General features: G+C 44.7%; 1 protein-coding gene across 1 annotated transcript; it reads left to right on the plus strand.

Moving 5' to 3' along the window:
• Nucleotides 1-9,823: 9,823 nt before the first annotated feature.
• LOC124615768 (glycine-rich cell wall structural protein 1.8-like) lies at nt 9,824-25,713 on the plus strand. The gene is made up of 4 exons (XM_047143866.1): nt 9,824-10,050; nt 12,292-12,669; nt 21,501-21,661; nt 23,897-25,713. The coding sequence occupies exons 1-4, from the start codon at nt 9,843-9,845 to the stop codon at nt 24,206-24,208; spliced, it is 1,059 nt and encodes a 352-aa protein (XP_046999822.1). The 5' UTR covers nt 9,824-9,842; the 3' UTR covers nt 24,209-25,713.
• Nucleotides 25,714-72,089: the final 46,376 nt, after the last annotated feature.

The following is a 72,089-nucleotide window of genomic DNA, read 5'->3' on the forward strand; positions in this document are numbered from 1 at the left end:
CGCTCCAACCCCAGTTCTCGATACCAGTAATACCGTACTACTTTTCTGCGAAGTAACAGACATATTTTTGTGACAATATTCACATTTGGTTTTAATAATGTATAGGTACTCCTATGTATCGATATATTACAGTGATATGGTTCTTGTGTGTATTCATTTCTCTGAGACTCTCATAATCTTTGGCTTACTTGTAACCGTTTTGGCACGAATGCTCACAGAGAGCAGGCTTTGTTTCACTTTGTCATTTCGCTTTGTAAAAGAACAGTCAAGTCTTGTGTTTGGTTAAAGTGGAAATTAAATATATGAAGATTGATACAAAACTGTTTTCTTGATTATGTGACAATTAAGAAGAAGTATATATGAATTTACAAGAAGTTTAATAAAAATGTGGATCTTGAACACCAAGTCAAAAATTATTTCTACCATACCATTGTTCTGATCTGAGATTGTTTGATCATTAAGAATTTCCTGCAAAACGCATTTGTTAGGTCTTCAAATATTGCTAAAATTCAAATGTGGACCTTCTAGCAGTCAAAGTGGAATCACCCTAGAATCAACAAGATGAGCCATAACTTCGACGGAATCGACGTGGGAATCCATTCAAGATAAGTGCCAAAATTAATGACTTTGTTACAGTGACTTCATTATTTCTATTCTGACGATACCATCCACAGTCAATAACTTTGTTGTTGCCCGATAAAGCGAACATATGCTGCGTGAGCAATATTATTAATCTGATTTCTAACCTACTTTGCAAGTGATGGTACTGTTAGATAGGGGAGGGCGCAAATATTATAAATAAAAAAACGTGTGTGTACCCCCACATTTACTACTGAATGAGCGAACTCAATTACGCACCTCTTTAAGACAATCTTACAGCATGTATGTAGGAGGAGAACCTTGATGTTTTAATTCATAAATTGTTAATTACACAATTTAACTATCTCTGTGTACACAGCACCACTCCAGTGTATGCTTATGTATAGTTAGTGTAATGCTGTCTTAAATATCGTAAGGTTGTACATGGTCCAGTCATATTAATGTGACCATCTGTCAGAATTCCGGATAACCACATTTTGCAGCGCGGACGTGCAGAAAGAGAGTCAGCAACGTTCTGGAACGTACCGTCATGCATGTGTAGCCATGTAGACTGCAGAACTGTGCCCAGCTGCACTAGGGTTTCTTGGCTGAGGACCCACTACGTGAACAGCCCGATAGATGTGGCCCCACAGTTTCTCGAATCGGTTGAAAACTGGGGAAAAATCCGGAGAGGCTGGCAGCCATGGGAACACGGTAAACTTATCCTGGTGCTCTTCGAACCACGCACGTACGCCATGAGCTGTGTGACACGTTGCGTTGTCCTTCCGGTAGATAGTATCGTGCTGAGGAAAAACAAACTGGGTGTAGGGGTGGACATGGTTCCCACGGATAGATGCATACTTGTGTTGATCCAGTGTGCCTTCCACAATGCTGACCTCACCCACAGAATGCCACGAAAACATTCCCCAGACTATATCGCTCACTTCTCCGTCCCGGGCCCTTCCGAAGATTCTTGCAGAGCCTTACACACAAATGGCCATCTGTCCGGTGGAGCATAAAATACAGGGTGTCCCACTCAAACCTCCCTGATTTGAAGGACCCAGGAGAGAAAAACACCAGTAGAAACGACAAGGAAAAATGGACCACATTGTACAGCACCGCAAAGAATTTATACTCCAGCATCAGAAGTGCCAAGTATCGTCGCCAGAGTGCAGCATGGTCGCATGAAGTGAAAATGGCGACTCCACAGCACCGCGCAAGCAGCAGTGTGGTTTGCAGAAGCAAAATCGCCGATTACTGTGCAAAGAAATTATCGTCGTGTGTATGAATCTGATCCATCTGATGTGAAAACAATTAAGAAATGGTACAGGAAGTTTCGGGCAACAGGAATTGTTCTGAAACATTCTGGCGGTGCACGTTACGGAGTTTTTAGATGAGACAGTAGAGACATCAGACAAACGTTTCTCAGAAGCCCTCGTACGTCAGTTCGTCAAGCATCTCGGCAATTTGATGTACCTCGATCAAGACTGCATCGTATAGTTCACCAGTGTCTTCGTATGTGTGCTTAGAAAGAGCAAATTCTGCAACATCTGACGCCGAACGACAAACCACGCCGACAACACTTTTCTGCTGACACAGGGTTGATAGAGGAAACGGAAGGTCCAAGAAAAACCAGCGCGTTCGTAACAGGTTCACTTGGTAAGCACGAGAGCGTCACGCAGATGCCCAACAAATTCTAGTGGCAGACGTTTCAAGGGACGCGTTACACATTAGGGTATGGTTTACCGTTTAAATTGCGAGAGGGGCATTCCTCAACCAACATATTTCCTCCTACGTACATCTCACGAAATTACCATGAACCTAAAATCGGAGCGATTCGAGCTCACACGATGTCTTACCAATATTTCTTACCGTTAAGCTATAATAGGAAAAATGGGAAGTGACAGCTGACACAGAAAGTACCCTCCACCACACGCAGTAAAGTGTCTTGCGGAGTGTAGATGTAGATGTAGACGTCAGGTAAAGATATTACAGCAATTAAGATATCCTATTCACTTCTTCGGCAACAAACTTCTAAATTGTCAATTTCCAACCGAACGTCGATCATGGAAAGGAACTAAAATTATAACGTGGTTCCTATATGGCCAAAACAGTGATGAAAAATAGTCGAAGAAGACAGGGACGCCCCTGGAAAAGATGAAAGAAGCAATGAGCCGGCCACGGCTACACGCCTGCCCTCAGCCCGGACGCCGACAATGCTGAGCAACACATTCAGGATCGTTAAATGGACTGCAGCTGTGATACTCTAGGGGCACTGCTACGTTCTCGCCAGCATTTGTGTCATAAGTTTGATCTAGATGCAGCAAGAGTGGACCGTAACATGTGTCAAAGTGAAACAAATAGAGGCAGCGGGAGTGAAACTTCCTGCGGTCGTAGTGGGGAATATACTTAATCTGCCGATAACGCTCGTCTTCTTTTTCCCTCCCTTAAATCATTAGATCCATAATAAAAATCATAGTTAGTCTCACGACATTACGTTCGTTGGCTACTCTAACTCAAAGCCGTGTAAACGCTATTCAACCTAACATAGATGTCGGGCTTCGCTAAACGTCAGAATCTCACCAAAGCTAAGATTTCGCATGTACATTGGTTGGTTTTGCCATTGCACGTCCAGATCATCATGTTCAAACCTAAACTTAGACCTCGGAAAAGGAACTGAAATTCTCAATCTTCGTTGATCCATTACGGATCGTGGGACGACTGCTGGCATGAACATCTTGATGCAATAATTTTGCAGCACCCGTATGTATTGTAGAAATTTATTTTATTTTATGAACTTCTATCTGCTACCAGTTTCGGCATTACATCGATGCCATCTTCAGCCTCACTCGTCATACTCGTAAAATCGCTACACACGGAAGGAGCCATATAACTGGATCCGTGAATCAAATCGTCCTGCAACAGCTCTTGGTGGCCAGGCGACACAGACTCTTATATGGCTCCTTCCGTATACAGCGATTTTACGACTATGACGAGTGGGGCCTGAAGATGGCATCAATGTAATGCCGAAACTGGTACCACATAGAAGTTCATAAAATAAAATAAATTTCTACAATACATACGGGTGTTGGAAAATTATTGCATCAAGAAGAAATTCTAAATGTTCTATATTAATGGTTTTACCATATTATTACATGATTTAGCTACCTTGGGTGTGCACAACATTTGTGTTTTATGATGTGTTTATGTGCTACCTCATGTAAGTGCCTCAGTATGCGCCTCACCATCTGAACACTTTTACCCACTGACAAGAAACTACTACAGCCCCCTTCGTAAAGTATATGAAGCCCATTATAGTTCTACACCCTACTGAATAATCTCATGAACATTCATTCAATATGTGTGCCTTGTCTGCTCGTAACTGTTTGCCGTAAGGTTTCTCATTTTAGTGCATAGCTCTTACCTCATGTCATGTTAACGTTTTAACGCTTGGTGGTCACATATTACAACTGAAATTGTGTTAGTTTAGTGGAATTATGGGGATGAACTGAAAAATAATGTCATCGAAGTCTTTGTTCTGTTCTCAGTATCAGTTGCGATATTATACGCATGCATATTATTCAGTAGACTTCCCAGTTTCGCTGACGCAAGTTGCAGCGTTCTGTCGCTGAAGACCTCCAAACTATAGCCGGTAATATAGTGATGTGTAACGCAATAATGTCAGCGCGTGATAAAGAGCATACTGTAACCCAAACTTTACGGGTTCGAGGACCTCATCCACACATGGAGCATCCTCTTCTTCAGCAGACCACACACGAGCACTGCGACATCAATTCGGCGCCTTGGGTTCACTGTCATCAATCATCCTCGATACAGTCCCGACTTGCCCCTATCCGATTTTCATCTGTTTCCAAAACTTGAAAAACACCTCGAAGGACTTGACTCTGATAGTGATGAAGCGGTGCAGGCTGAGGCGTGGTTGTGGATCCGTCAACAAAGTCAGACATTCAAATGTTCGTCTCTAGGGCAACTATGTGGAAAAAAAGGCATGAATAAAGATGTCTTATTAAAATTATTATTTTCAGCAGGCCCTACACTGAGCAGCAAAAACATTACGATCACTGCCCACCACGACGTTGGATGTCGCCTCGTGGTGTTGCGGGCATGTTACGCAGTACGTAATCAGAGAAGACACGGACAGGGATCACCCAAGCAAAGATATGGGCTGTAGATGGGGCAATCCGTTGAGATAAGCGACTTTGACAAAGCGTGGATTATTATTACGCAAAGCCTGTGAACGAGTGTCTCGACAACGGCGAAGTTGGTCGAATGTTGAAGTGCTACTGTCGTGAGCATCTACGGAAAGAGGTAGAAAGGCAGTGAAACTACCACTAGGCGATAAATGTTTGGACGTCCACGAGTCTTCACAGAACGTGGCAAAAATGTTCAAATGTGTGTGAAATCTTATCAGTCCCGAAGCTTACATACTACTTAACCTAAGTTATCCTAAGGAAAAACGCGCACACCCATGCCCGACGGAGGACTCGAACCTCCGCCGGGACCAGCCGCACAGTCCACGACTGCAGCGCCTGAGACCGCTCGGCTAATCCCGCGCGGCTCAGAACGTGGCGTTCGAAGACTTATCTGCTCTGTAAAGTAGGATAGACGGTTATCTGCGGCATCTCTGCCGAAGGAGCACAATGTGGGTGCACGCACAGGTGTTTCGGAGGACACCGTTCATCGTAAATTGTTGAACATGGAGCTCATTAGCAGATCACCCCTTCGTGTTCACATGTTGACTCTATGGCATCATCAAGTAAGATCACAGTGTGCACGAGACCACCGGAATTCGACCGTCGATCAATTGAAACGCATCGGCTCTTTGCGTAAATCGCATTTTCGCTATACTAGGTCGATGGTAGTGGCCACAAACGCTGCGACAGTGATGAAAGGGCTGGCCGGGATGGCCGAGCGGTTCTGGCGCTACAGTCTGGAACCGCGCGACCGCTACGGCGCAGGTTCGATTCCTGCCTCGGGCATGGATGTGTGTGATGTCCTTAGGTTAGTTAGGTTTAAGTAGTTGTAAGTACTAGGGGACTGATAACCTCAGATATTAAGTCCCATAGTGCTCAGAGCCATTTGAACCATTTGAACAGTGATGTACGGTGGCTCTAAACGCGCAATGCGTCGCAGATGTAGGGTGGTGGAAGCTGTACCTTGCATGGGACGTAAAGTAGTAATCGAAGACATGCTGACATCTGCGAATCACTTACGCTTGACGTCTTCTCCGACTGCGACGTCACTTTTCAGCAGTCTAATTGTCCCTTACTCGGAGCCAGAATCGTGCTACAGTTGTTTGAGGAGCGTTGTAGTGAACTTATCTCCGCGACCAAATTTGCCTGACGTAGTGCTATGGAACCCATCTAGGTCACTATCGGGCGGCATCATCGCGTACGCAAATCAGCGGCCCGTAATTTACGCGAATTACATGACCCGAGCGTAGATATCCAAAACCACATACCTCCACAAACCTATGAACAAACTATCGGCTCCCTTATACGCAGAATCAGTGATGTGTTTCATTCCAAAGACGGACAAAGAAGCTATTAAGCGTGTGGTTATAATGTTATAATGTTTTGGCTCCTCCCTGCATGTTTAAAATAGCTATACATAGTACGGCACTAAATTTTAGACAGTTTTCACAAAGATTTGTTTATTGTATTCAGGGGTCAGAAATTGATTGAAAATAAAATACGACGTCGTAAATACAGCTGAACGTACCATTCCACCTGCATAGATATAGTGCGAGTGTGTGTTGTACTGTGGCACACATTTTAGACTTTCGCCTCTAGCCAGCCCAGTAACAGAAGTTACACGTCTTTTGATATTCCATTTTTAAATGATAGCAATCATTTTTATGTGCTGCAATATTTCACCAAAATTATAAAATTTACTCCGTAAAATTAAAATTTTTCCAAACGTCAAAACATTTTGCAAGGTTAGCATGGTCATGTACCTGTGAGAAAATTTTGCACTGAAATTAGAAAGCTTCGCATTGGAGAAATTTTTGTCGGAACTGTGATTGATTAATCGCCTGTCTGTAACGTTATCACCCTACTACACACCAATCATCAGTAAGAGAAATAAAATTAAGGAAAATATTATCATAAACCAGTTACATGTTAAACACGTTCTGAAATATAAGGCGTCGGGAATCAATACATATTGCCTTTTTCGAGATAGTAAAGTTGTTAAGAAATTAAAGTAACTCAGTTCACTTGGAATTAACGCATGGTAAAAGACTATTCTGTTTCAACATACAAGGTGGTTCACGGTCGATGAAATATGACTTAAGCGTCCACATGTTACATCAACAGTTCCGTAAATTATAGCATTTTACTCACCATAAAATTCTGAACCTGAAGAAATAACAAAATATTTCAAATAGCTTTAATGTACTACACAGCACTTAAATTGCTGAACGCGACGTATTTACAACTACTGCACAAAACATAACATCTTGTCTAACAACAACGCAAACTGCAAAAAAAGCGGTAACTGCTTCTGACATTTTCTAGTATACGTTACTTCGTGTGATTCTACACTACTGGCCATTAAAATTGCTACGCCAAGAAGAAATGCAGATGATAAACGGGTATTCATTAGCCAAATGTATTATACTAGAACTGACATGTGATTACATTTTCACGCAATTTGGGTGCATAGATCCTGAGAAATCAGTACCCAGAACAACCACATCGCGCGTGGGCATTGAGTCAAACAGAGCTTGGATAGCGTGTACAGGTACAGCTGCCCATGCAGCATCAACATAATACCACAGTTCATCAAGAGTAATGACTGGCGTATTGTGACGAGCCAGTTGCTCGGCCACCATTGACTAGACGTTTTCAATTCGTGAGAGATCTGGAGAATGTGCTGTGTGCTGGCCAGGGCAGCAGTCGAACATTTTCTGTATCCAGAAAGGCCCGTACAGGATCTGCAACAAGCGGTCGTGCATTATCCTGCTGAAATGTAAGGTTTCGGAGGTATCGAATGAAAGGTAGAGCCATGGGTCGAAACACATCTGAAATGTAACGTCCACTCTTCAAAGTGCCGTCAATGCGAACAAGAGGTGACCGAGACGTGTAACCAATGGCATCCGATACCATCACGCCGGGTGATACGCCAGTATGGCGATGATGAATACACGCTTCCAATGTGCGTTCACCCCGATGTTGCCAAACACGGATGCGACCATCATGATGCTGTAAACAGAAACTGGATTCATCCGAAAAAGCGACGTTTTGCCATTCGTGCACCCAGGTTCGTCGTTGACTACACCATCGCAGCCGCTCCCGTCTGTGATGCAGCCTCAAGGGTAACCGCAGCCATGGTCTCCGAGCTGATAGTCCATGCTGCTGCAAACTTTGTCGAACTGTTCGTGCAGATGGTTGTTGTCTTATAAACGTCCCAATCTGTTGACTCACAGATCGAGACGTGGCTGCACGATCCATTACAGCCATGCGGATAAGATGCCTGTCATCTCGACTGCTAGTGATACGAGGCCGTTGGGATCCAGCACGGCGTTTCGTATTACCGTCGTGAACCCACCGATTCCATATTCTGCTAACAGTCATTGGATCTCGACCAACGCGAGCAGCAATGTCGCGATACGATAAACCGCAATCGCGATAGGCTACGATCCGACCTTTATCAAAGTCGGAAACGTGATGGTACGCATTTTTCCTGCTTACACGAGGCATCACAACAACGTTTCACCAGGCAGCGCCGGTCAACTGCTATTTGTGTACGAGAAATCGTTTGGTAACTTTCCTCATGTCAGCTTGTTGTAGATGTCGCCACCGGCGCCAAACTTGTGTGAAAAGCTAATCATTTGCATATCACAGCATCTTCCTCCTGCCGGTTAAATTTCGCGTCTGTAGCAAGTCATCTTCGTGGTGTAGCAATTTTAATGGCCAGTAGTGTAGAATCAGTCACTGGACTGAAGTATCGAACAAAAAAGCACCTGTTCCTAGTTATGCCAAGCTCTCCTAAAAGCTGTCGTTCCCCGATCTACTGCAAGGCGGATGTTCGCAAGAAATGAAATTATCACGCGGAAGCTAGCTGGCCGTAACGGAAGGGGAAGAAATTTTAGGAAGACTGGGAGGCTCCTCAAAAAGATCGAAGAGCTACTAAGGAACGTTAGAATGGTTCGAATGACTCTGAGCACTGTCACTTAACATCTGAGAACATCAGTCCCCTAGAACTTAGAACTACTTAAACCTAACTAACCTAAGGACATCACAAACATCCATGCCCGGGGCAGGGTTCGAACCTGCCACCGTAGCGGTCGCGCGGTTCCAGTATAAAGCGCCTAGAACCGCTCGGACGCAACGGCCGGCGGAACGTTGGAGCACAATTGTGCTTGGCCTAGTCCCTGATGCTGCTAATGATGAAAATTTGGTTGTGTGACAAAGGGAATGTGGAGGTTCTCCGCAGAATCGACGAAGAAAGAGCTCATGAAAAACACTGAGCCGACCAGGGTGGCCAAGCCGTTCTAGGCGCTACAGTCTGGAACCGCGCGACCACTACGGCCGCAGGTTCGAATCCTGCCTCGTGCATGGATGTGTGTGATGTCCTTAGGTTAGTTATGTTTAAGTAGTTCTAAATTCTAGGGGACTGATGACCTTAGAAGTTAAGTCCCATAGTGCTCAGAGCCACTTGAAAACACTGACAAAAACAAGGGACAGGTTTATGTGACAAGGAACGAATTCCATGGTAGCAGAGGCAACTACAGAGTATTGCTGTGGGGAATGACAGTGGATGAATGATTAATCAATTACGTAGGGTGTAAGTGGGAGGTTCTGTTGAAGAGGGGTAAATCGTACGGATCGTATCGAACCAGTGAGTAAGTTTCATAGAGCCTTAACTGTGGTAAACTAGGAACACCACTTCGAAAGATTCAGCCTTTGTTCTGTAGGTGTGATCTAGATGTAGCAAGTAAGCTGGAGCGTCCTTGAGACGCAACTGTCGCAACGCGAGCACGGCACCGAAACCGAAGGTCGCGCCGCGGGTGTAGGGTCCTGCGGCTGTCGGCTGTCGGCTGGTGGGTGCCACCAGGTGACACGCCGGCGTTTTTGCGGGCCGCTCCCCGCGCAGACATCCGCCGCCTCCAAGGCCGGCCGCGCCGTGCCAGCCGCGCCGGCCTTCCGGCTCACAGCGCGTCGCCTCCGCGCCACTATAAGAGGGCGCGGCGCGCCTCCAGCCGCCAGAGTTCAGCTTCCAGCCAGCAGCCTCCAGACATGCAGCCACTCTCTGCCCTCAGCGCCCTCCTGCTGGCGCTGGTCGCTCCCTCCTGGGCCACCACCAACGGCCGCGGCATCGTCTACGAGATCCACGAGGTGCCCGACAAGGGCGAGGCCATCGCCACCGCACAGAGCTACCCCGTGGGCGTCGGGGTCGGCGTCGGCGGGCTCGGCTTAGGTTACGGGGGAGGACTGGGAGGAGCAGGTGAGTCAGTGTGGGGCCGATGTTCTGGCGCTGCAGGATTACTGACACACTGAACCATCAGGTGCCGTGAAAAGAAATGTTTATTACACCTGCCTGTTTCGGTTGTGCAAATCATCTATATCTACATCCATACTCCGCAAGCCACCGGACGGTGTGTGGCGGAGGGTACCCTGAGGACCTCTATCGGTTCTCTCTCCTATTCCAGTCTCGTATTGTTCGTGGAAAGAAAGATTGTCGGTATGCCTCCGTGTGGGCTCTAATCTCTCTGATTTTATCCTCATGGTCTCTTCGCGAGATGTACGTAGGAGGGAGCAATACACTGCTTGACTCCTCGGTGAAGGTATGTTATCGAAACTTCAACAAAAGCCCGTACCGAGCTACTGAGCGTCTCTCCTGCAGAGTCTTCCACTGGAGTTTATCTATCATCTCCGTAACGCTTTCGCAGTTACTAAATGATCCTGTAACGAAGCGCACTGCTCTCCGTTGGATCTTCTCTATCTCTTCTATCAACCCCATCTGGTACGGATCCCACACTGCTGAGGAGTATTCAAGCAGTGGGCGAACAACCGTACTGTAACCTACTTCCTTTGTTTTCGGATTGCATTTCCTTAGGATTCTTCCAATGAATCTCAGTCTGGCATCTGCTTTACCGACGATTAACTTTATATGATCATTCCATATTAAATCACTCCTAATGCCTACTCCCAGATAATTTATGGAATTAACTGCTTTCCGTTGCTGGCCGGCTGTATTGTAGCTAAGTGATAAAGGATCTTTCTTTCTATTTATTCGCAGCACATTACAATTGTCTACATCAGGCGACTGAAATTTTTCAGTTACAGTATTCGCATGTATGCATGCATGACATTCAACTGTACTGCCTTTTCAATTTTTTTATTTTTAATTCATCAGTCGTCTGACTTGTTTGATGTGGTCCGTACGAACTGCCAACCTCTTCATCTGAATCTACCCTAGCTCCCGTAATTAACAATTCAACCACTTTCCTCTCCACAGCTTTACGTTGTGCAGTTCCCTCTAGTACCACCGAATTCATTCCCTGATGTCCCATAAAACTGTCCGTTGATCTTTTCAGTATTTTCCACGAGCTATTTTTTCGACGATTTTGCGGAGAGCCTCCGCGTTTCTTAATCACGCCACCTAATTTTCAACATCTTTCCATCGTACTATATCTCAAACGCTTGTATTCTCTTCTACTCCCAACACAATATTGCGCTCACAAAATTCATTGTCACAAATTCATTCCTAAATTAAGTCCATATTTGATAATAGTAGACTTCTCTTGAGCAGTAATGTCCTCCTTACCTCTGGTAGTGTTCTTTTTATGACCTACCTCCTGCTGTTACAAGATATTTAGCTTCCACGGTACTGTAATTCCATACATCATCTACTTCGTGGTCCCTGCATATCATGTTAAGCTTATCACTAATCTCATTTCTTGTACTCAGTGGATGTGGATATGGATAAAGCATGTGGTCAGTATACCGCTCTCCCAGCTGTCGTCAGTTTTAGCTACGGGAGGCACTATCTCTCAGTCAAGTAGCTCCTCAACTGGCACCACATCTGTCAACAGCTCTCGGCAGACCTGGACAATCCAACTGCTAGCCAAACCCGACTGCGCATAGCTTTGGTGATCAGAAGCGAACCGGTGTTACCACTGCAGAAATGCTGTTGACATGTTGTCAAAGGATTAGTCTAAATATATATACAGGTTTAGCTTTTTTTAACTTATCTTCTATGATAAGTGGAACCGTCAGCATTGCCACGTGTGTTCCCACCTTTCCCTGTAACTTAAACTGATCTACCTGTCATGCCTCCTCTAGTTTCTCAGTTCATTGATAAGTAATTCGTGTCAGTATTTTCCAACCATGACGTGTTAAGCTGATGGTCCGGTGAAATTCACGCGTATCAGGCTGGGTCTCCCAAACATCTCAATATTTCTGGGGGAATATCGTTGACTTCACGTATCTTCCATGTCATCTTCACGTACTTCTCTATCTACAAAACTGTTCTCAAGTTCGTTTCTTTTACCTTCTGCGTATTTCTAATAGCCTTCTGCATTCTATTCTTTGCTTGCCACCTGCACATCTTGAAATTCATACACTTGCTTCCTTTTTTTTCAGAAGATGTAAAGTGATAGAAAGCTGTGAAGTAATGGAATCACAGACTATTTTGTAGTTAAGTGGCTGGCTGTGGCAAGTTGTCAGAACCGCTCGGTCGCAGGTCTGGGCAGCTACTACCCCGTAGCAGCCTACGGCGTCGGCGGTCTGGGCGGCGTCGGCGTCGGCGGCGTCGGCGGCCTGGGCGGCGTGGGCGGCGGCGGCGGCTTCGTGTCCGGCAAGGCGCTCAACAGCTACGGGGGCGGCGGCTACGCCGGGGGCCTGTCCGGGGGCGGCGGCCTGGCGCAGAGCGGCGGCTACGCGGCCGGCGGCGGTAAGAAGGGCGAGGCGGGCGCGCTGTCCAGCGTCGCCTTCTCCGGCGGGCAGGGCGCGCGCGCCGTCAACAAGGCCGACCAGGGATTCTACGGCGGCGCCGCCGGCGGGCTCAACAACTACAACCAGGGCGGCGCCTTCCAGCACGGCCTGGCTCGCGGCCAGCAGGGTGAGTCCTCACACAGGTCGCTGGCAGGTTATTAACAGCACGCTGCAAAACCACTGCCAAATGTTCCCAGCTGGGAGTCTCTACGCCCCACTATCACCTCGCCCGATAGTTGGCTGAACGTCAAATGGCATGGGATAGGCTGTTGGCATAGGATAGGCTACACTAGATTCGGTTTGAATAGGCGTCGGAAGGCCGAACAATAACGATTGACCGCCAAGTCATATTCAGCTGACAGGCGTCACCACATGCATGTGGTCAAGAGACCGTTCTTCCGGTCGCTGGCAGTTCTCTTGACAGGAGCCGCTATTTCTTAAGCAAATAGCACTTCAATTGGCGTCACAAAGCTGAGTGCACTCCACTTGCCAGCAGCGTTCGTCAGACTCGGACACTCACCCATCCAAGCACTAGCCAAGCCCGACAGCGCTGAACTTCGTCGATACGACGGGAACCGGCGTTACCACTGCGGCAAGGCGTTTGGATACCTATTGAGGTATGGAACAGAAATTACACAAAACGAACTTAAAAAAGCGCCACTAACCAAGGCAGACCCCTAAACTGCTACTTGGCCGTTATGTCAACCCCCCCCCCCCCCCCTCCACTACTGACCTACTGACCTAAGCCATGGAATGCCGGCCAGTGTGGCCGTGCGGTTAAAGGCGCTTCAGTCTGGAACCGCGTCACCGCTACGGTCGCAGGTTCGAATCCTGCCTCGGGCATGGATGTGTGTGATGTCCTTAGGTTAGTTAGGTTTAATTAGTTCTAAGTTCTAGGCGACTGATGACCTCAGAAGTTAAGTCGCATAGTGCTCAGAGCCATTTGAACCTTAAGCCATGGAAGTTAAGTGGGCTGAGTCAGGCAGGTGGCTGCATGGAACTACTGCAGTACTTTGGGTCGACATGGAGACGTCACAAAATGGCAGGATGGATATCGTACTGCTGTCCTTGCATTGTTCTAATGCACTTCGCCGTGTCCTTCTGACATACATGCAAAGTACATAAGAACAAAAAAGGCACGGAGTATTTCACGCCAAATAACTGGGCTTCATCTCTAATTATATGTCTGTTCCTGTAAGGGACTCTTAGCATCTGTGCGAGTGTAGGATTTAGACTAAAGGGGTCACGTATGGAAGTTTGTGCCGATATGAGGACCGTGTGCGGCTGGCCGAGGCGATCAAAGCGAAAACATGCGTTAAGTGGAAGATCCGCGTTCGAGTCCCGGCTCGTGCACCTATTTTCGTTGTCACCAATGCATAGTGCAGCCAAATTTTAGCAATATTCGCAAATATGAATATGATTTCCTATGGAAGAAAGGAGCTATAGTGTTCGAAAGTTAGTAAAACTGCACTATTTGTTACGTGTCTACATCGAATCATGTACCAATCGCAGCCACCTAACATGGCCTAAGAGATCTGTACGTAAACAGAACTTAACCGACAGGGACAGCCGAGCAGTTTCATATCTTGTCGACGGCAGCAGGTTTCAACCGTGACAGGAACTGGTGCTGTCAGTAACTGCAAGTCCACCTTCACAAGTTTCTGAGCGAAAGTTTCTAAAGTAACAGAATGTAACAGACATTTCGAGTCGGTTATTTCGCAGTACGCCATTTCCCAAATTGGGACACGAAGCTGCACGCTTTCAATGGGCCACAACACACAGAGATTTGACAGTAGCTGGATGCAAGTGTTTAATATGGTCCAACGAGTCGTGATTTTTGTAATAACAGTTCTGAACTTTCCATCGATTGGATCTGACAGATTTCATGTAACACACACACAGAATTGCTGAAGAAAAATGACGAAAATAGCGGATAGAACAAAAGAGCAAAGAAAGTGGTAAACCGTGAGTCTAAAAACTGAAATATTGTGGGGGTCGAATCCCGGCCGGACCATGGAATTTTCAGTTTGCTTTCAAACTAGCGTTCACCTGCCAATCACGAGAAAATTGGCCAGGAACGACACGTAGCTCGGACTCCGCATTGAAGTGTGGGTCCCCTTTCCTCCGTAGACCGGTTGTGAAGCAACAGAGCGTTGAGCTACGAGGAAAAAAATTCCGCGCAATATCGTTTGGCATATTTGTGTGGAAGTGTAATATATGATATTTTAAGAATGCCAGTAGCCGCCTGGTTCTGATTATTGCCTTTATACGCGATGCCATACATTTACTTCAGACTCCAAAGTAAAGTAGCTGCTATTTTACTCCTATACATGAGGGTGGTTTGAAGGTATGTCGATAGCTTCAGTGAAACTTTTCAAACACCCGCACAATGTTTGGTTCTGGCTATTATTACGTATTCTGCATGATGTCGTTGAACCACATATTCATAAATATACGAGAAACCCATTTAGTGAAGCGTGTCACATTTCACGGAAGCTTCGATACAGAGGCCAATATGTAATGGCAAGCTCGGATACCGTCAGACAAATTGCCTACATCATATGGCTTCAGGTGTATGGCTAGCATCATTTGTCACGTGAGAATGACAGCAGCGCAGAAACTAGTAACGTAAGTGATTTTCCAGTATCGTAACGGGAAACATGTGTTCGGAACGAGACCAACGCCGACAGTGACGGATTGGACGTTAAGGTCCTGTTACTTTCGAAACAGAATGCGTCATAATTAGCTAACGTTTCAGTTAACAGCCATCGCGCAAGTACGTAGGTGTGACAGTGACAGCAAATTTACAGTAGTACACGAGACGGACATCTCAATTTCAAAACCCAGTGCGGGAAACGTGTGACAGTGTGACAGCACATGGAAACACCTGCATGTTGACTAGGAGAGTTGAAACTCAAAGTAAGATTTATGTGGTGAGGGGACCTAAAATTTCAAGTAATTCATAGGAGAATGTTACAAAGACATGATCACAGCCTCATTAAAAATGGTTCAAATGGCTCTGAGCACTATGGGACTCAACATCTTAGGTCATAAGTCCCCTAGAACTTAGAACTACTTAAACCTAACTAACCTAAGGACATCACACACACCCATGCCCGAGGCAGGATTCGAACCTGCGACCGCAGCAGTCCCGCGGTTCCGGACTGCAGCGCCAGAACCGCTAGACCACCGCGGCCGGCACAGCCTCATTAGCAAGAGACTGATTTATCAGCGGGCAGATGGATTTAAAAGCAGACGTACATGTTGACAAGCCATGGATGTGTCTCCTCTAGAAGTTTGCGCCACATGAGACTGTGGATCTGGCCTGACGCCATGATGGCTAACTATCGACCTGTTTCTTTAACTGGTTTGGGTCACGAAACCGACTATCAGTATCGGATTTGCTCATATCGTTGGTGTGAAGAATCACGATCTCTGTAAACAGTCAGCTTCGCAGACGTTTTCGATGAAAAAAGACGACGCGTGTGTGTATATTACATTCCACAGTCTATTCAGTATAGTTAAACTCAGGCCGAACGTGGGCGGCTTGGTGACACGTGTTCTAACAGTTGACAGAACCTGGGTACGTTATTATGAGCCAGAGAGCAAAAAACGTCTGGCGGTACCCGTCTTCCCAAGTATATAAAATTTTGAAGTTTTGACCCCTTCAGTTAGTCGTCCTGTAGAGAACCGCTGCAAAGACGGTCGAAATGTCAGTTGCTTTTACTGTTCTGTAATGACGAGGGATAGTACCAAAAATAATTTCATTACAAATGGTACCATCCCCTTATAGGATCATTTCCACGGTCCTCCGTAGTAAGAACAGCCAGTCCGGAACTGCGCGACTGCTACGGTCGCAGGTTCGAATCCTGCCTCGGGCATGGATGTGTGTGATGTCCTTAGGTTAGTTCGGTTTAAGTAGTTCTAAGTTCTAGGGGACTGATGATCACAGATGTTAAGTTCAAAATGGTTCAAATGGTTCTGAGCACTATGGGACTCAACTGCTGAGATCATTAGTCCCCTAGAACTTAGAACTAGTTAAACGTAACTAACCTAATGACATCACAAACATCCATGCCCGAGGCAGGATTCGAACCTGCGACCGTAGCGGTCTCGCGGTTCCAGGCTGCAGCGCCTTTAACCGCACGGCCACTTCGGCCTGCTAAATGTTAAGTCCCATAGTGCTCAGAGCCATTTGAACCAAGAACAGCCAAATACTGACCACTATGGACAGCGTGCGGCACAATGCAATGTTGGAGAAGAAATTGTAAAAAGATTCTTTTTTTGGAGTCTTATTAAAAATGAGTGTTTTCTACTAATTTTTCCTCTTCTACTTCGTATTCATGGTCTTCAGTTTGTAAATCTGGTGGACCTGAAGCCCCTTGTAATAAGCCAATGAACAAGCTAACGCATTTCCACGTCGGCAGGACACGTGAAATGGTGATCCCTGTCAAAGATAGCCATATACAAACAGACTGAGTCAGCAAAGCTGTTTACCTCGCGTTTTTCCAGAACCGTTTAAGGTATTAGAATTCCATTTTCACCAAAACGAATTGCGAAAAAGTGGGGACCAAATGACTAGTCTCTTTACAGAGATATTGGGATCAACTTAAGATTTTTCAAATGGAGTTTCTGGTGCTAGTACCGCAATCCCAAAAAAATTCAACGACGTTTCACTCTTCAAAATACGATTACTTGCGACTGGTTTTGAGCTCAATTAGATGTGGGCTTAATAGGAAGTTTACATTTCAAACACATTTGTACGAACTAGTACTAGCCGATTTCGCCTTCTACCCACACTTCCGCAATTATCTCGCGAACGCCATCTGAAGCTGATGCTGAGTGTTTCTGTCTGAATCAGTCCTTCCTCACAACTCTTACTCCCAGAAAGTACAGAGAGCTGCTGTAACTTTTCACGCTAGTACGGAAACTTAAATTTCCGGTACAGTTGAGCACAACTACAGCTCTGTCGCCGGCCGAAGTGGCCGTGCGATTACAGGCGCTGCAGTCTGGAACCGCAAGACCGCTACGGTCGCAGGTTCGAATCCTGCCTCGGGCATGGATGTTTGTGATGTCCTTAGGTTAGTTAGGTTTAAGTAGTTCTAAGTTCTAGGGGACTGATGACCACAGCTGTTAAGTCCCATAGTGCTCAGAGCCATTTGAACAGCTCTGTCACCGCATACCTGTGGCCAGTACACAGTCTGAACCAGACCACCACCGACAAACTTTCAGAGACGGCAATATGGACTAAAACAAGACAGAAGAGTTGTGTAAAGTGCATATCGTAAGAGCTGTGAGTACTTGTTCTTCTTCGTTACTGTGAAACGTATCCATTCTATGCAAAGCTCCTTACTTTCCTTGTCTTTAGAGGTGATGGCGTAGACGGAAACAGGAGAAAAATATCAAGTTAACATGGACGCTAACGCACATACGTTACGAGCTACAATCACTTGTTCACTACTGTGAACACGTGGTTCTAACTCATAAGGTATGCACATTAGAGCCCATGTTTAGTAGACTTATTTTCTTGGTTTTGTCCATACTAGCTCGTCTGAAAACATGGAAAGGAAAGACGTTACACTATCAAAGATGAACAAGTACTCTTAACTCTTAAGGTAAGCATTTTAGATTCCATGGTTACCGGACATGTTTTTCTTGTTTTGATCCATACTAGCACCTCTGAAAGTTTGTCGGCAGAGATATGGTTCACCCTGTATTTTCGCTTCCCGCCAAGTTTTTAAAGGTTCGCATGTACAGAGCCATCTCGGGAGCAAATTCAAGATTTACATCTGTGAGATAAAAGAACAGCCACCAGGTGAAAACATTGCTCCAGACGGACGCGGTTTTTAAGGCGCTGGCCTCCGCTTTCGGGAGCGTCGCGGCCCCCGGCCGGCGGCAAGAACGCGCATAACAAACTAGTTAGCGCGCGGCGCTTGTGGTAACACCTCACGTAACTCATCTGGCGGCAAATTACGTGGCGGTCCGGGCGGCGCGCGAATATTAACGATAGCGCCGGACTCGCCTATTCTTGGGGAACGTCCGGCGGTGATGGAGTGGGGGCGCGCGCCCTATCTCTGGGCGGCGCCGCCCCGGGCCAGGGGCTATATTGCAGCACAGCAGAGCACAGCACGGGCCGGGAAAAGTAGACGTCTCATCCAGCGGATTGTCACCCAACAGCGGCAGTGGGGATGGTCACGTCATCTCTGCAGAAGGCATCGCTGTCAGTCTGACTACCTGGTCAAGGCAAGCGTATGCACCCAGTATTGCTTGCCTTCCAAAAAGCTGTCGATTCTACAACACACCGACACTCATTAACCAAAGTACGATCATTTGGAGTATCAAACATGGGAGTAAGTGCGATTACTCCTGGTCTTACTCAGTATGTCCCCTGGCGTACAATTATCAACAACTTCAAAAATTTCGCGGATCATCCGGTCGTCTACGCGCTCCAGTCACATTAATGTGACCTCCCCCTATGGTCGACGTCAACGAGCAGCGATCACTCGAACACAGGCGGGAGGTGGCAGCACTAGCAGTCTTACTACTTCTTTTCCTTGTGCCTTATTGCCCGCGGATACGCAGGGTCGGCGTGGTTAATCGGATGTGGCAATGTTAGTTGAAGGGGTGGCCGGATACCCGTCCTGCCGCCACCCCGCACTCCCCGGAAAGGAATTAGTGTACCGCAACTGTCTGCGACGAGTGGGATCCATGGAATAGTGCGAAAGTGTTCAGATGTCTGCGAGCCGTGTGACTGAGGCGGGACGTGGGGACCAGCCCGGTATTCACCTAGGGGGATGTGGAAAACCGCCTAAAAACCACATCCAGGCTGGCCGGCTCACCAGCCCTAGTCGCTAATCCGCCGGGCGGATTCGATCCGGGGCCGGCGCGCCTACCCGAGTCCAGGAAGCAGCGCGTTAGTGCGCTTTTTTTTTTTTTTTTTTTTTTTTTTAATCTCATTTTGTTCGTATTTGTTCGTTGAATCTGATCGGGGCGGACGTCGTAAGACACCCTTTTAAGTTCGTTGATGATCTATTAACTCAGTTTTTTTTGTTACAGAGGGCAGCTAACCCTCTGACCGAACACGCTGAGCTACCGTGTCGGCGTGCGCTCGGCTAACCAGGCTGGTTGTGGCATCACAAGCCGTGGAGGGTATATAATAGCTGTCGAGGGGATGCAGATAACAGTGCAGTTGTTTTCATAATACGGAAGCGGAGCGAAAATGATCATTGGTTTTCGGGCCAAGGATGTAAACATTTCTGAAACGTCTAAGTTTGTAAACATTTCGCCTGCCGCCGTGATTAAAGTATACCGTGTACGGTGGAATGGCGGTATCCAAACTGACGTAAATGTGGTGCACCGCAGACCATTGATGACAGGTGTGAATGACGGCTGCGGAGAGGCGTATGGGCTAATAGACGCGCAACCGTTGAGCCACTGACTGCCCGATGAACCAAAGGGGCTACCAACAGTTTCTCCTGAACGACTATTCAGCGAATGTTGCTGTGTATGGGCCTCAGCGCCGGGCGCCTGATTCATGCACCTATGCTGACTGCTGTTTGCCGGAAACGACTGGAATTTGCACGCCAGTGCTGCAACTGAAATGGCGGGAGGATAAAATGAAAATACAAACTCGCTATGTTCGCCAAAGCAACTGGTCAGACTGTGGCTGATATACAGTGGCTGACGTTCAGTGCGTTGCGCAATATACCCGTATGTGTAGAGGAAAATGTAGGAAGCTCTAGAAGAGGATGTCATGTCTAAGATTCGAGACTGGTATGACGATAACAAAGAAACAGAATTAGGTAGCGCACAGTTATTAAAACAGACATCAAATTTTTAGTTTTGTAGTAAACAATGCAACTCATTATTTTGAAAAGACGGCCCTTCGCGTACAACCAGCATAGTCGTTATTCGTTTTTTTTTTTTTTTTTTTTTTTTTTTTTTTTTTTTTTTTTGGTTACGTGGCATCACAAGCTCCTCAGTGAGTAATCCTCTTTTTTTTAAGATAGCTAAGGGGCTTATGAAGAACGCCAAGGAAAAGAATAAGACCGACTGGAATACAAAATATGGGGGAGATTCAGCACAAGATGCTAAGTATTTCTTGTAACACGGCGGAAAAATTACTCAAGTTGTAAGAGAAACCGAGGAGCCTGAGGTCTACGTCAGGCAATGCGTGGAACAGACGATCTTTAATATACTCGTATTTATTTTGATTGTAGGATCACAGGAGCTCAGAAACTTTCAGGGTAGATAACCTTTGAAATGCTGAGGCGGGTCTAACACATCTTAATGATAACAGTAACGCGTGAAGTTATGGGAATGGCTGTTTCGTAATATTTAGCTCGATTCAAATGGCTCTAAGCACTATGGGACTTAACATCTGAAGTCATCAGTCCCCTAGATTTAGAACTACTTAAACTTGTCTAACCTAAGGATATCACACACAACCATGCCAGGCAGGATTCGAATATGCGACCGTAGCAGCAGCGCGGTTCCGGGCTGAAGCGCCTAGAACCACTCGGCCACAGCGGCCGGCTTAGCTCGATTATTTTACTGAAACCGTTGCATAGTGATTGTACGATGAAACAGTGATTGAAGGGGAGAAAAAGAAATGGAGTTAGTGTGAAATGATTTGACTGATAATGCTACAAGACCGAGGGATAGGAAATAAGCAGTCTGTCTGTACTGTTTTTAATAACCTTGCTTATGTACCCTAGTAACCTACTGAATAGATCCATACATTTTTTTTAAAAAAATATGTTAAATTGTGTGGAGGAAACTTGGGATTCGTTAGAAACTGCTAAGAACTGTTTTTACAAGTGCCTCCCCCTGAAACGCTTTGACAGTGGACGTAACTTCCGCAGGTAATTCAGGAAAGCTATTTACACAATCGTGCTTTGCTGAAGCGACATGCGTATCTCACAATCTTGTAACTAGTGGGCTCACTTTTATTTTCAGCCCTCACCGCTGGTGCGGTGAAGGCCGGAGGTGGCCATCGCAAGGGCCACAGCAGCAAGGGCTTCCAGAACTACCACCACAAGGACGAGTCGGGTCAAACCTCCACCTTCTTCGACGAGGCCAGCGATGAGGGTGACCACTTCAAGTACACAGGCCAGCAGGTGAGTGCCGGCGCCACCCGTACAGTAGTCTCGTAGTCTGCGCTGCGATTCTGAAGGGCTCCACTCAGATGCTAATTCTGATCCATTTGAATGTTACGTGGAACTACACATTCTCTGCTCTTTCGTTTCCCGAGAAGTATCTTTTCGCCTAACTGGCGCTTCTCGAAAAGAATATTTACACTAAAAACATACAGCAATTTGAAACGGATAACTTACTTTATAGCCCCTCATATCTGGTGCTGGGTTGTTCAATTTGTCTCCTCTTCCAATTATGTCGGCGACATTAAAGTACCGTACGCAAATGCCACACTGTCCGCTCGCAATTCTCTTGTCTCCATCACTCCTTTCATTTCTCGTCGCCATTCGCTACTCGCAATTTAAGGATGCAATTAAAGATACGGGGGGAGACTCCGCCTGTGAGTCTTTCATACGATACTCGTATATTTCGATACAAAATCCAGTACACTGATTAAGGGGACCCGCACCCTCCTATACCTGCCACGATCAATTTAAGGAACGTTTTCTCTTACACCATCTGTCTATTAAGATATTTCTTGGGACTGTCGTGGTGGGTAAATATGACATAATTTGTCAAAGTGAGTTCAGTATATTGGAAATTATTCTTCAAACATAATTGTTAATTTTTTATTGCTGTATAAATAGTAACGTCTTTTTCTCCACCCTCTGTTGGTACCGATATTTTATTTTTCATATATTTTGAGGAGGCTATGATAAAATACATAAAGCGATAAGATTTTGCTGGGTTGCCTCTTCAAATACTTCTGCTTCATTTTACCATCCTTCTTCCTCCCGTCTTTGCACGCACTAATCGTTTCCAGAGCGCATGACAATTAATATTTACTTTGGTGTTGATGACAACAGCGTCATATTGTCCAGTATGCAGAGCATAATATACTCCATCTACAGAATTCCGGCATTTACTTATAGATGGAATATGACCGAAGGGGAGAAAAACTTGGAGGAAATACAATAACACAGCAACGATCAGCCCATGTTTATACACAATGCCACATTCCATAATAATTTGTCATGGACTGTATAAAGCCAATTTTCAGACGTATTTGCTAACTACATTACACGAAGAAATGTCTTTATAATCATACAAAGTCAGAATGGAACTGTGAACAATGTGATTTGACATAATGTTCAGATTCATGAAGTTCCTTTGCGGCTATTTTTGGTGTTGATATGTTTCCGCACACAACTTCGCTACTGCCAGTAGCACTGTCCACATTAACCTAACCTGGAGGTTTGTTCTTTTTAAAAATTCTTTTACTTCATACCACCTCCTTTGCACTAAACCAGCAATACAGTTCACAAAGCAATGACAAAGATATTATACTATTACATGTTTGAATGATAGCTCATGACACTAGGGTGGACTGTTGCAAAATTTCGCCATTTTCGGCCAAACATCCCAGTAGGTTACGGAATCCTACGGAGTCCCTAGTTTGGCATTCGACTGGTGAGCAAGGGAAGCATGATTCTTTGCCAGCTATGGCCATAGTTTCGACGTCATAAACGCATGTTCCATCTTCTGTTATGACACTTCAGTAGGTCTGCACTGCTGTTCACTTCACATAGGTACTCATGAACATCTTGCTTTCGCCGCTTTTTTGTTCAAAGTCAACAATTTTTGAACATATTATGATGTGACACGTTCCGTACACAAAACATGACAAAAAATGTCATGGTTTGAGCCAGTTGATACGCAAATGTCATCAGTCCCTTGCTGATTGTTCATGACCCTTTTTTCGAAACGCTTATATCACTCACAAATCCTTGTTTTACTGATAGCAGACTCACAAAAAGCAATTTTTACATTTCTAATAAATCACTGATCCATTTTTGTAGAAAATAATCGCCGAAACTGTCAAAACACACGCCGAAACTGTCAAAACACATGTAACATTTCGGACACCCAACAACAGGCTAAGTACCCGATATGGTTAACGATGTAGATATTTTCCAGGCGTTTGCCAACGGAACAACAAAAAAATCGCGCGAAAATAACACAGAATGTAGAATTATGAAATCGCCGTTGCTCAACTAACACGCCCCGTACACTACAAAATGCAGATGAACAAAATAATCAAGCGGCTGTCCCCTTACTCTAGTCCACTCCCCGGCTGCCTCCTTAAGAAGTGCAGAAACGTTTCGGCCGGTGACTCATCTTCAGCAGTGTAAAACGTGGCGCGTCTCGCGTGTCGACAGGGCGGCTTCGGCGTGCAGGACGGGTCGCAGTACGGCGGCAAGCTGGAGGACGCGCGCTTCGCGGCCGAGCAGGCTGCGCGCAAGGGCGGCTTCGGCCACGGCTTCGCCGTCGACGACGCCTCCGGCCACAAGGGGTCGCGCGGCCAGCAGGCCTTCTACGGCGGCGAGCAGGGCTACGGGCAGAGCGCCGCCTACGACGACTTCGGCAAGAAGGTGGCGCAGCAGGGACAGCAGTTCGGCGGCCAGCACGGCGCCTCGTACGGCCAGGGCTTCTCCAAGGGCGGTTACGGCGGGGTCGGAGGTTACTACTAGGGCCGGCAGTTACCTGCTGCCGCGGAAAACGTGTACATACAGCGGAACCCCGCCAGAGGCACTCTTCGCATCACGCTGTCTAGACTGTGGTCTGTTCCAGTCCACACAGTCTTCTCTACTGTTTGAGGTGCTAGACGTCTTTAGTGCACTGCACTAAGTTTAACAAGTCTTGCCCAAATATACATTCTTCAGATCTATTAACAATTTGTCCATTCTCTCACTGCCTCCACTACGAAGATTAGCTTCCGTCAGTCCGAGCAAATGAAATTCTATAGGCCGATCACGCAAAGTAGTGTCTCGAAATCGTAACAGCACTGTGGATTTTCGAGCCACTTTATGCATTCATGTACTCGGGGCAAACGAAAATGATCTTGCGTACCTCTGGATCCACAGCCACTGTAAATCTCTTAAATGAAGCAATATTGCTGCTCCCTTTGGCACTATTGAGTTATACCGCAAGAAAAATTATAGTCCTGCTGAGTTCGTGCGCCAGCGGTCTTGCCGCAGTGGTAACACCTGTTTCCGTCACATCACAAAAGTTAAGCACTGTCGGGTTTGGCTAGCACATGGATGGGTGACCGTCCGACTCTGCCAAGCGGGGTGCGCTCAGAAATTGAGGAGGTACTTGCTTGAGACCGGGAGAGTTGTGCGCTAACTACATGCCTCTCCGTATCCGCATCAGCTGATGCTCGTCGGTTGAGGATGACACGGCGGTCGGATGGTACTGTTAGGCCTTCCGAGGCGTGTTTGAACGGAGTGGAGTAGCGCCGCTAAGTTCCTTGATTTGCATCCCACTTGATTTTAAAACGCTGATCAGGACATGTGTGTTGCCACTTCAATATTTACGGTAATGCATTTTAGTGAGGCTATCACGTGTTGCAATTCCCTGTACCGTTGTGTGGAACAGTGATTCAGCATGCCAATTTTTGTTTTTATTTAGCTTGATAATGTCCAAGGGTGCTAAAGTAACTGATTGTTAAACAAAGTGTCCGTTTCATAGTAAATGAATTATGTACGCAACAAAGTGACTTCCGTAAAAAAATTACAACACTGAGTATAAAGTTTTCATTTCGCCTTATTATTTTCTTAAAGGAAAATATATATTACTGGAGAACGAATACTTCGCTGGGGTAGTGCGTGTTATGTACTTTTATAGACAACCAACGCCTTTCTAAACAACACACACTTTGCTTGGTCGGGCTGTCTTCCATCGGGTGATATTCATCCCATTCATATACTAACATGTGTATATCACTCGGCGTAAGGATAAATGAAGTTGTGACAGGCAGAAGATCATATACAACTGGTCTCACATGATTTGAGAGCAACAACCGATGCAAATTCTCAAACATATTTTTCTGTTGACTATCGTTTCTGAATTAAAGACGTCGTCGTATTCCCTACAGACTTGTGCTTGATGTGAAGAGGAATCTTTCTGTAAATTTGTTAAAATAATGCAAGTGAATGACAAAGAATAAAGAACGATTTTGAACAACAGAAGAAAAGTTTGCTTCAATTAATCACTACCTATTCCAGTACCCACAGAAACAATAACGTCTCATGGTGTGCTTTCTGTTATCCTATCTATCGTGTTTTATATAACCGCGATTGCGAACGGAATTGCCCGTGATTACACTTTTTTGCCCGTGTGACGCTGCAGAAAATAATTGAAACCCTGAACGTGATGGCTTTCACCAATAATTGCATTTGCATCTGGTGCCCGCAGTTGGATCTATGAAAAATTATTCAATTATCAGACTTTAAAGGCGCACACAATGCCCGTATATCGTAACGACATGGTACGATGCAAAAAAGCTAAAGCGGCACCTGGGTTGGCCGCACCCATGTCATGTTGTTATCGTTTGCAGGTGCCGCGGATTTACCTCTATCGAACACACATTCCAGCACGTCGGCTTCATTAGGAATCAGGCGTAACAATAGGGAACAAGAGTCACTGAAGAAAGTTTCCTAACCTTATATAAAATACTTTCGAAACGATCTTTATGGTTTTTAATTATAAGTACGGAATTATTAGGTTTAACGTCTAGTCTACAGCGAGACAGTTTGGACAAAAGTCGGTTTCATTACGATGAGAAAATCAATTGGACGTGGTTTCTTTAAAAACACGATGGCGGCATTCGAAAAAAACCATAGAAAACTCAATTCTGGATGTCCGATGGAGATTTGACTCATTTTCTACCCAAAGCCAATTAAGTATCTTGAACACTGTCTTACCTCATTCGGTAAATAGGCTGGAAGTCAAATACACTTACGAAGTCAGTCCACACATATTTCACTCGAACAATTTCAGAGACATAACTGTATCGGAAATATGTTCATCTCATGTTTTACTAAGTAGATGAAAGGAGTCGCCAAACTGTAATGGATGATTCGTGTATTGCTGCTTCGTAACAATGGAGACTTGCTAAAGAACTGAAAAAACATTAGTATGTCCGACCAGAGACACCAAAAAATCTGGCGATGATTTCTAGGCGAAGTAGAATTTCAGAGCGCTGAGAGTTTACGCAGCAATATACCAAAACAATTAATAGACTACAATATCACTATTGGAGAGTTTAATTGCAGCCATACGTGTAGCTTGATCACCATCGTTCACTCAACTTCACCCGTCTGCAGTCTTATCGTAATACCGAGCGAGGTGGCGCCGTGGTTACACACTGGACTAGCATTCGGGAGGACGACGGTTCAATCCCGCGTCCGGCCATCCTGATTTAGGTTTTCCGTGATTTCCCTAAATCACTCCAGGCAAATGCCGAGATGGTTCCTCTGAAAGGGCACGGTCGACTTCCTTCCCCATCCTTCCCTAACCCGATGAGACCGATGACCACGCTGTCTGGTCTCCTTCCCCAAAGCCAACCAACCAATCTTATCGTAATACATACATTACAAGCTTCCGTAAGGCCCGTCACGTACGAACGTTAGCCTTCTCCACGGATGAACGTTGCATGAAAAACCATTGATTTTATTGCTAGTGTGGCTATGTGTCTATTTATCTACATCCAGATCCCGCTCCAGCTACTGCTGGGTCTAGGTGCAGACGAGTCCTCTCCATTTGGCTCGGTCCTCCCACCACTATTCTTCTTCCTCTTACTGCCAGGTCACACCTCTCCTTTCCACAGATATTCTCACTCCCGTTTTCCACCCTGTTGTTGGGCGCTCTCCAGGTCTTTTTCCATCCATCTTTGGTTCTTCCATAATTTTGGAGAGTCTCTGCCCACACATCTTCTTAACATGCCCGTACCATCTTAATCTCTTTTTTCCAATTTCTTCTCTCATGCTTTCTTGTATAAGGTCCTTTCTGATATCTGTGTTCCTTACTCTGACCATTCTTGTTTTTCCCTTAACTCCTCTGAGAAATTTCATGTCCCCTGCTTGCAATCTGCTCCAGTCCCTTTCTGTCAATGTCCATGTTTCTCCTGCATAGGTGACAATAGGGAAGTAATAAATCTTATACATAAGGAGTTTTGCTTTTCAGAAACTTCCTTATTCCAAATCAGGTGCTTTATTGTTTGGTAGAAATTGCCTCCCCTCTGCAACCGCCTGCAAATTCCGTTGGTTATCCTTCCATCACTAGATATTTCACTCCCGAAGTAAGTGAAACTGTCTACCACTTTGAGGGGTCCTCTATTCAGAGTAATATTTCCGTTGATCCCTTTGTCTCTTCCAAATACCATTACTTCACTCTTATCTTTATTTATTTTTTATCCATACCTTTTAATTATTTCCTTCAACGCATCAAGTTGTACCTGTACATATACCATATCATCTGCAAAAATCATCTTTTTGTCTTTTTCCTTTACTATATCTTTAACTGCCCTATTCACTCCCTCCACCACAACGTTAAAATGTGCAGGAGATAGAATACTTCCTTGTTTAAGTCCTTGTCTTATTTCGAAGTATTCAGAGTTCCCCAATGATGTTCTAATTCTACAATTGTGTCCTTTGTACACTGTCTTCATTACATTAATGTATCCATCTTCTACATCTATTTTCTTCATTTCTTCCCAGGGTCTTTCCCTGTTAACTCAGTCATATACCTTTTCTATGTCTATAAAAACCATTATCATCTTTTTGTTATACTCCCAACTTTTTTCCATCAGTTGACAGATAGAAAATATCAAGTCGATTGTGCTTCTTCCTTTCCTTATCCCAAGCTGTTCTTCATTCAGCTCCTTTTTTATCTTTTCTTTTATTCGATTTAGTAAAATTCTTTCAAAAATCTTGGCTTTATAACTCATAAGGGTTATTCCTCTGTAGTTTTTACGAAGTTTTTTATTGCCTTTTTTTAAGATAGGAACAATGTCTCCTCCAATCGTCAGGTATTGTACTATTTCTCCACACACTTGATAGTACTCTATACAGCCACTGCATTTCCACAGGACCTGCTGCTCATATCACGTTCACTGATACTTCGTCAGCTCCTGGGGCTTTCCCCCATTCATCTTCTTCGAGCTATTTCCATTTCTTCCTGTGTAATTTGTACTAATTCTGCTTCCCAAATTCTCTCAGTTTCTCCATTATTTGTTGTTTCCTCGAGTACCTGTTCCTCAACGTTAAACAGTTTCTTAAAATGTTCTTTCCAGAGATCTTTTATATTCCCTGGATGTTCCATCACAGTACCATCCCCTGTTTCCATCTTTACTGGTACTTCAGAAGCCTTCCTTTTATTTTTCATCATTTTATAGAACATTTTCTTATTGCTTTTCACATCTTTTTCAAGTTTTTTTGTAAACTCTGCCCATGCCTTTTTCTTTGCTGTTTCCACTATTTCTTTGCACTTCTTTTCCTCCATATATCTTTTATGGTCCTCGTCATTTTTAGTTTTCCACCACTTTCTCCATGCCCCAACTTGTCTACCTTACTTTTTCCTTTCCAGATGTTCTACTACATACTTTTTGTGCTGCTTCGCCTAAAATGTCTTTGAATAAACTCCATTTTTTTTCTACATCGCGGAAAACTTCTTTCAGAATCTTTTTTGTGATTAAATCTCTATACTTCTCAGCAGTTTCCAATCCCGTATCCTCATCACGTTCTCCTGTTTTGTGTTTTTCACACACTGATTCTTTTCCATTGTCCCACCAGTAATCTATGGTCTCCATCTGCACTCACACTTGGAATTACCTTCACATTTGTTACTTTCTTTCCCCATTCCATATCTACTAGAATATAATCAATTACATTCTTGGTTCTTCCATCCCAACTGTATCTGGTGATAACATGACTTTCTCTCTTCAGAAACCAGCTGTTTGCTACTTTCATTCCATTCCTCTGGCACAAATCCAGGAGTCTTTCCCCTTCTTCATTTCTGCCTCCGTATCAAAAACATCCCAACACTTGCTCAAATCCCTTTCTGTCTTTGCCTACCTGTGCATTAAAATCTACCATCACTATATTAGCACTCCCTATATGATTCTCTAACTCATTTTTAAGTCCATCTTCTCTTCTTATCTACATCCAACTTGAGGTGCAGAAATCTGGATAACTTTAAGCGTTTCTTTCTGGAATCTCAGGTTTAAGATTATGATCCTGTCTGATATATATCTCACACTTTCAATACAGCTTTGTACATTCTTATTCACCATCACTGCCACATCATTTCTTCCAAACCTGTTATTCCCACTCCAGTACAGTTTTCCTCCTCCTCTCAAATTCTTCTCACCTTTTCCCTTCCACTTCGTTTCGCTTAATGTCAAAATATATAACTTTCTCTTTGTTAGTACATCTGTCATTTCTTCCATTTTTCCATTGAGTCCCCTTGAGCTTCTTATACTGATGAATATCATCAGGTCTCCCATCATTCGCACCAGTACTTGAATAAGCCTGGAGTAAAATTCTGAATTGATCGTTCCGAGGCTCGTCTGTGTTTTGAAAGCAATATATGACGACTTTCCTGCTGGCTTGCTAGGCCTAACGCAGGAAAGCATTTTCTGTTGGGGTTGTCTCCCTTAACCTTTGGAGTTTCTCTCCCGCCACAAGGCAGTGGTCCCTTCTCATTTAATCCCCAGAAAGGAGGGTTGCCTCATCTGCCAGCTAAGCCGTTCCGAAGTCTTTCTTCTCCGTCGTTTTTGCCATTAAGGTCTTCACCCATATCCCTGAACATGGGTTCCGTGTTATACCCCACGTATCTAAATAATTTTGATGCATGCTGTGACATGTATACGGTGCTGAAGTATGGCTACAGTCTGTTCGAGACCATTGTTCAACACAAGTTACATATCTTTTTGAGCTACAATCCCCTCCTACTCCCATAGACATTAACTGCCTTTCCCTGGGTTAATTCTAGTAATCGCGGAAATCTGTTATTTTGTAAGTACTAAGAAGATGATTCTCTGCAACAGAAATAAATTTTTTAATCTTACTTCAGTGCCAAATATTAAAAGAACAAATAATTCAATTCCACTTAAGATAATTACTGAGATCTTTAAAAGGTTTTAGTGAAGGTCGAAAGATTTACACCCAATGTGTTGTTTTACTTTCGATAAAAATGTGCTATCTGTTAAATCGAGAGGAAAGAATGACTATACAAAATTCCTGTTTTTTTCAATAACGATTTCATTTTTCACCGGGAAAAATGGGACAGAACTACAAAAAATGCTATCAGCCATTCTTAAGCTTTGTAAGTTGTATGTCACATGTGACGAAAACTTACCAGTAAATTGTGATGTCTAACATGCTTGTTCTAACATGCTTGTTAAGATACCGAGGTGCTTGGGTGCAATATGAGCCCATTAGATACGGACATAAACAGGTGAAGTGGGACAACATGTGTCTTACGAACCTAACTACACCCATGTTTTCACCTAACCTACGATTTTCAGAGCTAAATTCTTAATTTTACAATGATTTCATCAGGAACGCAATTATGGAAACAGTATAACAAATCAGTACCGAAACACATTAATTCTCCTGACAATGAATAAACACTAAATATTGCACACAAGTTTTCTACACAACATTTGGAGATGTCTTTGACATACCACACACCATCGTTTTCTACATTCTATGAAGTTCTCCGGCACATATACGTCCACAACATGCAAATTATGCACAAACAAGCATTATTAGTCCGCAGCTCGTGGTCGTGCGGTAGCGTTCTCGTTTCCCGCGCCCGGGTTCCCGGGTTTGATTCCCGGCGGGGTCAGGGATTTTCTCTGCCTCGTGATGACTGGGTGTTGTGTGCTGTCCTTAGGTTCGTTAGGTTTAAGTAGTTCTCAGTTCTAGGGGACTGATGACCATAGATGTTAAGTCCCATAGTGCTCAGAGCCATTTTAACCATTATTACAGGCGCGTGGAGTAGTGTTTCAAAACAACGTGTACGATATTTAAGAAAACACAATCACTTCACACATTCTTGAAATGGAGAACATGGTGACTTAATTTTCATGAAATACACATACTGAAAACACACGTCACCCATTTGAACTCTCACAGCCCTCTATACATCCACTTCATGGTCTGTGGCATTTTTCTCTACCTTCCGAAAGTATCTCGCTACATGACAGATGTGAGATATAGTTGTTCCAACGTTCAAAACTGCGCATTATTTTGGTGAAAAATATGTGCCCCAACGAAAGGGTTAAACCAGCCCTGATTGTGGCATTCGGTGCGACCACTTTCGTCTGAACGGTACGGTGATCGTGCAGAAGTGGCTCGGTTGTACTTTACAGGACATTTCATGCCAACAAGAGCTCCGTATATTATGAGTATTACACGAAGAAAGAATGTATCGGCAGCGATAAGGTCTGCGTTTGGAGATATCCTACTTTCACCACGTTTGAAGAAAAGGGAGAAGTTTGTAGGGGAACAGTAGCGGCATAAATCGCAGTAGGATAAGTGTTTTATGTACGTTTCAATCCAGCACATTATAATAACAATACCGTGGGGCAACCAGAAGGATCCGCTGAGGAAGTATGTGGCGTCAGTTATTCGAATTAAGATGGAGCCTCAATAGGAAGGGACAGTCCACATGCAGTGAACACATAAATGGTAGTGGAGATATAAGCCACGTCATGTTGGGTTGCACTAAGTGGTCCACAGCAAACTGTGGAAAAATCTCACAACATGTAAAAACCCTTTCAAAACAAATGTTAAAAATGTGATACATATTCTGTGTATGTTCCCCAACTCCTAAACCACTGGATTGATTTCAACAAAAAATGGTACACATACTACTTTTTGTATTCAAATATATACTGTGGTGTAGGAGCCACTTATCTCTCATAGGAGAGGAGGGGCGGTGTGAAGGGTTGAAAAAGGGTGACAAATATGTGTGGAAGGGTGTGGCAGAGCAACGAGAAGGAAGAGGAGGAGATGGATAGTGATAGGGGAGAGGATGAGATGGGTACAGGAAGGGGAAGGAGAAGATGGACAGATAGAGGTGGGAGGGTGAGATGAACAGAGAAAGCCGTGAAAGGAGATAGATAGGGCGATGAAGAAATGGACAGACAGAGTGTGAGGTGGAAATGGACAGTAAGAGGGAATAGAAGCAGATGAAAAGAGACAGGAGCAACAGTAGAATAGAGAGACGTGGGGAAAGAGGGGCAGGGAGATGGGAGGAGGAGATAACTAGAGAGAGTGTAGGAGAAGAGAATGGCCAGAGAGAGAGAGGAAAGAGATAGAGAGAGGGGGGAGAAGTAGATAGAAGTGTGAGCTTGAGAAAGTATTGTATGCATGTGGGAGATGGAGAGGGGTAGTGGGCAGGTACAAAAGAGAGATAGTGTGAGGAGGCAGATTGAGAGGGTATGAGGTTGTGAGCATGCAGGTCGAAAAGGGACAGTTTTTCAGGAGGCAAGTGGATGGGGAGCAAGGTGTGATAAGGTGGTAGGAAGAAGACAGGGTGGGAGCAGACATGAGGAAGAGGGACAGGGAATGAAGAGGCAGGTGGAAAGGGGACAGCTAGATGAGTGACAGGGTGTGAAGAGGCAGATGGAAGAAGGACAGAGTGTGGGGAGGCAGGTCGAAGAGAAACAGGATATGAGGAGGCAGGTGGAAGGAGGACGGTGTGTGAGGAAGAACACAGAAGATGGTATAGCGAAATCATCTGACTCCTTTCTAATAGAAAACTAGGATAAGTGCCCACGCAACGCCAGGTGCTCAGCTAGTAAACCTCTAAATTAACAATTGACTACAACATTTCCAGAAATAGTAGACATAAAGCTCTGACCGTTGCAGGTTGCCTTTCGTACGGCTTCCAAATTCGTCGAAATTTTTTGTTTCAAGTATCTCATCTAATTATTGTCCGATTTAAAAAAAATTGAAATATTGTTATACTCAATATATAAAAAGGCACAATCTTTCGTTAGAGATTTAACACAAAAAGTGAAGTAATCACAGCTCACAATGCGCAAATCACTCAGACTAAATTCGTCCATTATTTGAGAATGAGAGAATTTTTTGACTTCCGATTTCAAACGTTTTCGAAAGTTTTTGTCGTTGAACTCCTCCAGAAATACTTTAAGGGCAAAAGTCTATCGCTTATTGCATTTTCGTTGTTCATGCAATAAACTTTCAGCATGACGGATAACTTTTAATTCATTATTTCTTTACTACTAACTTTATTCGTAACACATTTTGCAAACAGCAGTACTGATAAAATAACGATAGGCTTAACATCTAACTGTTCTCACCAACGTTGAAAGCACTTGTACGGGGTGCTTTACAATTTATGTTACACATTTCTGGAGGTTGTAGAGGGAACTTAGTAGATCAACTTACACATAGGAACCCACGTCCAGAAACGTCATTCATCGACGATACAGAGCGTCAAAGCTATAGGCTCCGACGCTTGTAAATATATGCGTATATAGGATAATGTGATGATGTTACAAACTTTCTCGGATGAGACATAAATGTACCAAACTGAGGTAAGGGTCCCTGTACAGGAAACGAACGAGCCGAAAGTTAAAAGCGAAAATGTATAAGAAACTATCAGCTTCGATTGCGGTAATGACACCAACCTTTACTTAGGTTTAAGCCCAAATAATTGAGACTTCTTCAGAAGATATACCTGAATCTACAATTTGTCTAAGAGGGCATGGTCTAGGAATAAAAGTAAAACAGCCTATTTCTAGATCATACCCTCTTAGACACATTTTAGATTCAGGTATACCTTCTGAAGAAAGCACAATTATTTGCTCTGAAACCTAGGTAAAGGTTGGTTTCATTACCACAATCGAGGCTGATAGTTTCGTATATATTAGATTATCACGATTGCTGACTGGGCTGCAATGTTGAAAGCACAAAAAGCGAAAATCGTTCTGACACCTCTGACAGTGAAGTACATGTACTGGTACTTTGTTGTTAAGACTGTTGGGTAGCCAACTTTCAGAGGTGGTAGTACCGTACAAAACAACAAAAAATGTCCATTGAACATGTGCTCTAAAATGCATACCTGAGGAGCTATGAGCACTTGTTCATGTTTGTTAATGAGACACACATCTCCTTTACTGTTTCTTTTCTCCTTCCACTGTAAACTGCGTCCCCTCGAGCTACGGCCGAATTTTTCAATAATCTGTATTCAGTATTGCTGCAGCCACCATGACGCAACATGAAATTCCCTTCGCTTGGCGGCAACATTCGCCACCCACTGTGCAATGCGTGTTTGAACGAACCGGCGCACGTCCAAAACGCAACTCACACGCACCCCCGCCCGCAGTTCTCGTATTAATTATCTGTAGGCTTCAATTAAATCATTATAGCTTTAATTATAAAATTAATCTGCTGTTCATCCAATTAAACGAGTGACCGCCTAATTTGCACTGGGTCGGATCGCTCTAGCTGCGCAAACAAGAGTTTCTCGTTCCAGCTGAGCGCTGGAGATTCGGCGCGCGGTGATGATAACTGGTGGACATCGGCGAGGTGCACACAGAAAGGCAACGAGATTAACGCGAACCCATTTCTGCGAGGTGGCGATGCAGATTGCGGAATTACAAAGTCACTTACTTTTTTTGCATTTAATGAAAACCACACCCATTGTGTTGTTACACACCTTTTGTGCTCCAATCTGTTTTGTTACGAGAACATTTTCAGGTTGCCGAGCTGTGCTAAAGTCATGGTATAAATGGACTGGTTATCGTACGAGATGTTAAAGATCAAAACTAGAAACAATGATCACGAACATTCTGCAGACCCCCTGGCTAAAGTATGGCTAGCAGGCACGGCGTGCTGCGTTAAGTTAACTGTCCAGACAAGGGCCGGTCCACGAGAGAGGCAAACATGTAAACACAGTACTCTGGCAGCCTCTGTCGGGTGCGATAGTCGACTGTCACACTGCACTCGACAGAGGCCGCTAAGTACTATGTTTACATGTTTACCTCTCTCGAGGACAGCCGCTGTCTGGACGGTTTACTGTACGCAGCAATATGCCGTACATGCTCGCCATATTTCAGCCAGGTAGTCGGCAGAATGTTCGTGATGATTGTTTCTAGCTTTGGTCTTTAACGTTACTTACGACAACCAGACCATTTATTACATGATTTTAGCACAACTTGGCAGCTTGGAGATATTCTAAGAACGAATCCGGTTGTAGCTCAATAAGTGTGTAATAACACAACGGAGGTGGTTTTCATTAATCGTTAAAATTAGCGTTAACTGTGATATTCGACGTTATCGAGATTAGACCCCCTCTGTGACACAGTGCAATTTTGTGATAGTCACAAATAAAGAATCCTCTGCAAAAAATTTAAGAGGGCTGCTCAGATTATCCCGTAAATGGTTTACATAGATTAGCAAAATGGCTCTGAGCACTATGGGACTCAACTGCTGAGGTCATTAGTCCCCTAGAACTTAGAACTAGTTAAACCTAACTAACCTAAGGACATCACAAACATCCATGCCCGAGGCAGGATTCGAACCTGCGACCGTAGCGGTCTTGCGGTTCCAGGCTGCAGCGCCTTTAACCGCACGGCCACTTCGGCCGGCACATAGATTAGCAACAACATACTGCCTGTGACGTCTGTTTACGGAACGCTAGATATCATTTCTGTTTTACGCGATGGATTCCCGTCAGTTGCTACTAACTGGGACCCTTCTGCCAGGAAATCGCGATCCAGTCATACAACTACGACAATACATTAACTATTCATAACTGGGATTCACAGTCATGTGAAATTTCTTGAAAGACATCATGTTTACACCACTGACTTTTAAACTTTTTATTTCCACTATTCCAATTTCGGCCTTAGGCCATTATCAAGGGCAGTTGTTTTGGGCTTTAAGCCATGTCTACTTTACACAAGCTGACACATTTATGTGTCATTGTCATTAGTATATAGCAAATGAAAACGACATATAAATGTAAAGTAGACATGGCTTAAAGCCAAAACAACTGCCCTTGATAACGGCCTATAGCCGAAATTGCAATAGTGGAAATAAAAAAGTTTAACAGTCACTGGCGTAAACATGATGTCTTTCGAGATACGACAATACAGTTTTATTATGAGTAGCTTGTGAGGAACGGCATCAAAACCTTCTGGAATTCTGGAAATATGGAATCGATTTGAGAAACCCTGACGATAGGACTTATCACACCACGCGAATAAGGAGCCAGTTGTTTTACAAGAACGATATTGTCTAAATCCATGCTACGTGACATCAGGTCGTTCCCTTCGAGATGCTTCATAACGTTCGTACACATTGTATGTTCTAAAATCCTATTTCAAAGCAAGTAGTTGTAAACCTCTGTGCAAGATGTTATTTGTCTCATTTTCTCTTCTTGATCGCTGAGGGATGGATACAGGCAGCTGAAGAAGGGATGCTCCTTGCAGAATTACGAGCAAGTTCTCGCCCGATTTGCATGTTATACCCTGTCGCACCAAGATCTAACAAGCCGTTCTACATGACATGCTCCTCCCGCTAGTGCAAACTGATATGAGTTCCGTAGCCATGAGCATAATTCTAATATGCTAATATGGTCTGTAACTATGTTTCTTCGGGTCAGGCGAAGTAAAACTGGCCCATAAAACATTTCACGCTCTTTAAGCCGGACAACCCAAAGAGTATTACCGCCACCTGGGATGGATGATGTACGTTGTGTTGCGTATCTTGAGATACATGAAATCCGGAGCAACATTATTTTGTCCACTCTATATATAATCACTTCTGTAGGCAAATTGCAGCTCACCAGAGTCCTATTTTCAATCATCGATTGTACACAAATCCAGAGTGAAACGATCTTTACGCTTGGTAGAACATCGGTTTTTATAAAATGCGGTGTTGTGCAGAGCAGCGTGGTTGTTTGGATATGGCGGCTTGAGGTGACGGTCGCCCCGAGAGAGTGGAGCGTAGAGTGGCAGGTCCGCTTGGTTTAGATATTATCTTTGGAGTGGACGAAGGTGGAGCGCGCATTCGTCGTCAAGGTCGCCCAATCGTTGCCACGCAACGTGCATTCCGTACCCATTTCAATACTGCACCACCTGAAAGTGTTCCTGGCCAGCAGTCGACTGTATTGCGTGAAAACAACTTCAAGAAATGTGAAGAAATCAAGCCTGGGCTTCCACGAACAGTAAGGGCACTCCAAAACGTTGACGTGGTAAGGCTTCAAGTTATGCGAACCGCAAACAAGCAGCTGCTGCTGGGTTAGCGCGTTGTGTTGGGTGAATTCTTAAGAAGAACTAACATTACGTTTCTACAAAATTGACTGTGGTGCAGGAAGTTAATCCATGCGATTTTTTTGCTCGAGAAAATGCTTGTGAGGCACTTCTTGGCGTGCCTCAGGACACATTCGTATTCTTCATTGATGAGGCTCACTTCCATCTTTTTTGATTTGTAATTAAGCAGAACATGCGCTATTGGACCCCTGAAACCACCCCCCCCCCCCCCCCCCCAAGTCAACTTCACCAGTGCCCCCTATATTCACGAAGTTCCAACTGTCTGGTGCACGTTGTGTCGAGGAATCCTGCATACTCGGAACGCTAGACAAACAATCAAACAGCTCGTATAAATGAGTCTTATTATAACAAGACAAATACAATACTTAACTTCGATAGATGTGTCGCAAGCAAAGGTCGACATACAAAAAATCAGCTTTCTTCAGTACAGACAAACTCAAGTCTGTGCTACGTAGAGATAGCTAATGGTGGAGGCTACAATGCTTCGGCTAACGAAGTGAAGCTGCTATCGAAGTGGGCGCTACCAGTCAGGCGCGGCGTTTACGCCCTCTTCACCTAGTGGCCGCTGCTGTTGCGATGTCGTCCTAGAGGGAGGTCAGTCAGCGTGCGACTGGCTGACCTCTTCTCGCAGCCGTCTCTTCTCTGTAGTTCCCGATTGGCGTTCCAGCGCTGACTAAACGCCGTAAAAGTGCGTAGCATAGCGATTTGGAATAAATGGTCTATGTTTATTGTGGCCGAGCGGTTAAAGGCGCTACAGTCTGGAACCGCACGACCGCTACGGTCGCAGGTTCGAATCCTGCTTCGGGCATGGATGTGTGTGATGTCCTTAGGTTAGTTAGGTTTAAGTAGTTCTAAGTTCTAGGGGACTTATGACCACAGCAGTTGAGTCCCATAGTGCTCAGAGCCATTTGAACCAATCTATGTTTATTGAAGAAAACGAATGGGAAGTGTCTGTGGCTTCTGACTGTTATGTTCATGTGATTCAAGAGCGTTTCCTGCCAACAGTCAATGAGATGCATGTGGAGGGACGTGTGATTCCAGTAGGACAGTGTCGCGACACACACAGTCATGCGTCAATCACCGTCTTGCGGCAACACTTCGATCGTCCTAGGTCCCTGGCTCACCCGAAGAACAACATTCGTCAACATGTCGCCAACATACCCCTCGATATACTGGAAAGAGATAAAGGGAAGTTCCGAGGTCGATTGAGGCAATACGTTACGAATAATGGACTGCTCCTGCCTGATACCATCTTTAAAACTGTATAAACATAAAATTTAAGTGTCGTACTTGATGCTCTTCAAAGAATTAAATATATAGCTAAATTACTTTTGTAAAACGCATTTCTATATAAGCAAGCTGCTCTGCGCCATCCTATAATTTTTCTTCGATTGGAACAGTTTAAGCCGGGCTACTTTAGTTGTAAGCTCATCAATTGTTAGTTCAAACACATCCACAGTTGAAACGAGTCACTCCTCTGCAAGACAGCACATTTCACGAACGGATGTCGGTGTCTCGTCCTTCACCTAGCTGCGTCCTTCAGTCGCGCCTCTTACCTCATCGCCTCTGCAAAACGACCGCTGCGAAGAATGACGACGCCCCGAACTTGCCTATCCGAGCGACCAGATGTCAGTGGGCGCCCAACTGCGTGTGAAAAAGCAGCCCGCTGATCCAGCGATCAGCGGCTCTACCAGCTAAGCTCTAATTAAACGGCCGCCGGCAACTGCATTCCACGAATATTGCGACGCGCATTCACCCTCCAGCTTTAAACCAATTTGGCAAATTTCCCTCCCGTTACATCAAACGCATTTCTAGGATGAATTATTTAACATAGGAAAAGACCACGTGATTGAAAGTAAGCGGATACTCGTATCTTATGCGAAATTGAACAGTAGATGTCACGAGAGACGGGCCTACCAACACAGAAGAAGACGAGGAATATTGCGTTGTCAGTAGAGAATCGGTAACAGCGGTATGGGTTGGTCAGGAAAGGTCAGAGACTTCGAATGTGGACTGGTCGTTGGATGTCATTTGGAGAACAAGTAGATCAGGGACATTTACTCCTTTCGAAAGCTGCCCAAGTCGACTGGTGGTGTTTCAGCTGTGATGCGGAAATGTGGACGAACAACGACGGTGAAGCGCCCGCTAAACACGCTGGGCAGAACGAATAATAGGATTGTGGAAAGGGCCAAGGGTTGAAGTCAGTTTCTGCTTCTAATTGTCATTTATTGTAATTTAGCAACCCTTTCACGGCTGAAGGCCTCCAACAAGAAATCTTAACAAGATAAAAGTTCAATTAAGATAGCAATAATATCATTCAAAAAACGACATATGCGAAGCGCAATACAAATGGCTGAAGGCAAAAATTAATTTCCAAAATTTTAGAATATATTACCATAGATCTTTAAAGGCCGAAGGCCAACAAGAAATCTTAAAAAAAAATCAAAAATTCCATTAAGATAGCAATTTAAAACCCAAAAGGCAACATATACAAGATGCAACACAAATGGCTAAGGGCCACAATTAAATTTCAAAACTTCAGAAATATATTACCATACACCTTTAAAGGCAGAAGGCCAGCATGTTTAACAACAAGAAATCTTAAAAATCAACAAGATAAAAATCCAATTAAGAAAGCAATAAAATAATGTAAAGAAACAACATACGCGAGGTGCAATACCAATGGCTGAGGGCCACAATCAACCTTTAATGGCAGGTAGGGCACAGTGTTTAAGCTTGAAAGATAAATTTAAAAATTAATTTTCAAGATTTTAAGAAACAAACAATAATGATAAGCCTAAAATTTAAAATAGCTGACAACAGGTAATTAAACACTGGTGGCACTCAGAAGGCCTCCAGGTAGGTCGGCCTGCCCTTGTTCACTTAGGTGAGACAGGTGGTGAGCCCAGCTATACGTGATCCGTCGGAGCCTAACCAGGGGGCAGCCACAGACCTACCGACACAACAACTTGCTTCCCGTCAATCAGTACATGAGAACCCCAACCGGAAATCTTACAAACATGACAATCCACAATGGAGTACGTATTAGCTGTCAAAATTACACACCATGTTGGACAGCGACAACAGGTGAAGAAAGGACGCTGCCTGAAATTACGTTAGTGGCCAGGGCAGGTAACCGGAACATTAAGGACCACTAGGCAGAAAATTCCGCTGGCACACTTGAATTTGGAAGACGGTAATAGTTAACTCACTCAAAAGAACACTGCCTGAATTTACGTCAGTGCCAAGGCAGGTAACCAGAACACTAACGGCCACAAGACAGAAAATTCCACTGGTGCACTCAAATCGTAGTCGACCAAAATAGTTAATTCCACCGCATGGCGGCTAAATCTGAGCAGTAGAACCACTCGGTGTTGCTCACCGGAAAACCTCCCCAACAGCAAACCACGGAAGCGAACCACCACAACATGAATAGACGTGGCTTGGGTAGTTGAAACACTACTCAACTTTGACGTCCTGAGTCAGTGAACCACGAAGCTCGTAGCGATCGGACATCTCCACACACGCTCCGACACTACGTAGGGACTGACAGCGGCCCCAGCCGACTGCACCGCGCGGAGAACTTCCCTCGTCCGCAACAACCGACCGACTTACTCCAGACTCCCTTGTCAGAAACTATATGCACCAAACCAAAGATGGTACACGGCTCAAATATCGATACGCTTCACTGCTGCCACACGTAGAAGGGAGAACAACCACGACGTAACCGCGACAAGGGCGGGAAACCAAACACAAACAGCGAAGTTCACGAAAACGCATAGGTTGGAGAGAGCAAGGCTCAGACAGCTATACAAAGACGAGACAAACCTCATGTACTGGCGAATTGGGAGAGTCGAGCATTACGGAGGAGGGCTGTAAAAAATGTGTGAAATCAGCAGAAGGAATCACTCTTGAGTTCCCAAGTGCTACCAACAGTCCTGCTAGCACAATGACTGTGCATGGGGAGATACAAAGAATGTGGTACAAAGGTTGTGCAGCTCCTCATCAGTCATACAGCCCTATAGTCAATACTAAGCGAAGCAGGATGACGTAGAAAAAGATTCACTGGACAGTGGACTACTAGAAACGAGCGATTTGTTGTGATCCCTTATATTCTGTGGCAATCCAGAGGAAGTGTTTTACCTGGCATTATGTGTAGTAGCAACAGAGAACCACATAGAGGCTGGTTTTACGGTATAGAGGGGCTTTTCATTGTTGGGATGCGGTCCCCTATTGTGCGTAACAAAAACTATATGAAACCATTTTACAGCCTCGTGTACTGCGTACAGTAGAGGAAGAGTTCGCAGACGGTGGTTTTCTGTATCAGCATGACAATGCACCTTCTCACAAAGCAGCGTCTGAAGGGCAACCGTTTCTGAACTGTAAAATTCTCCAAATGGTGTGGCCTGCCCCGAGTCTTGACCTGGACCCTTTGGGTTCAAATGGTTCAAATGGCTCTGAGCACTATGGGACTTAACTTCTGAGTTCATCAGTCCCCTAGAACTTAGAACTACTTAAACCTAACTAACCTAAGGACATCACACACATCCATGCCCGAGGCAGGATTCGAACCTGCGGCCGTAGCGGACGCGCGGTTCCAGACTGAAGCGCCTAGAACCGCTCGGCCACTCCCGCCGGCGGACCCTTTGGGACACCTTTAGGATGAGTGGGAACGTCCACTTCCCTGCAGACGCCAGCGTCCAACATGACTATCTTCTCTTGTTTCGGCTCTTGAAGAATGGGCTGCCATCTCACTGAAAGTTTCAGCAGCAGAGTTCACGCCGTCATATAGGCGGAGGGTGGACACATCGCATGTTAATGCCCACTGACAGGTGTCACGAAACCTGACAACGGCCGGGAGAGTGGGGTGCTGACAACACGTACCTTCATACCGCATCCAGTGACGCCATTGGAGGAGAATGACATGGCGGTCGGTCAATGCCGATGGCCCCGCTAGGGCCTGTGGGCGGAGTTTGCGTTTGTGTGTCACTGTACTTTTGATCACATAGTGTAGTTAAGAATTTAAATCTGTGTCTATATATGGTCCTCGTTCTGTTTAACCTTTCAAGCATTCCATATTAATCTGCGTAACCTTATCTGTCATTGTGGCGCTACCCTCTCATCTTTAACGAACATGCTTCAAATCACAGAGTAAATTATCTTTGAATGAAGTGTGCTCGGACGTTAATAACATGTCAGTCAGTAAACAAGCACCTATTATCCTCGATAATGCCTATGAGGTTTTTGAGGCGCAATACGGGACGAAGTCGACCTCCGTAGATGGGTGGTCAACGTGTCTGACTGTCATGTGGCTCAGTTCTCTGGACTGCGAGGGACTTTAGCTTGAGATAGAACTGGAACTAGAACCACTCTGCCTTATTACGAAGAAGAAAAAAAAAGAAAAAAGAAAAGAGAGAGAGAGAGAGAGAGAGAGAGAGAGAGAGAGAGAGAACGCCCGCTCTGCTTCTAATGAGGGGTTATTGTTCAATCTATACGTCGGAGAAACAATGACGTGAATAAAAGACAGGTGCAAGAGTGCGATTAAAATTTAGGGGAAAGGATGTCAATGATAAGATTCACTGATGGCGTTGCTATCCTCAGCGAATATGAAGGAGAATTACAGGATTTATTGAATGGAATGAAGTCTATTGACAACAGAATATAGACTGAGAGTAAACCAAAGAAAGGCAAAAGTGAATCTTTCTGGCAGGCAGATAAAAACTGTGTACCGGAAAGGGACTCGAACTCGTTACCTTTGCTTTTTGCAGCCAAGTGCTTTACCGTCTGAGCTACCCAAACACGACTCACGACCCTCCCTCGCAGCTTTGTTTCTGCCAGCACTTCATCTCATACCTTCCAAACTTCACAGAATCTCTCCTGGAAACATACTCCAGGCACTGGCTAAGCCAAATCTCAGCATTACCGTTTCTTCCACAAGGGCTGGACTTAAAAGTTTCAGAGGTGAGCTTCTGTGAAGTTTGAAAGGGCGAAGTTGAGGTAGTGGTGGAAATAAAGCTGTGGGGACGGGTCGTGAGTCGTGCTTTGGCAGCTCAGATGGAAGAGTACGTGCCTGAGAAAGGCGAAGGTCCCAAGCTCAAGTCTCGGTCCAGCACACAGTTTTAATGTTAGAAAGTATCATACCAGAGTACGCTCCGATACAGAGCGGAAATTACATTCTGGAAAGGCATAAATAATGAGAAGCAGATGAAATAAGAATTGTGGAGAACTTAATATAAACGTTTGTGCTCACAAAGTGGACGAAGTTCAGCAGTTCTACGACCCTGGAAGAAGACGAAAGAAGTAGGACCTAAAATGTTCTCTAACACAGGCAAAGAGGGCATTCCTGGCCAAAAGAAGTCTGCTAGTATCACACACAGACGTAAATTTAAGGAAAAAAATGTCTTTGAATGTACGTTTGGAGCGCAGCGTTTATGGTAGCTAATCATGGACTCCAGGAAAACCAGAAAAGGAGAGAATCGAAACAGCTGATGTGTAGTGATACAAAAGTACGTTGAAAGTGAGGTAGTAGGAAGGAAGGAACAATTAGGGTTTGACGTCCTGTGGACGTGGATGTCATTAGAGCGGAAGTACAGAATGATTGGAGGATGCCCTTCCAAATGAACCATACCAGCATTTGCTTGGAGTGACTTAGTGAAATCAAGGAAAACCTAAACCTGGGTGGTCGGACGCAGATACAAACAGTCGTCCCACCAAATGCGAATCCAGTGTACTAACCACTGCACCACCTTGCTTGGTAGTTAAATGGATTGATAAGGTAAGGTATGACGGATTTCTAGGCAGAATTAGCGAAGAACGGAACATACGGGAAACACTGAAGATACAGGACGAAAGAAAATGACGTCAGGTATTACTTTCATGGTACTAGAGAGAACTATGGTTCAAATGGCTCTGAGCACTATGGGACTCAACTGCCGAGGTCATTAGTCCCCTAGAACTTAGAACTAGTTAAACCTAACTAACCTAAGGACATCACACACATCCATGCCCGAGGCAGGATTCGAACCTGCGACCGTAGCGGTCTCGCGGTTCCAGACTGCAGCGCCAGAACCGCGCGGCCACTTCGGCCGGCTACTAGAGAGAACTGTAGAGGGTAAGAACCCTAGGTGAAGACAGATATTGGAATACATCCAACAAATAATCGAGGACGTAGTGTTCAAGGGCTAGTCTGAGATGAAGACATTAGCAAAGGTGTGGAATATATGGCGGGCCCCATCACACCAGTCAGAAAGCTGGTGGTAGTGGTTCAGCTTTCACCATTTCACCTCTGATGCTACCTCTGACTGTTGTGCTACTGTCGTCTGTGAGTCGTCCCTGTGTCCTCTTTGAACGAAGCTCACTGCCGTCTCAGTGTATAAATGGGAATAAATTTTCCTGTCATTAAACAGTTAGCTATTAGCCTTGGCAATACCTGTCACGATTTCCATACGAAATATTGGAAGTAAAATTAATTACTGTCGAGCAGTGCGCCCGAAAACTGATAGACCTCTGTGGGTGTTTTACCCGCTAATCCTAAGCACAGACATTACCTGTCGTAGGCGTGAGATGGCTGATGGAAATGCCGGTCAAAAAAAAACCGCGACTGATTTCCAGTAATGCGACAGAAAGCGCAGTGTGTGGGTCATTGCACCCGCAGCTGCAGCAAGGTGTTACTGTGGCGTCGCCAGGTCGCGTGCTCACGTTTTAATGTAAATCGGCGCGCCGAACGCCCGCGCGCCAGCCAGCTTTTGAATACCTGTCACGCCGACGCATCCGCCGGCGGGCACGCAGCGCCACGCAGACGGAGTGATTTATTCGCGCTGTCCCGTTCCAAATCGGGAAATCTGTCATCCGGCCGACCCTTTTGCTGACCGGCCGCGGCCGGTCGGTCAGGATTCTCTAAACAAAAAACGTAACCGGGCGGGCGCCCTCCCGCCCGGAGTCTAGCGCGGTATGCGCGCAACAGTTAACAGGCCGAAGAATAATGAGAGAGCGGCCGCAATAACGCCCGTCCTCTATCGGGGCGTAAATTCCGACAGATAAAATCGCCAGCCGGCGCACAATACTGCATCGCGGCTATTTATCTCGTTTGATATTACGACCTACTTTGTAACGCTTACGCCCGAACACACTGCGCGCGGCAAGAATTACTTCGAAATCGGGCGTTTTTCGAACGCGGTCTTTATGTGCGACGTGCGGAGCAGGTAAAAACCTCGCACCGTGATTCCTATCGCAATCGGAAGCACTCTGCGATATTTGAGTTTCTAGAAAAATCTTTTGTGATGCATCGCTTGGTCAAATTTGTCCTGAAAAAGTCGACGGCGAGGGTAGACAGGTAATAATTAGCCCGTTCGCACTAAATCCGCTTCTATACCCCGCAAGTCATGTTATGGTATGTGCAAAGGGTACTCTGCATACCACTTTCTCTTGCACAGAATCGCGTTTGAGTCGCGAATGATAGGCAAAAAGGCCGGCCGGTGTGGCCGTGCGGTTCTACGCGCTTCAGTCAGTCTCGAACTGCGGTACCGCTACGGTCGCAGGTTCGAATCCTGCCTCGGGCATGGATGTGTGTGATGTCCTTAGGTGTTTTTTTTTTTTTGGGTCATCAGTCTACTGACTGGTTTGATGCGGCCCGCCACGAATTCCTTTCCTGTGCTAACCTCTTCATCTCAGAGTAGCACTTGCAACCTACGTCCTCAATTATTTGCTTGACGTATTCCAATCTCTGTCTTCCTCTACAGTTTTTGCCCTCTACAGCTCCCTCTAGTACCATGGAAGTCATTCCCTCATGTCTTAGCAGATGTCCTATCATCCTGTCCCCTCTCCTTATCAGTGTTTTCCACATATTCCTTTCCTCTCCGATTCTGCGTAGAACCTCCTCATTCCTTACCTTTTCAATCCACCTAATTTTCAACATTCGTCTATAGCACCACATCTCAAATGCTTCGATTCTCTTCTGTTCCGGTTTTCCCACAGTCCATGTTTCACTACCATACAATTCTGTACTCCAGACGTACATCCTCAGAAATTTCTTCCTCAAATTAAGGCCGGTATTTGATATTAGTAGACTTCTCTTTGCCAGAAATGCCTTTTTTGCCATAGCAAGTCTGCGTTTGATGTCCTCCTTGCTCCGTCTGCCATTGGTTATTTTACTACCTAGGTAGCAGAATTCCATTACTTCATTGACTTCGTGACCATCAATCCTGATGTTAAGTTTCTCGCGGTTCTCATTTCTACTACTTCTCATTACCTTCGTCTTTCTCCGATTTACTCTCAAACCATACTGTGTACTCATTAGACTGTTCATTCCGTTCAGCAGATCATTTAATTCTTCTTCACTTTCACTCAGGATAGCAATGTCATCAGCAAATCGCATCATTGATATCCTTTCACCTTGTATTTTAATTCCACTCCTGAACCTTTCTTTTACTTCCATCATTGCTTCCTCGATGTACAGATTGAAGAGTAGGGGCGAAAGGCTACAGCCTTGTCGTACACCCTTCTTAATACGAGCACTTCGTTCTTGATCGTCCACTCTTATTATTCCCTCTTGGTTGTTGTACATATTGTATATGATCCGTCTCTCCCTATAGCTTACCCCTACTTTTTTCAGAATCTCGAACAGCTTGCACCATTTTATATTGTCGAACGCTTTTTCCAGGTCGACAAATCCTATGAAAGTGTCTTGATCTTTCTTTAGCCTTGCTTCCATTATTAGCCGTAACGTCAGAATTGCCTCTCTCGTCCCTTTACTTTTCCTAAAGCCAAACTGATCGTCACCTAGCGCATTCTCAATTTTCTTTTCTATTCTTTTGTATATTATTCTTGTAAGCAGCTTCGATGCATGAGCTGTTAAGCTGATTGTGCGATAATTCTCGCACTTGTCAGCTCTTGCCGTCTTCGGAATTGTGTGGATGATGCTTTTCCGAAAGTCAGATGGTACGTCGCCAGACTCATATATTCTACACACCAACGTGAATAGTCGTTTTGTTGCCACTTCCCCCAATGATTTTAGAAATTCTGATGGAATGTTATCTATCCCTTCTGCCTTATTCGACCGTACGTCCTCCAAAGCTGTTTTACATTCCGATTCTAATACTGGATCCCCTATTCTTCTAAATCGACTCCTGTTTGTTCTTCTATCACATCAGACAAATCTTCACCCTCATAGAGGCTTTCAATGTATTCTTTCCACCTATCTGCTCTCTCCTCTGCATTTAACAGTGGAATTCCCGTTGCACTCTTAATGTTACCACCGTTGCTTTTAACGTCACCAAAGGTTGTTTTGACTTTCCTGTATGCTGAGTCTGTCCTTCCGACAATCATATCTTTTTCGATGTCTTCACATTTTTCCTGCAGCCATTTCGTCTTAGCTTCCCTGCACTTCCTATTTATTTCATTCCTCAGTGACTTGTATTTCTGTATTCCTGATTTTCCCGGAACATGTTTGTACTTCCTCCTTTCATCAATCAACTGAAGTACTTCTTCTGTTACCCATGGTTTCTTCGCAGCTACCTTCTTTGTACCTATGTTTTCCTTCCCAACTTCTGTGATGGCCCTTTTTAGAGATGTCCATTCCTCTTCAACTGTACTGCCTACTGCGCTATTCCTTATTGCTGTATCTATAGCGTTAGATAACTTCAAACGTATTTCGTCATTCCTTAGTACTTCCGTATCCCACTTCTTTGCGTATTGATTCTTCCTGACTAATGTCTTGAACTTCAGCTTACTCTTCATCACTACTATATTGTGATCTGAGTCTATATCTGCTCCTGGGTACGCCTTACAATCCAGTATCTGATTTCGGAATCTCTGTCTGACCATGATGTAATCTAATTTAAATCTTCCCGTATCTCCCGGCCTTTTCCTAGTATACCTCCTCCTCTTGTGATTCTTGAACAGGGTATTCGCTATTACTAGCTGAAACTTGTTACAGAACTCAATTAGTCTTTCTCCTCTTTCATTCCTCGTCCCAAGCCCATATTCTCCTGTAACCTTTTCTTCTACTCCTTCCCCTACAACTGCGTTCCAGTCGCCCATGTCTATTAGATTTTGTCCCCCTTTACATACTGCATTACCCTTTCAATATCCTCATACACTTTCTCTATCTGTTCATCTTCAGCTTGCGACGTCGGCATGTATACCTGAACTATCGTTGTCGGTGTTGGTCTGCTGTCGATTCTGATTAGAACAACCCGGTCACTGAACTGTACACAGTAACACACCCTCTGCCCTACCTTCCTATTCATAACGAATCCTACACCTGTTAGACTATTTTCTGCTGCTGTTGATATTACCCGATACTCATCTGACCAGAAATCCTTGTCTTCCTTCCACTTCACTTCACTGACCCCTACTATATCTAGATTGAGCCTTTGTATTTCCCTATTCAGATTTTCTAGTTTCCCTACCACGTTCATTTTCTGACATTCCACGCCCCGACTCGTAGAACGTTATCCTTTCGTTGATTATTCAATCTTTTTCTCATGGTAACCTCCCCCTTGGCAGTCCCCTCCCGGAGAACCGAATGGGGGACTATTCCGGAATCTTTTGCCAATGGAGAGATCATCATGACATTTTGTCAATTACAGGCCACATCTCCTTATGTTAACTAGGTTTAAGTATTTCTAAGTTCTAGGGGTCTGATGACCACAGATGTTAAGTCCCATAGTGCTCAGAGCCATTTTTTTGATATGCAGCAGATGCCCGGTTCATGCACCCATGCAGACTGCTGTTCATCGGCGACGAAGGCTTGAATTTTCACGCCAGTAACGTAACAGGACGTCCAAAGTGTTTATCTTCTCAGATTAATCACGTTTTAAGGACATTCGCATAGATGGCCATTGGCGTGTACGGCGGGAAACGTCTAAAGCCAAAAACCCTGCATCCAGGAGGAAGCATTACGGTCTGGAGGAATGTTTTCTTGCCATTCCCTAGGTGATCTCGTCATTCTAGAACAGAAGGCTCAGTGGATCGAGACAAATATTTATCTACCCTATGGACCATGTCCATTGGAGGCGGCCGGACCTGCCCCGCAAGGGGCCTCCCGACCAATGACGCCAAACGCTAATTTCCATTTTCCTGGCCCCCAAACTCCCCATGCTTAAACGAAATCGCGAATCTGTGGGACCACCTCGATCAGGCTGTTCGTGTCATGGATCCTCAATCGAGAAACTTAGGATAGAAGGCCACAGCACTGGAGTCGCCATGGCTCCACACCCCTATCGGTGCTTTGCAGAAGGTCATGGACTCTCTTCCTACACGTCTCGCATCGGTCCGGTTATTCATGCGGCTGACGGGTGGTCACATTAATGTGACTGTGTATTTAATGAGTTTTAAGTGTTTCACATAAAGAATTTGGAGACTTTGTTCTTCAGTTCACCCTCGTAGTATCTTTGGTGGCGAGACACGTCCGCTTAGCAAAAGGTGGCTATTTAGGCTTCTGACAATTGGCCACCTTAATGTGACTGTATTTAGAAGAATTTGGAGAAATTGTTTTCCAGTAACCCCCGTAATACCTTTGGAGGCGAGACACACCCCACGGACGCGCTGCTACTGTTGTGTTGTTATGATCGCCATGCATGGGCTGTTATCTGTTCGTCACCCCAAAAGTTGACCTCAGCTGTCTTCGCTACGTTGTTGCTCCATGTCCTGTCACAACGCTTGCGTAACGCAGTGGGCGGGAGTCGGTTGATAAGGTAGTGTACTAGCCAAACTTTTCTTGAAGTAGCTCTGTCCATTTTGTCCAGGACCTGCCACAATCTCTGACTAAAGGATTATCTTCATATCTACATCTACATCTACATGGATACTCTGCAAATCACATTTAAGTGCCTGGCAAAGGGTTCATCGAACCACCTTCACACTTCTCAATTACTCCAATCTCGTATAGCGCGCTGAAAGAATGAACACCTATATCTTTCCGTACGAGCTCTGATTTCCCTTATTTTATCGTGGTGATCGTTCCTCCCAATTTAGGTCGGTGGCAACAAAATATTTTCGCATACGGAGGAGAAAGTTGGTGATTGGAATTTCGTGAGAAGTTTCCCTCGCAACAAAAAACGCCTTTCTTTCAATGATTTCCAGCCCAAATCCTGTATCATTTCTGTCACACTATCTCACATATTTGGCTCATCTATACGGTGAGTTGCTCAACAGTTGCACGTCTATTCGCCCGTACACATCACCGCAGCCGTCGTTCCTCTCTGTCATCTACGACACTTGGTGCGCCGCTCAGCGTCATTTTGACATGAACAGTTTGCTTAACCATGTCGGCACTCTCTGTAGCTGGTGTATGTTCCCAGCATTGTGAGTTTGCTTACACTGTTCTTGCGCCGGAGCTAGTTTGCCTATACGATATTGCATCCTAGTGAGAATCCAGCACAGTATTAGTAATATAATTACCAACTTACCATCGAATGCTGACTTGATTTTCTTTTTGTCAGACAGCGGTTTAAAACAGTACCGCCTGGTGATCGTAAAACATTTACAACCTAAAGATTATGACGATTCGATGTAGTGGTGAAGATCATGTGGCTCTGTTGCCTTTGGTCCCCAGCTTGATTGATCTAACGTCTTGTGACTTTTCCTTTAAGGATATATTGAGGACTGTGTTTACGTACATCACTACTAAGAGTACTCGAATAGCTCAGCGACGCATAGTCACTGTAGAACTCAAAATGCTAGCTTGGCGAGTTTACGTTGCTGTTAGTGCATGAATCATAATTGCACACGGAATACTTTGGAAAATGTGGTTCTTTGAAAATTAATGAAATGGCTCTGAGCACTATGGGACTTAACATCTGAGGTCATCAGTCCCCTATAACTTAGAACTACTTAAACCTATGTAACCTAAGGACAGCACAGACATCCGTGCCCGAGGAGGGATTCGAACCTGCGACCGTAGCGGTTGCGCGGTTCCAGACTGAAGTGCCTAGAGCCGCTCGGCCACTCCGGCCAGCGAAAACAAATGAATCATTTATAGTAGGCACGTATACTTTAATTTATTTCAGGCTAATCCTCTGAAGGCGACCTCTCAATATTGTTAATGAAGGGAAATAATGTTTAATTAATTGAAACCAGCCATTAAATCAGGACAACAACCACACTTTCTTGGCACCGATTACCATTGGAAATTAATGTGTTGTGTTACTCACTAAACGCTTTACAACTGGGAGACTCGTCCCACTGCTTACTATTCAAAAATGAGCCTAAACCACTCTGTATGGGTCCCAGACAAACATTCACTCTAGGATGCGATCTGCAGAAGGGGTCAAAGATTGCCGCATTTGAAAAATCTGGACCTAATGGTATCTTCACTTCCATTGTTACCCCCACCCCCCCTCTCACTACATCCTGCCGGCCGATGTTGCCGAGCAGTTCTAGACGCTTCAGTCTGGAACCGCGTGACCGTTACGATCCCCGGTTCGAATCCTGCCTCGGGGTTGGATGTGTGTGATGTCCTTAGGTTACTTAGGTTTAAGTAGTTCTAAGTTATAGGGGACTAATGACCTCAGGTGTTAAGTCCCATAGTGCTCAGAGCACTTGCCGTCTCTTCCAAGAGATGATGTCCTCTTAGTGAGACACACCGAAACAAATGTAGGTCCTCCTGGCATCGTGGAATGATGTGCGACGATTAGGTCCACGCATCAGATCCCGTGGTAAACGCTGACAAACTTCCTTTCTCCTTGTTTCGATGTGCGCACCATCAGGCCACTTCACAAACCTAGGCCCTTCAGCAAGGTTCTGGGTCATCTGACTCGGCATGTTCAGCCTTCCACCAAATAATTATATGGGACGGTCAGGGTAAATTTCGTAATTGAGTTCGAGTGATTTTGGCTCGTGGCAAAATCCTGGTCAGGCTAGCACATATTAATATTTAATGTTCATTAATACGATGACTGGAAAAAGAAGTATTTATTACAGTATAAAAGAAGTGTAGAAAGTAGACGACAGGGTCATCAGAGCAACTCTTCGGTTTTTAGGAAGTATAAGGAAAGGAACTGCGTGTGTATTTTTCAAAGGAGCCACTCCTGCACTTAAGTCTACATGGTTGGATTCCACTCTCTTATTGCAACCACTGTGCCACGCCACTCGAGCCTATCAGTGTTGATATTTAGAGCATTACGTTTCGGGCTTGCACGATCATTTTCAGAGGTTTTATTAAGTGTAGGTACGAACGGCAACAGGCGCATAAATTATTAGATATAATCGAGACGATACAGTATTGCTTGCGCACTCATTCTATAGGTATCGTTTGCACATCACAAAATCGGCTTTCCATTAATCGGAATCCCAAAACACACTGGCAACAAAGACGCAAATCCAGAGAAATCTTGCACCACCCAGATTGCTATTGAAACATGTTGGGTAACAAGAATCCGAAGCGAAGCTTTATACATTAAATCACACTTCAGCAATAAGACAGTGAATGGAGGAGGACATGTTTGGATGGTTCCAAAGAAGAGCAGCGCGTTTCGCCACATGTTCGTTAAGTAAACATGAAAGTGTCACGGAGATGCTAACGGAACTCCAGCGGCAGATGGTAGAAGACAGACGTTGCGCATCGTAATGTGATTTACCCTTGAAATTCCGAGAGCGTGCATTGCTGTAAGAGCCAACCAATACACTGCTTCCTCCTGTGTGCACTATGTGATCAAAAGTATGCGGACGCCCCGAAAAACACACGTTTTTCATATTAGGTGCATTGTGCTGCGACCTACTGCCAGGTACTCCGTATCAGCGACCTCAGTAGTCATTAGAAATCGTGAGAGAGCAGAATGGAGCGCTCCGCGGAACTCACGGACTTCGAACGCGGTCAGGTCATTTGGTGTCACTTGTGTCACACGTCTGTACGCCAGATTTCCACACTCCTCTTCATCTCTAGGTCCACTGGAAACGTGAAGGGACGCGTACAGCAAAAAGGCCGACCTCGTCTGTTGACTGACAAGAGACCGCCAACAGTTGAAGAGGGTCGTTATGTGTAATAGGCAGAGATCTACCCAGACCATCACACAGGAATTCCAAACTGCGTCAGGGTCCACTGCAAGTACTATTACAGTTAGGCGGGAGGTGAGAAAACTTGGATTTCATGGTCGAGCGGCTGCTCAGAAGCCACACATCACGCCGGTAAATGCCAAACGACGCCTCGCTTTGTGTAACGAGCGTAGACATTGGACGATTGAACAGTGGGAAAATATTGTGTGGAGTGCGAATCACGTTACACAAGTGGAGATCCGATGGCAGGGTGTGGGTATGGCGAATGCTTGGTAAACATCATTTGCCAGCGATTGTAGTGCCAACAGTAAAACTCGGAGGCGGTGGTGTTATGGTGTGATAGAGTTTCTCACGGCTTGCATCCCTTGTCGTTTTCCGTGACACTATCACAGCACAGGCATAGATTGATGTTTTAAGCACCTTCTGGCTTCCCACTGTTGAAGAGCAATTCGGGTATGGCGATTGCATCTTTCAACACGATCGAGCACCTGATTACCAGGCACGGCCTGTGGCGGATTGGTTGCACGACAACAACATCCCTGTAATGGACTGGCCTGCACAGATTCCTGAGCTGAATCCTATAGAACAGCTTTGCGATGTTTTGGAACGCCGACTTCGTGCTAGGCATCACCGACCGACATCGATACCTCTCCTCAGTGCAGCACTCCGTGAAGAATGGGCTACCATTCCCGAAGAAACCTGGCTGCGGGCCAACACCATACTGAATTCCAAAATTACCGATGGAGAGCGACTCGAACTTATAAGTAATTTTCAGTCAGGTGTCCGGATACTTTTGATCAGATAGTGGATTTCGCTTAAGGATCATGATCCACAGAGATTCGAGATCTTATGGAGGCTTACCAAGAACAGATCTTCTCGCGTGCCGGATGCGAATGAAACAAGGAAGTTCAAAGTGATATCGGTAAACAAAGCACCCTGTACCACACACCACAACATGGCTTTTGTAGTATAGACGTAGATGTTGATTCCTAGACGTCTCTTCTGGTAATATACGAACCCTTCCCATGAAGATGTGGTGATTTTCGTAAAAACCAGGAACGTGAAATAAAGAAACACGAGTTTACCTTTTGTTTTACCGAGAAAATTAGACAATAATTTTTTAAAGTACACTCATAGCAACACTGGAGCATTAACGATACTGTCTCTAAAGTTACGTAACTACGTGAAAATATTTTCAGACTTGAAAAATGTTTCGACAGAAGAAACAAGGGCCGGCCGGAGTGGTCGAGCGGTTCTAGGCGCTACAGTCTGGAACCGCGGGACTGCTACGGTCGCAGGTTCGAATCCTTCCTCGGGCATGGCTGTGTGTGATGTCCTTAGGTTAGTTAGGTTTAAGTAGTTCTAAGTTCTAGGGGACTGATGACCGCAGCAGTTGAGTCCCGTAGAGCTCAGAGCCATTTGAACCATTTTTAGACGAAAGAAAAGTATTTACTCAAGAGTTTTTTCAACAACAGAGAGTAACTGCTAACGACTAACACGAACGATATTCTATAAAAAGGTTAAATTATTGCAATTATTGCACACCACTAACATTCTATGCAAGGGTGAAATTATTGATTCTAATATGATTATTCAGGTTATCTCGGTGCGATTAATTAATCCAGCACTTTCCATTGCACAGGCGAGTTGTTAGCTGTACTGTAGTCTAGGGAGCGGGTATGCGTAAACCATATAGCTAACAGCACCTGAAGAATACAACTGTGTCGCTCATCGAAATATTGTGTATAAAATGGATTCAAGAACTAGCGCACGATTAGTCACTACGTATGTCGGAAATCCCCAAAAAATTTTGATGTAAGTGAAGAGAAGGAAGTTGTGCATGTTCTACTTTATTTCGTTTTCGGTTCTCAAGGACATTGTCCGACTATCTTCGTTGATCCATTATGGACCATGGGACAACGGCTGGCATGTATTTCTTGATGCAATAATTTACCAACAGGTGTATTTATTGTAGAAATTTATTTTATGAACTTCTTATGTACTACCAGTTTCGGCATTACATTGATGCCATCTTCAGGCCCCACACGTCATAGTTGTAAAATCGCTATACACGGAATGAGCCATATAACTGGATCCGTGAATCAAATCGTCATGCAACAGCTGTTGGTGACCAGGCGACGCAGACTATCGTCGTCAAAGAGGATGCAATACTGGTGAGCAACATTGCAAGAGATACTACACGTGGACAATGAATGTCATTTCTGACAGGGTAATAGTTACATAATTCAAAATGTCGCCGCGCTGGGTAGCCGCGCGGTCTAGGGGGGCTCCTTGTCATCGTTCGCACGGCTCGCCCCGTCGAAGGTTCGAGTCGTCCCTCGGTCATGGGTGTGTATTGTCCTTAGCGTAAGTTAGTTTAATTTAGATTAAAGTAGTGTGTTAGCTTAGGGACCGATGACCTCAGCAGCTTGGTCCCAAAGGATCTCACCACAAATTTCCAAGTTCAAAATGTTAAATAGTAAACAAATATAATGGGCAGAAACTAGAAAACCATGAACACTAAACATAAAAAAGACTGTCACTGTGTGTGTGTGTGTGTGTGTGTGTGTGTGTGTGTGTGCGTGCGTGTGTGTGAATGTGAGGTGGGAGAGGAGGAGTGGGAGAGGTGGAGTGTAACATTGTCAAAGAATTACTCTGAACAGAAAACACAACCTGATAGATTATATAGGAATTTAAATTATATTATTGAGTACAATAAAATAGTGCAATGCAAATATACTGAGGAATAGCTTGATGAAGTAGTACATACGGAAGATAATGCAGAAAATATGTATAAGAGGAAACTGAGAATCGTACAGGTAGTGCTTGAACTAAACTATATATCATTGGAATTTCTCTTCCTGTGGGGAAGATGTACATATAACAGAACAGAAGATTACGTAGAGTACATAGACAGTCACAGTAAAACAAATAAATAAATATAGGAAAAAGGAGGAAGAGACTCAAACACGACGCCTAAGGACATCACACATATCCATGCCCGAAGCAGGTTTCGAATCTGCGACCGTTGCAGCAGCGCGGTTCCCGACTGAAGCGCCTAGAACCGCGCGGCCACATCGGCCGGCAAAGAAACGGAAAAATGTGGGGCTTCAGCGAAGTTTAGTTAAGAAGAAATAGTGAGCTGTGTTTAATTTTTTAGTATTAAGTCAGAACTGTGTGCCATATGTTGACTGATTTGCAAGGCTTCCGAAATTTTAAGTTTTTTCTCCTCTCTTTGGTAAGTGGAGGAATGGGTCAGTGTATGGTAGCAACAGTCCTCATTCAGTACAGACGCTCATCAAATGTGGAGTCAAAGTCCAGCAACCTCCAGGTGCGTTTACTTTCGGACAATCTAGTTGCCATATGTCTGCCTGACTGACCAATGAAAAACTTATCTCTTTCAAGAGAGACAATTTACATGATAAAGCAATTTTTGCACTAGCTGAGTAATTCATAAATTGGAAACGAGCAGGCATAGTAGTCCCCATGACAGAATCAACTACAAATATGGAAAACTCTGTGAAAGCTGTGGCACTCAAAACAGTTCACACAACATCGTGTGATAGACTTTTAAAATTGAGTAACTTTCGTACTAAGAGAATGTATGAACTCCTACAGCAAGAGAATATTTAAGATTTTCTTACCCATTTACAGTGTAGTAAATAAAAAAAGTGGAGATTGGACAAACAGAAATTTTAATGTCGTGGTTGCCCACAATATACAAACACGGCGCTGCGGTTGCCTCTGTGCGAGTTTGCAAAACTGTACCTTGCATGTGTGTTCAGCCATGGCAAAGTATATTTTGTTATACATTGGATAATGTGGAAACATCTGCTCGGTTGTGCGCGTAATTAAATCACTAAGGCACACCACGTAAATCGTGGCTGTCGCAATGCATCCAGCAGTAATTCATATTTCTATGGATGCAGATAAAAATGATGCTGTATTTGGCCGACTGCCGTTTAAATAACAGTTTATTTGCTAATATGCTAGCTCTGGATGTATTGGTTCTCCAACAATTTGTAATGGGATCACATTATGAGTGATTACGGCCAGTAAAAATATTTGTTTTTTTTTTCTGACAGTCTTTCCACAACGTACAAAACCACAGCGTGGCATTTACTCTTATTACTGCTATCATTCTAATTGAAATTAAGACACAACTCTTAATTACTTTGATCGAGCAGGAAATCGCAGTCAAAATGCACCAATGAATTTCTGTACGCTTTCAAAAATTTTAACTGACTTTTATTTATAAAAGAAATTTCCGATTCCACTCCATCACGTAACTATCATATTCGCAGTATTTCAGTAGCAGTGAGTGAATGTAATGTTTGTAAGAACTATCAACATGTTCTGTCACAGATAATAATTACTGTGCAATTTTTACTCGTGTTAAAATGAAAATAACGTTAACTCTGTGTTGTAACAGAAGCTTTTATTCCTACGAGAAGGATCTAAATTTGTTATATCTGTTTTTTCAGAAACTTCGTTTGCATTTCAGCACCATAACTTTCACGCCTGTAGAAAATACAAGATGATAATCGTAGCCAGTTATTCTCCTCTGAGACGACCATTTCGTAGGGAAAAAAATGTCTACTGCCTTTCTTTTCAATTCACGTTTTTCCATTCACGTACGAAGTTCGATTCTGAGCGTTCGTTTCAAAACACAAAAATTAAATACGGCTCTTTAATCCTGTAAAATAAATGTCTAGAAGAATTTTCAGTACTATTTCCTTTCACTAAAAACAACTGCGATGTATGGCAGATGAAAAACGTGAAATATTTCTACACAAGGCACACTGGCTGTCAACATTTTAAGGAAACAAAATATGCGAATCTTTCATAGCTACTTACTTGCTCTCTTTGTAATTGGTTTCAGGAAAAGCCCATTTTAACATACATCGTAATGATACATGATGAAACAAACAGCATATTTGTCGGACTTCGTTATAAAATATAAAACATTCTATTATATAACCTAACTATATGAAGACAAGGGAACAACTGTATGATATAATTAGCTTAAAAGCTTCACTTTTGGCAATACGGATAAAATGGCAAACTCGTTTGGCAACAGATCTATTCATGCAACTAGGAGCTACTTTAAGAGAAAATCCATTTTTAATTTTCAAAATATTGTACAGGGTTGTTGGTCAAGGATGATGGTTTTACCACTTTCTATTAAGATTCTCTTCAGTGATACAGGATTCACAGTTTGGAGAGATTATAAATTTTAACAACATCTCGTTTTATTGGTATTCATGTGATCTCTTACTACGTTAACAGTAATGATTTCTTCTTTTACGGGCGCCGAGACGAGTTACCAGGAACGGCTTGGGGCGTTGCAAAAACCATTTGCTGTACTCTCTCGCCAAATGAAAACAATAATTCAGGTTACACGGTGGAAGACATAACGTTTTCCCTACACTTGGTAGGGCATTTGAAGGCTGCTGGTATTTGCAGCCTGGCCTTGACCTTGAGAGGTATTGTCTTTTCGCGCCTCACTACCTCCTCATTAAACGCCGGAAGTCAAGCGGCGACAGCACAATTGACACTTGCAGAAAACGTGAGCGGCTAACTTTCGCATCTCCGTTGCTGATAGGCGTTCGGTTGATCAGATGCGCTCGACACGGTTATCACGGAGTACTTGTTGTACGTGTACGGCGATAGCGAAATCAGCCAAGCTCTGCTGAAACTATCCGCCTGTCAGCAAATTCATTTTTGCTTTTTATGCCATTCGTATTTCGACTGGTTTGATGCTGCCCTCTCATAATTACCCGTCTTCTGCTCATCCTTGCATCCATACGTAACTTCTACAATCAACATACTCTCTAATCTCTTTTGCACTTCTAGTATTGGTCCGCTTCTGCTGCAGTACCTGATAAAAATAGTGAAGCATACAGAGGACGTTGTCGGATGACAATGTAACTTCATACATGTACACACAATCGGTGCGGATGTAAATGATTGAGAATTGCCAGTTCCGCTTGACAGGTAGAGCGGACATTGGACAGCCTAAGTGCTCTTCGTATTTAGTGTAGTTTCCAGATCTGATAGAGCATATAATAGGAGTGAACAAAATCAGATACTGAGTGATCATTGTAAAGTACACGGAAATGATGCGATCAGTGAGTTCTGAGGCGTTTGTTCATTTGGCCAGTTGGTCGATCGTGCAATATGCACATTTATGAGGCACTCGGACGTGATGGTGGCCCAATGTTGGGCAGAATATGAACATGAGGGGTGGCACACTCGTCACCAAAGTTGTGATCGGCCACGCCCGACCACCACAAAGGAGTACCATGCACCAAACACATGGTTAGCTCTTCACATCTGCACCTACCGTCCAAGTATGGCCTCCCTGCAACGTTGTGTGTCATCCCACACCTTTGGTAGGAGACAGGCAACAGCTGGATCGTGAAAATAGCCGTCCCATGTGTAGACTGCCGTTTGCACTACAAAAGTAACGACTGCATTTGAAGTGGTGCCCTGATTGGGAAGCATGGAGTACTCATGAATGGCAATGCATAGTGTTCAGTGATGACTAGCGGTCCTACACTACCCATGACGACCATCGTCGCCGAGCATGGTGGTAGCCTGGGAAGAGGACTCTTCCTTCCAGTGTTTTGGGGGTAGCAGAGAGGTGTTATTCCTCACGTCTTGGTGTGAGAGGCCATAGGTGTGCTAGCGTAAGCTGGCGCCAGCACTCTAGACGGCAAAGAGGTTGCCAGAAAATCGCTGAGCAAGCGAGCCTATCAGGAGAGAGGCCAACGACAAAGTCGCAAGAAACGTGCCGCCAACGCCCTCTCGACAGTCAGTATTTAGATCACCACTGAAGACTGGACGGTCCAGTCAGTCAGTCGTCCAGTCAGTCACTGAGTCGACTCACTTGTAGTTTCAGACAGTCGCAGTCGCAATCAGAGTGTCAGTCTCAGGCAGCAGATAGCTACCACAGTAGTGTACATAGTGGGACTTGTACTTCACAAGCAGGGAGGGCTAACGTGGACTGTTACAGAAGATCTTGAACCAGCTTAAGATAAGTTGCTCTCTGTTTATGTTAATAAGGGACCCAGTCAATCATGCATGCAGTTGTGTTACAGAAAGAGGATACCGGCCACCAAAAAACACCCTCTCCTTGCTTCCCATGGTATAGGTCTATAGTGACAACGAGACGACCCAAATGTAGGTTACGACTTCATGTCACGGTTGGTTGTGTTTGTGGGAACTCTGACAGCACAAAAGTGCGGCACGGACAACCTAGGTCGTTTCGTGTTACGTCTCACGTGACAGTCTCACATTGCCATGTTTCAACAGGACAATACTCATCTACACGTGAGACGCGCCTCTATTAACTGTCTGCGTGATGTTGAAGTACTCTCGTGGCCAGCAAGATCTCCAAATCTGTCCCCGATAGAACATGTGTGCGACCTGCTCGGACGTCCTTCCTAGTGCTAGCACCCAGAATATACAGGACCAGTTAAACACTTGTTGGTCAGTTTGCCTCAGGAGGATAAACAACGGCTTTATGCCACCCTACCTAACCGCATCAGTGCGTGCTTACAGGCCTTGGGGAAGGGAGTTGGGAGGGGAGTACAATGTCATATTCAATAGCGAGTTCAGACTGCTAAGTTCTTTTTCTACTTGACTCGATTACGTAGTCGCTAATATAACATCACGCACCCTCTCAGCTCGTGATGTTTCGTTTTCTCGTCTCCTTCTGGGTGCTTCACTCTTTTTATCAGACACTGCTATTTCCCCCTGTACTGCTCTATCCAGCACCAAGTTAACTCTTCCTGGCTGCCATGGCAGATGTACTACTAATGTGACCCTTTTGCTGGTTGGTGTCTTCCACCAATTTTCCCCCGCCCACTCTTTTTAGTATTTCTGTTTTTCACACTATGCCTGTCAACTTGCTCTTCAACATTTTACTGTAGTACCACATTTTAAATGCTTCCAGTTTATTCCTCTCCAGATTTCAGATGGTCCATGTTTCACTACCACAAATCTTCTGCCTCAGAAGGGAAGTTTCACTAACTTCTTCTCCAGTTCCATATCAGTATCTGATATGCGTTCTCTGAACAAAATTTTCTTCTCCTGCACCCGCCTCCTTCCGATATCATCATTTTTCGGCCATCCTTCGTAATCGTGCTTCGTAGACAGGAGAATTTCATCGTTTCTTTCTTTCTGTGTCGCTCGAAGTATAGACGTTAAGTAACTCGCTATTCCTCCTTCAGTGCTATTCATCCAATATCTCTTTGCTTTGCTTATTCTGTAGCAACATTCTTTCCAGACTTTTCAACTGATTTTATTCTTCCTTATTTCCGATCAGAAGGGCCATGTAGTTGGCAAAACTTATATTCTGAAAAACTATATTCTCTCTATACATACACTTTGCAAAACATATATTTTCTTCTTGAAGCTCTGTTCCTCTGAAAAGTATTCTCTCACTTCCTTCATCACTAATTCAACGTAATAGTTTACCAGCAGTTGTCAGTAGTGGCAAGCTGCAACCCTGCTTTACGTTCTCTTTGACATGAAGATGTCATTCTTGACCTTCCATAATTCTCATTTGGGTTTTGTAGATGTAGATTATCCATCTGCCCGTCTACATTAGCTCTAATCTTCTAAGGATTAAACATATTCTGCGTTCGTTAGTAAAATTTTTCTATGTTTGGTAAAACTACCGATGTTTCGATCACTGTTGCTGGTGACCTTCTTCAGAGTGTTTTTGTTTACTCAGTTACATATCGACAATGCGCTAAAAACCAAAGAAAAATTTTATTGACTGTGGCAATGGTCGCGGAAGCCTACGCTTATATATTCCGCCTTCCACTGTTGAAGATTATCTCTAAGTCCACAAACGCTAGGAAGATATCGTAATTTTTCTTCATATGCCTCCCTCCATAAAGCACAACTTCAGAATTGATGCTCATAGATCTTTCATCTTAATCCAGGACATCTTCAGTTTTCTGTCTCTTCTCATGTTTACTATTCTCATCAGCAGTTTGGAAATATGACTTTCTGCTACATAATTTAATAATTTTTATTTTTAGCCTCACGTGCCTTTTTCCTATAGCGATGGTAACACATTCCTAGAAATCTGATGATAGCCACCCGTTACGCAGAGTAAAAAAAAATCCTGGTACCTACGTATCTCACAGACTTCAGTAACTCCGAATTTATCACGATCTGAAAAAATAGCAGTTTTGCAAATGTCCACTTAATCACAGCTGCTATGTGATTGATTAGCCGGCCGCGGTGGTCTAGCGGTTCTAGGCGCTCAGTCCGGAGCCGCGCGACTGCTACGGTCGCAGGTTCGAATCCTGCCTCGGGCATGGATGTGTGTGATGTCCTTAGGTTAGTTAAGCTTAAGTAGTTCTAAGTTCTAGGGGACTGATGACCATAGATGTTAAGTTCCATAGTGCTCAGAGCCATTTGAACCATTTTTTGAATGATTAGTGAAAGATTTGACCCCGAGAAATTCTGCTACGTCCGAGTCTACATTGGTCCCCTGATTTCAAGCTATTAATGTTGTGATGAATATACAGCGGAATCATTCGTCCCAGGAGTTTGTACTGGATATTCAGCAACGATGTCAACGGCCTTCCCGCAGTGGTAACACTGGTTCTCGTCATATCACCGAAGAAACGCTGTCGGGCTGGGCTAGTACTTGGATGGGTTACCATCCGGCCTGCCGTGCGGTGTTGGGAAGAGGGGTGCACTCAGCTCTTGTGAGCCAATCTGAGGAGCTATTTGATTGAGAAGTAGCGGCTCCGGTCTCGTAAACCGACACACGGCCGGGAGAGCGGTGTGCTGACCACATGCCCCTCCATACCCGCAGCCCGCGTCGCTCGTTGGCTGAGGATTACACGGTGGCCGGTCGGTAGTATTGGGCCTTCATCGCCTGTTCGGGTGGAATTTTGTTTTAGTTTTAATTCAACAGCGATATTTGCTTTTAGATTTTTAGAACAGAGCCCTCTTTACCTGGCTTTCAAACCGCAGTCCTCTAAGCAGCTTTGAGATTCGGTTTTAGATCTATAAGTAGCATCTCCATTTATGTTCTTCGCCCTTTACGTCACGTGATATACGCATTAAGTGATGCCGCCTGATTTTGAGTTAATGTAATAGCGTGATTCAACAGTGTAAAGGGAGGAATACAGGGGCTATGAAACAAATGTGAAGCTGTCTACACTCTGTTCTTAACAAATTGTGTGCTTCTGTGGCTTTTAATAAAAAGACAATACGTTCCTGCAACAATGGTTATGATCATGATAAAATCTTCTCGGGCTGACAGTCGAGTCAATGTGTTGTTCTTCAGCAACGTTTCAGCAAGTTTCTTACTTGCCATCTTCAGGCGAAGATGGCAAGTAAGATACTTGCTGAAACGTTGCTGGAGAACAACACACTGACTCCGCTGTCAACCCCGAAGATTTTATCATCTAGATTCGCCGAGAAAGCCGGCATTCTCATATGGTTATGATTTAATTGTGATGAAGTAGAACACAAAGCTAAAGACGAAAGAGTTTCATGGGTTGGTTAACAGATTTAGTCTAGTTTCAGTTCAACAAATTTTCGCAGTGTGTCTGTCGGGCAGCCGGCGAACTTCAGCCATTTAATAGGCTCACAGTCCGCCTCAGGTGATCATTTTCCAATCCTTACAATGTATTACAAAGATACAAAAGTAATTCTAAAATGGACATCAATACTACAGTTCTACGACGGTTGCCCAGAAAGTAATGAACCGCATTTTTTTCTCAGCCAAAAACAATGCTACCAATGCTGAAAATGGTTCAAATGGTTCTGAGCACGACTGAACTTCTGAGGTCATCAGTCCCCTAGAACTTAGAACTACGTAAACCTAAATAACCTAAGGACATCATACACATCCACGCCCGAGGCAGGATTCGAACCTGCGACCGTAGCGGGCTCACGGTTCCCGACTGTAGCACCTAGAACCGCACGGCCAGTCCGGCCGGCTACGAATGCTAAACGATGCGTATGTATTAGCTGAAGTCTCCTGCGTGAACGCGCCAAGTTTCCGTCACTTACGACGGTTAGTGTAGCTGCAGGACAGTTTCAAAATGGCGTCTGTAGGTGATGTACGTTACAGCAATGTGCCGCCATTGAATTTCTCACTGCAGAGAAAGAAACTGTGGGAAATATTCACAAACGCTTGTGGAAAGGCTATAGAGCATCTGCTGTCGACAGAAGTACAGTTAGCCGCTGAGCACGGATGGTGAGGTCATCAGAAGGCGGTTCGGTGGAGCTCCACGATTTGCAGTGGTCGGGGACACCATCCATGGCTGTCACACCTGACATGTTGCAGCTAGCTTCCACTTGTTTAGGCCATTAGAGGATGCCATTCGTGGAAGACATTTTTAGGACGATGAGGAGATGACTGACATAGTGAAGCGCTGGCGCCGTCACCGGGACGAGGATTGGTACCGACAGGGCATACACGCCTTGTTTCGCGCTGGAGGAAGGCCACAGAACGGGATGGATATTACCGGGATAAATAGGGTGTGTAAATAAAACACCCTTCTTTCGTGTGTGTAATTCTCATTATGTTCAATAAAGAATTGTTGGTGAAAAAAACAGGGTGCATTATTTTCTGGGCAACTCTCGCACATAACGCCAAGTCGTTGTTTAAGGTTGTCACCAAAATCTCGAATAGTTCTTAACTGATATGTTTAAGATTTTTACGCAATACTCTATTGAACTTACGAACGAACATAAGTTATATATTTTTAATGTATAATATATATGTAATATGTAGAACAGAAATGCTGTTACCAAAGATTTGTAAAATTTGACAGACTTACTTCTAAATTTTACAGACACTAAAGACTATTGGGACAGACTTAGATTATATATTTTAATGTATATAATCTATAAATGTATATGCAATATATAAATGGAAAGGGTTGCTGCCAAAGATCTCGAAAGGTTCTTGGCCGATTTCCTACACATTTTTACATCATCGTCTAACGATAATACAGAGGGAGTCAGGCTATATGTTTCTGCTGTATGCAATAAAAAATATGTATTTACTATAGAAAAGGGAAAAGTTGTTAGAAAAGATCTTGAAAAGCCTTTGACCGATTTACTTTAAATATTTGTACGATGCACTAATAAACATTCCGACGGACATTGGCCACATATTTTTTTAAACGATGATGTACAGGCTTCCCGTAAAATCGACAGCGGGAAGGAAAACGTTGTGCTCGCACTCATTTTCAATTACGATAGGACGGCTTGTAAACCTCTAGGTAAATTATTTCTGCCCTAACCAGTCATTCTATTTACATATAACTTCAAATAAAAGTTGCATACACAGCAATGTGCTGCTTTGTTTTCTTCCTCGCCATCGATTTTTCAGAAAACAGGGAAGCTGTATTTATAGCCTATTGGCTTATGTTTAGAATACTACAACGGAACCTGAATCGTTAAGAATTAAAGTACACAAAATAAAGAAGCTGTCCCCAAAGATTCAACAGCGGAAGAAGTCCCTTTTATGTCCCGTATTCCAGCTTTCCGAACTGATTTACCCCTTCATTGTAAGTGACTTCAGTCCCAGTCAAAGTTTTGTGTGCTACGATAAAAGAAACAGATTCTAGGTCAGAGAGAGAGAGAGAGAGAGAGAGAGATAGAGAGAGGGGGGGGGGGGGGGGCAGGGAGGGAGAGAGAGAGAGAGAGAGAGAGAGAGAGAGATGGAGGGCTGGGGCGGTGAAGAAAGGGACAGAGGGTAGGGGAGGATGTGATGCATACATATTTAGGCATTGCGAAGCGGGTCAGTTTATAAAAAGAGTTCATCGCGTACAGTAAATGTGTTTACTGAGAGCGCACAGCTCCGGTAAGTGGAGAATTCGGTTGCGAAACATTAAGGATGGCATCAGCAGGAAACTCACGGTGATGGGTTTTGTGCAGAGCCGATAACGAATGAGGGACGGTTTCCAATATTCCAGGAAGGCCTCGGAAAGCGTGACGTCTCCAGTTCCGCGAACCTGTCACAGCCGACGCAGTACAACTGCCGCCCTAGTACCTGGAACGGGCTCACAAGTACCGAGCAAACTGCTCTGGTCAGTCTGAATGCTCCTCGCACCTCTGATAAATGGGCGACGTACGTCTTAAAACGTTTAGTGGTGTACGACGACGCACCTCCCGAATTTCGCTTCTACTAGTTTCTTGAACTCTACTACAGACATCGTTACCGGTTTCTGTATCTCTTGCGACTTCTTACCCTTCCTTCCTCCATCCGCCTCCATAGACGATCTCGCCAAACCACGCCTATGTGGAGGCAAACCACTCGGGAGAAAGCCGCTTCAAATAATGGAGGCAGAAGAAAATTTTGCCACCAGTATACAGCCAGAAGTAGGCTTCGCGCTAATATCCAGAATTAAATTTCAAACCTCTCCTCCGTTTCCCATGGACTGAAGATATATGACGCGGTTGTAAATTAAAAACTTTCGCGGCGATTTAATGTTCGAAGAGATTTCGGGCTTGCAGGCGGTAGTCGTTAACTTCACTCCACGACGATCGGCTGCAATCCCGAAAACTTTTCGAACATATCACACGGTTGAAGGCGACCTGTCCATCAGAGAGAGATGTATACCCTGAGGCCGCCGCGTTCCAGCGATACTAAAGAGATATGCTGTATGGCAGGACCGGATTCCACTCTTTCCCTTGTCTCATCGTCGTTCACCATAGCCCCACACTATACAGAGTGTTAGGGGTATAAGTATAGATATTGCGATTATTGGTATTTTAATATGTACCCATTACAGTGTGTTAACATTCTTCCCAAAAACACATCACATAGTTTACTATCTGATGTTTTCTGCACAGTCGTAACATCACTACTAAGTGGTCTGCCCCGATAGGTAAGTGGTCAGCTTGACGGATAGCGGTCCTAAGGGTCCGGGTTCGATTCCCTGCTGGGTCGTGGATTTTCTCCGCTTAGGGACTGGGTGTTGTGCTATCTTCATCATCATTTCATCCCCATCCGGCGCGCAGGTGGCCCAATGTGGCGTCGAATGTAATAAGACCTGCACCAAGGCGACCGGACCAATGTCGCCAAACGCTCATTTCAATTTCCACTACTAAGTGGACTACGCCTGTCAGTGTAGACTAACCATTCTGCATTAGCGCGTCCACATTTCAACACCTGACCTGCTGCCCACGAGAATGTAAGTATTAATGGTTTGCTATTACCACATGTACTTGTAGGTACACAAATCAAAAAACGTTTTGCGTCACACCAGTTCCCAGAACTCCTGAAGATAGACGTCGACTGTGGATACTGTATCACAGACACAGTCCCTCTGCTCAGAGATGTTACTGAACCCACTCAAAGATGTAAATAACAACGCATGGGCAATATTTGCTTCATTTGCAGACTAATACCAGGAGCTATTGTCGTAGTACTTTTTAGGTTGGTTAGTACACACATCGAAAAAAGTTTTGCATTATCTCGGTTCAAACAGTTCCGCAACCTGTACCGAAAATTGGAAGAGAGATCAACATAAATGTCATTTCCGTCCAATTCATTGCTCATGAAAACCACATATTGCATGTTGTACCACCATACTGCGAGACCTTCAGAGGCGGTTACTGTACATACCGGTACCTGTAATGCCCAGTAGCACTTCCTCTTGCATTGATGCATGCCTGTATTCGTCGTGGCACACTATCCACAAGTTCATCAAGGCACTGTTGTTCCAGATTCTCCCTCTCCTCAAAGGCGATACGGCGTAGAACCCTCAGAGTGGTTGGTGGGTCACGTCGTCCATAAACAGCCCTTTTCAATCTATCCCAGGCATGTTCGATAGCGTTCATGCCCGGAGACCATGCTGGCCACTCTAATCGAGCGATGTCATTATCCTGAAGGAAGTCATTCACAAGATGTGCACGATGCAAGCGCGAATTGTCGTCCACGAAGACGAATGCCTCGCAATATGCTGTCGATATGGTTGCACTATCGGTCGGAGGATGGCATTCACGTATCATACAGCCGATACGGCGTCCTCCATGACCAGCAGCGGCCTACGTCGGACCCACATTATGCCACCCCAAAACATCAGGGAACCTCCACCTTGCTGCACTCGCTGGACAGTGTCACTGAGGCATTCAGCCTGACAGGGTTGCTTCCAAACACGTCTCCGACGACTGTCTGGTTAGGTTGAAGGCATATGTGACAGTGATCGGTGAAGGGAAGGTGATGCCAATCTTGTGCGTTCCATTCGGCATGTCGTTGGGCCCATCTGTACCGCGCTGCATGGTGTCGTGGTTGTAAAGATGGACCTCGTCATCGTCGTCAGGAATAAAGTTGCCCGTCGTGCAGCCTATTACGCACCGTTTGAGTCGTAACACGACGTCCTGTGGCTGCATGAAAAGCATTATTCAAGATGGTGGCGTTGCTGTCAGGGTTCCTTCGAGCCATAATCCGTAGTTAGCGGTCATCCACTGAAGTAGTAGCCCTTGGGCGGCCTGAGCGAGGCATGTCATCGACAGTTCCTGTCTCTCTGTACCTCTTTCCATGTCCGAACAAAATCGCTTTGGTTCAATCTGAGATGCCTGGACACCCAAGGACCTGCATTTATTACAAAATGGTTCAAATGGCTCTGAGCAATATGGGACTTAATTTCTGAGGTCATCAGTCCCCTAGAACTTAGAACTACTTAAACCTAACTAACCTAAGGACATCACACACATCCATGCCCAAGGCAGGATTCGAATCTGCGACCGTAGCGGTCGCGCGGTTCCAGACTGTAGCGCCTAGAACCGCTCGGCCACTCTGGCCGGCTGCATACATTAGAGATGCCTGCACTCAGCACACTTAAAATAGAACTCAGACACCGATAGGGAAGGCTTACTGTACACAGGGCCGGCCGCGGTGGCCGAGCGGTTCTAGGCGCTTCAGTCCGGAACCGCGCGACTGCTACGGTCGCAGGTTCGAATCCTGCCTCGGGCATGATTGTGTGTGATGTCTTTAGGTTAGTTACGTTTAAGTAGCCCTAAGTTATAGGGGACCGATGACTTCAGATGTTAAGTGCCATAGTGCTCAGAGCCTTACTGAGCACAGGGAGAGTTAGCCCTGTCCGGTTATGTGGCTGAAATTGGCCTCTCCCAGTCAACAGTTCCCTTTCTCCGCTCCTCCTCTTTTGGGGAAATACCTTAAACCATTTCGTATGATCAAGCTCTTTAGCCTATCAGAGAATAATTGTTGCAGCCGATTGCGACTGTAACTGTGTTTGTTCTTGTTGCTGTTGTTACTGTGAACGGTTTGAGGCAGCTCTCCACGCTAGTCTACCCTACGGAAGCCTCTTCACCACTTCTTAAGCATTGAAATCTACGTCCGTTTGTGCCTGTTCCATGTATTCAATCCCTCCTCGCTCTTTACAATTTTTACCATCTGCATGCTTCCCTCTATTAATAATCTGACCCCTTCATGGGGCCTCAGGATGTGCCATATTAATTCATTGTTTTTTTTAGTCAAATTGTGTCACTAATTTCTTTCTCTCCGGTTGGATTGAGTACCTCCTTGCCAGTTATTTAAGCTACTCATCTAATCTTCGGTATTCTTCTGAAGCACGAGATTTCAAACGCTTCTTGTGTGTACTGTTTCTCGTCCACGTTTCATTTTCTTGAGAAAAGGATTCCTAATACTTAAATTTCTGCTCAGTGTAATCAAATTCTTCTTTTCAGAAACGCGTTGTTTTTCTATTGGCAGTCTACATTTTATATCCTCCCTACTTCAAGTATGATTAGTTATTTTTCTACCCAACTTAAATTTGTGTTCAATGTAATCAAATTCTTCTTTTCAGAAACGCGTTGTTTTTCTATTGGCAGTATACATTTTATATCCTCCCTACTTCGGATATGGTTAGTTATTTTTCTACCCAAATAAAAAAAAAGAAACTACCCCTTTTAGTGTGGCGTTTACTGTGTCTCAGAAAAGCTATCTGTGGCGTTCTGAACACCCTGTTTTTTCCTCACTTTTTTACTCCCGTTAGTGTAAGCAGTGAACAACACACAATAAATCGCAGAAACATTGTTTTACTGAGAGCCTTGTGTTTTCACGTAGCTTCTGTTCTCTTCATTGCAGGCGTAACGTCATTGTAATCACGTTATGTATATTGAGCGACTTTTGTCTTTTTGGTCAGTGGTCCAACAGTTTCCACGAACTCTGCCACGCTTTACTTTGAGGTACTGTGGCTTGTTTGGTCGTAGGTGGATACCAAAGTGTGTACGCTCAACAGGGCGTACGGAGTTTTTTCTACAAACTGCAGTAGTTCCTACCGTTGGTCTTGACGCCAAAAGGTAAATTATTTGTTTCGTTCTCGAATATCTAGTGTGTGTATGTGTGTGTGTGTTTGCGTGCGTACGTGCGTGTGTGTGTGTGTGTGTGTGTGTGTGTGTGTGTGTGTGACAGACAGAGAGAGAGAGAGAGAGAGAGAGATGCTCATCGTCGATGATTTGTAATCTTGCTGAAATAGTCTAAGGCGAATGTGGTGGAAACAGGTAAAATCCAGTCGGTTGCTAAAACTCGGTCAGGCTGTTTGCGAGCTTGACCATTCTTTCCTCACGAATATGTAGGGCTGACAACTAAGGCGGAGTACCTGCCTGTGTCGAAACCTCGCCATCTCTCATGTCTTGGTGGAAAGCGGCGCCAGCTTTACAGTCCCTCTGAGGGCAATGACCAAAACAGTGCGCTCTCTTTGTAGGTCCGTATACTCCTCCCCCCCCCTCGCCTCTTCTGTCCCATTATTGTCACTTGAACGTGTGTGAGGGGGTACCAGTTGAGATAAGTTGTGATGGGGGAAGGGGGGGGGGGGACAGGAGAAGCGCGCAGATCTCCATTTCTGGTTTCAAAGGAGTATTTAGTTCTGTCGCTTTTGTTCTACGGCCTTGTTTCTCTTTCACTAGAAAAAAAAAAGCACGGGGAGAGAGGGTGACGGGGTAAAAGACGAGGTAAAAGCTATAAAAGCGCGGAGTGCTCGAGTGTGCGGCGCAGTTTTATCGCAATCCCCGCCACTTTATTGCTTAAACTGCGCACTTGCGGCATCTGCCGGGTCCCGCGGTGAGGGAATAAAACTGCAGCCGCGGAAAATGGCGCCGGAATGGCCCGTTGGCGCACCTGACCTCGCCGAGCGGCGACTTGCATTAGCAGTCTGGCGGCTGCGTTTAGGGGGCGGCCGGCAGAGCACGCTCTGCATCAGTCCCACAACTCTCAGCGCTGCCTCCTGTACAGCGGCGGC

This window comes from Schistocerca americana, chromosome 5, assembly GCF_021461395.2.
Source record: "Schistocerca americana isolate TAMUIC-IGC-003095 chromosome 5, iqSchAmer2.1, whole genome shotgun sequence".
NCBI classification, from domain to species: domain Eukaryota; kingdom Metazoa; phylum Arthropoda; class Insecta; order Orthoptera; family Acrididae; genus Schistocerca; species Schistocerca americana.

What these genes read in the sequence shown, in the direction of transcription:
- LOC124615768 (XM_047143866.1), top strand. Translation starts at nt 9,843, where the DNA reads ATGCAGCCACTCTCTGCCCTCAGCGCCCTCCTGCTGGCGCTGGTCGCT. An exon ending in CCTGGCTCGCGGCCAGCAGG is followed by an intron (nt 12,670 to 21,500) that starts GTGAGTCCTCAC and finishes TTTTATTTTCAG; the next exon opens with CCCTCACCGCTGGTGCGGTG. An exon ending in TCAAGTACACAGGCCAGCAG is followed by an intron (nt 21,662 to 23,896) that starts GTGAGTGCCGGC and finishes GCGTGTCGACAG; the next exon opens with GGCGGCTTCGGCGTGCAGGA.